This window comes from Cygnus olor, chromosome 14 (genome assembly GCF_009769625.2).
Source record: "Cygnus olor isolate bCygOlo1 chromosome 14, bCygOlo1.pri.v2, whole genome shotgun sequence".
Taxonomy (NCBI): Eukaryota; Metazoa; Chordata; class Aves; order Anseriformes; family Anatidae; genus Cygnus; species Cygnus olor.
The window spans coordinates 10,399,324-10,460,271 of NC_049182.1; the positions used below are offsets into that span (position 1 = coordinate 10,399,324).

The 60,948-nt window shown below is 44.0% G+C and overlaps 4 protein-coding genes across 5 annotated transcripts; all 4 read right to left on the reverse strand.

The window, feature by feature from the left end:
- Positions 1–13,333: 13,333 nt before the first annotated feature.
- On the reverse strand, positions 13,334–18,072 carry BNIP1 (BCL2 interacting protein 1). Its single transcript, XM_040572973.1, has 6 exons — positions 17,920–18,072; positions 17,709–17,801; positions 17,431–17,522; positions 16,865–16,966; positions 16,053–16,171; positions 13,334–13,971 (listed from the first exon to the last, which is right to left on the reverse strand). The coding sequence occupies exons 1-6, from the start codon at positions 18,001–18,003 to the stop codon at positions 13,775–13,777; spliced, it is 687 nt and encodes a 228-aa protein (XP_040428907.1). The 5' UTR covers positions 18,004–18,072; the 3' UTR covers positions 13,334–13,774.
- A 791-nt stretch (positions 18,073–18,863) lies between these two features.
- Positions 18,864–42,728, reverse strand: CREBRF (CREB3 regulatory factor). The gene is made up of 9 exons (XM_040572971.1): positions 42,591–42,728; positions 35,016–35,193; positions 33,841–33,966; positions 32,146–33,223; positions 27,748–27,942; positions 25,773–25,962; positions 25,239–25,312; positions 24,979–25,101; positions 18,864–24,743 (listed from the first exon to the last, which is right to left on the reverse strand). The coding sequence occupies exons 2-9, from the start codon at positions 35,022–35,024 to the stop codon at positions 24,628–24,630; spliced, it is 1,911 nt and encodes a 636-aa protein (XP_040428905.1). The 5' UTR covers positions 35,025–35,193; positions 42,591–42,728; the 3' UTR covers positions 18,864–24,627.
- Positions 42,729–44,387: 1,659 nt separating this feature from the next.
- On the reverse strand, positions 44,388–54,124 carry ATP6V0E1 (ATPase H+ transporting V0 subunit e1). Its single transcript, XM_040572974.1, has 4 exons — positions 53,958–54,124; positions 52,186–52,233; positions 47,695–47,822; positions 44,388–44,897 (listed from the first exon to the last, which is right to left on the reverse strand). Exons 1-3 carry the CDS (start codon positions 54,059–54,061, stop codon positions 47,729–47,731), a joined length of 246 nt encoding a protein of 81 aa, XP_040428908.1. The 5' UTR covers positions 54,062–54,124; the 3' UTR covers positions 44,388–44,897; positions 47,695–47,728.
- A 641-nt stretch (positions 54,125–54,765) lies between these two features.
- Positions 54,766–59,188, reverse strand: RPL26L1 (ribosomal protein L26 like 1). 2 transcript variants are annotated; one of them, XM_040573050.1, is made up of 4 exons: positions 59,053–59,188; positions 58,004–58,176; positions 57,156–57,296; positions 54,766–54,933 (listed from the first exon to the last, which is right to left on the reverse strand). In XM_040573050.1, exons 2-4 carry the CDS (start codon positions 58,169–58,171, stop codon positions 54,805–54,807), a joined length of 438 nt encoding a protein of 145 aa, XP_040428984.1. In that variant the 5' UTR covers positions 58,172–58,176; positions 59,053–59,188; the 3' UTR covers positions 54,766–54,804. The 2 variants fall into 2 exon arrangements, with proteins under 2 accessions (XP_040428984.1, XP_040428985.1); XM_040573051.1 differs by having other exon boundaries at positions 59,007–59,059.
- Between the last annotated feature and the right edge of the window lie 1,760 nt (positions 59,189–60,948).

Sequence of the window (60,948 nt, forward strand, 5' to 3'; positions counted from 1 at the left end):
ATCAAGAGTTTTGGCCTTAAGCTGAAGACAGAGCAAATAGGCTACCAAAGCAAAGGCAGAATACAGACATGTTCCTAAGCATCATGTAATTCAGATCCAAGCTTAAGTTTGAGTAACTTTTTCAGCTTTTGCAGCACAGAAAAGCCACAGTCGGAGTTGTGGTGACACAAGACACTCTTCAGGTGAGGGTCAATATCATTATGCTCAACTTGTCTCAGGTAAAAAGGTAAATCGGGGGTAGATCCATTCAAATCTCAGCATAAAACCGAAACAGGAGAGAGGTTTCTAAGAGTCAGGCAATTATTTGCCCCCGGTAGTAAGACACACCCTTACTACAAATGCAAAATTAATGTATTTAAAGATTCTTTCTTCTGCAGAAAGCCAAGCTGGCCCTCCAAGATTTGTCCTGAAAGGCAGAGAGCCTGACTAACTGCAGAGCAGAAGGAAATGCCTCCTATCTCCTCCTCCCCCTGCCTCCCAGATGGCCATTCCTTTCATTTGCTGGGCAGGTTCCTTCCCTACACGCAGCTGTTCCCAACTGCAGCCAAAAATCAAGACGTTGGCACTCATTAGCTCTACTCAGTCCTTTCATCCCGAAGTCAACGGGACACACTTAAAGAGCATAAATGACAGGAGTCGAGTTTAGGCTGAGGTACAGGTGGCCGGGACTCGAGAGGCCATTCAAACAATTAGTTCCCCACTTACAGTCTTTTTTTTTTCCTGGTGAAATACTATTTAGGTGAAATAAATTTTGCAGATTGTGTGTCAGTTGAAGAGCGTCATCCTCTACAAACATCCTGATGCCATTCCTGTTGTATCAAGCAGGATACCAGCACGACACCCACCTTCCGAGGAAAAATAAAACTATTTAGAGGAGATTCAGAATCAGTTGAGAAAACAGTGTGGGTTACAGGAATTTTATATTATTTTTCCTTAAGAAAGGAAACAGCTTCAGAATTTGAGTCACTGACATGTTGTGGAAAACTTTCAGGGATAAAGAATAATCACTCTGAAAACAGTCTTGCAGTGAGTAGCTGTTGTGCAGGGTGCTCCTTATTTATGCCTGTTATGTAGTATGCACATTTCTTGTGGTCTTGCTTTTTTTTCAGTAAGCTCAAAGTTGGTGAGATCTTGAAATTGGGAAGACCCTATTTAAATTCTAGCCCTAAAGCTCCATGCAGAATCTTGTGGGGGTCATCTAACCTCACGTACAGTCCTGCAAACAGCGGCAGATGGTTCAGGTGAGGAACAAGGTCCTCCATTGCCTACTGAACACGGGCAGCCTGAAAAGACACAGACAAATTTCTGCTTTGGAGCAGGGATTAACTTGCATGCTAAATGGATGGAAAAATGGATGGGGCTGGGGGCGAGCGTAGGGAAGCCTTGCACGAAGAGGAACTGACTTTTCAAAAGAGAAAACACTTTTTGATGACCCGAGCTAAAGATAGGATGAGCACAACCAGCAGCTTTTTAAGGCAGCACATCCCATCTTATCAGCAAGACCCCTAGAAGGGGAAACAGCTTTCACCGAATGTGGCGTTTTACAGAGCTCTTCCTCCAGCCACCAGCCAGCTCTAACAGTGCAACAGGAACACACACCTGTGAGCACAGGCAGGGCTCAGAGCTGGCTTTCCCCAGGCCACGGGATGCCCCACAGGGCCAGCAGCTCGCTGGGCCCCACCGGGGGGCTGGCTGCACCCCACAAGCGCAGAGGAGCCTTCCCTAAAGGCTCCCCCATGGCTACACCCGGGTACCACAGACCCACCCTTTATCATTTTGACTTCTGACCTTGAGACGGGTGCAGGGCTTCCCCGCCACCATCATCGCTTCCGTCCAGCTCCCAGCAATGGGGATGCTTAAAAAAAATAGGGCATTGCGGTGATAGATTTGTCAAGACCAAGGGTCAAGTTTATGTTGATCTACAGGTGTCAGAAGGGTACTGATCCAACGATTAAGGTCACCATAAATCCTCAGGGGGATGAGAATACCACATAACTTATTTGCAGATGTTACAGACGTAACCAGATAAGGTAGAGCAACCGCCCAGCAAGCACTCACAGACACAGCCAGAGCAACAGGTGATGCCAAAATGTTAGTTTCCTGTAAGCCTCGGTGGCCAAACATATTAAAAAAAAGGTGAAAACAACCCATTCAGAATAAGGGCATTTGTTTCAGCTTAAATTGGGATATCTTTGGCTTACGCAAGATGAAAGACTGTGTAAACACAGTCCTTTTTGGTCACCTTATTTCCCTAGCAGTCCTGGGTTATGACTGATTCAAGAAATACTTTTGGGAACGTAATTACTTTGCAGATGGAAAAGCTGTTACACGAGGTGCGGCAGATACAGGAAAATAATTTCCTGCTCCTTATTTCCAGCTCCTCAGCAAAGGCTGACGCTAAAGTTTTCCAAAGCATTTGACACCAGTCGGGTGCGATCACAAGCCCTGCAGCCAAGGAGCAGGCAAGCTTCTCCAGCAGTGGTGGCTCAGTGTTCCTGGAGCTCAAGCATCCAAGGCCGGCAGTTACTGCAGAGCACGATGCTCGATCCCTTTATCACGGCTCCTCTCCCTGCGGCCGTCAGAGCAAGTTCTAATTTTAAAAAGCAGCGATATGGTCCCGATGCAGTCCCGCATAAATACCCAGCAGCTAACTGTAACACAAGCGTGCACGAGCCATTATGCAGTTGGCTACACAGAGCTGCGCTGAACAGAATGCACAAAGTTCGCTTGCTAACTTGAAGCTCAAAAATAAAATTGGCAAAAAACCTTTAGAATAACATGGGGATTAATATATCAGATAAATACTTTGGATTAACTGCAGTAATTTTAATAAAAGCAAGTCAATAATTAAAAACCAAGTTTTATCTAACTCTGTTCCCTTGGAAGAATAACCCCTAGCATAATAAAATCAATACACTGTCCTTTGTGATATATTCCAAAGGAAATTAGAAATGTATAGGAATTAAGGAATCTCATTGGGATAGAAGAAACTCATTTTAACTTAAAATAGTTTTGAGCACCAAGCTGCAAGCTATCTTTTTTTTCCATAAATTCTACATAGAAAAATTGGAAGTTATATTCCAATAGATCAAAAAAGCTTATTATGAGAATAATATGCCATATATCTGGGTGCAGCACACCTCAGTTAAAATATGCAGCTGTTGCCAAAGCCCAAAGATTACTCGTTTTGGAAATACTTGTAGCATCTGCGTTGCAGTTCATTGTGCTTCTGAGTGATGGTTAGCACTGAAAGCAGAACGCCTCAGTGTGTGCGAAGGGGGGCTTTCGTCTGCGCGAGCCTCTGCTCTGCTTCACCAACACAAGCAGGCAGCTCACTCACGTACCCAGAGTGGGCACACACAAGTATTTTGCTGAATAGTGCCCCAAAACATCTAAGAGCATATACAGCAGCATGTATCACGGCTGGTTTCTCCCTGCCCAAAGGCAGGGCGTTTCAAAACCGCCCTTAACTCTATTATATCGAGCATCGACTCCTTTATGTTGAAATTCAACCTGACGGAATCGGTCTTCGCTTTGTTCCGAGGAGGCGCAGCTGGGGAGGCGAGTGCTGAGGCGGTGCAGGGCTCAGCAGAACTTTATTTCACAGTGCGACCTAGTGGTTTCTGGGATGAACGATCCCCGAGTCAGAAGGCGGCCTCCTACGAGCTCAGTAAGAGGCAAACCCAGACCCGTGTAAACGCAAACCTGCCTGAGCGGAACAGGAACTGGGTATTGGCATTGCAGGAGAGGGAAAAAAAATAGAGAGCAGGGAGAACCGCGTAAGATCACTAACCCAGGCAGTTCCGACTGGATATCGGTCTATAAATTCACATTGGCAACCCACACTCCAGCAGCTGCATCCTATGCCAGACAGGTAGCCCCTTTTTTATTCGACAATTAGGACTTTTCCTTCCTCCCCGCTGCTGGAGATTAGCATGGGAAAACTGAGCTAGTGGCACTGGAGGCCTTTCAGAGACTGTCCCTCCCTTTTTCATCCTCTCTCTCTCAGTATCAAGATGTCAACGCCAGGCTCTGATGAGAACTTCAGACAAGCCTCTTTGAGCTTCTCCACATTTCCTGCCAGCACAGGGGTGCTCTGGAACCAGCCACACTGCCTTCTCCCCATCAGAAACCTTTCCAACCTCCTTTCAAACTTCTCTCTGCTCTGAAACAGGTCAGCAACTGCTGCAACTGTTTTCTGCACAGCCCAGTACCACCTCCTCCCTTCCTTCATCTGTATCCATCCATCCGTCTTCCTTCATTGTGGGGGCCTTGCTGCAGGAGCCACGCCATTGCCCCGTGCTCATGCAGACAGAAAACAGCAGTGCCCAGGTGCTACACCTAATGAGATGAAGTCTCATTAAAACCCAGCAGGGCAGACAGGGAGCCAAGTCGGGCAGCATTCGGTGGGAGAAGTCAAACCCCGGTACGAGACAGCCGCCGGACGCGACGGTTTTCCCATATTTAGAAAGGGGAGAACGATGCTGGCCTCCCCGGGCAATGCCTCCCGATCGCCAGATGAAAGGAGTCATGTAAGTACTAAGTAGTATTAATAGTCACAGGCGCAATATGTATATATGGGACTAATAGCGTCAAACAAAACTTCAGTTATTTCCAATAGCAACATTTGTACAATGCCATCGACACTCAACTGCTGATAAGTTGGACACACTTAAGGAATTTTAATAAGCCTCTGAAAAGGTTTAACTGATGTGAATTAAGCCCTGAGATAATTTAGACACAGGGCTATCATTCTTCAGTTAAAAATAATTGATCGTGAATTGAAACACCCCATCTAATGCCCTAGTGTACAAAGGCAAAGAAAATGTTATTTGTCACCAGCAGCACCTGGGGCTGATGAGCGCATTTCTGGAGCAAGCTGCAGCGAGTCGGAGGTGTGCACGGACTGCAAGAGATACTGAGCGGCTCCACTTACCTGGGGGAGTTTTTTCTTCCACTGGGTCATGGACAAGGTACTTCATAACACTGGGATGTTAATTAACAATAAGGGTCTGGTTTCTACTACAACACAATCCCATGCCTTACACATCATAGGTCAGTGTGGAAAGGGCTGTTAACGTCGGCTTCAATCCCCCAAAATAGCTCTGCCAAAGCGAAGTCTTAATCAAAGTTTATAAATAAACACAGAAGGTTTTGGTTTTTTTGCCCCCTTCCCGAAAGGAGCATTCCGTATTTACTGTTGGATGTTTTAGGTACTATACTCTGCTGGCGATTTCTCTCTTAAAGCTCACTAACATTTGCAGATTCCTCTAACAGCGGTAATTTAACGTGCTTTTCACAAGGCAGTAACACCAAAAGCTCTTGTTGTGGTACGTAAACATGAACATCCACATACATCTTTACAGAAATTAATTGACATGCAGTTTTGACCAAAAGCGAATTCCCATTCTGCATTTCATTGCGAATATTCTCTAATTGCCTACAGAGCTATTTATTGTTAGGTCTGTGGGAGATCAGGAGCTAAGTTTGGGTCAAAGTCTGCTATTTAGGAATAACAGATACCAGTACAAAGACAAAACTATTTAAAAAAGAATCAGCACAAAGAAATCCCCTCCCCTCCTTTTGTGGCTGGTTTTGAAGAAGCAGACAGCTTACTGGCACAAAGCAGTCGCTAACTGAAAGCTGGGAGTTGCTGGCGTCAAACTACTCGCATTGAGCTACCTGCATTTGTGCTTCAGCTATTTTCAAATATACTCTCTGACATTTAAACTAACGTGAGTAACATTAACATCTTCGGCAGCACACACAATTATATATCCAAACGATAAGAAACAAAAGAAAAATGCTTTGTCGAACACGGCTCAGAAAGGAATTCATTTGTTTAATCCCAAATACGCAGCATTGTATCGGAGCACAAACTCAGATGAAGGCAAGGCTCGCTTCTCTTGGATGCATTAAGTATTTACTATTATCAGCCATGGGATAGGAGGCCAACTGGATCAATAGCCTTACTCAATATAGAAAATCTTATCTCCATTTCAGACCAGCTAGCAATAATGTCAGCACCTAGATGCCACTGACAGAGTTATCTCAGATCAGCAGCAGCAACAACTGCTGGGGAGTTGGGTGACACCTACAAAAAGCCAATAATCCAAACAGAAATTTTTTCCCCCGCTGTCCTTTTTGAAGATAAAGGGAAACCAATCCACCTCTCCGCTCGTTTATCAGGACCACAAAACAACACTCTGCAGGGGCCGCGGGTTTCAGTTTCAAATCTGCGTTCCCGTTGGGACGACGCAGAGCGAGGACCTGGCGGGCACAGCGAGAGCAGACCCCTGCAGGGGTCAGGTCCGAAAGCGTCCCTGCACGCGATACGTAGCCAGCACGCTGTTGAAAAGAAGCAAGCAAAAAGCTTTCATGTTGTTCTATATATATGTGGTTCTATCTATAGGGCCTGGTGTGCGCTGATCCCCGCGGAGACGTTCTCCCTGCCTGCCCTTTGGGCGCTTATCGCGGGAGCGGAGGGACGCACGCAGCATTATCACCAGGCCAGGCTCAGAGCAGCCGAGTGGCATTTTCCTTTCATGCAGAAACTGACACCAAACGCAGGGCAAAGCGGCTCGCAGGACGGCGGCACAGCCCGCGACCCTGCCTGGCAGCCTCGGAGAAGGGAGATAAGCGGGACGCGCGAGTCAGCTCCGCCGCTGCGGCAGGAGACAAAGGTCAGCAGCGATAGCATCTGATCGGTCTCACGCTGCAGGTTTAAAAATAAAGGGAAGCCCAATTGGAAGGACGAGACCGCGGTGCTCTACGTGATGCTGAGGTGCCACGGCACCCCAGGGAGAGCCCTTCACCAGGTTTACTTCTCACAACCCCTACAAAATTGTTTTTAGTGACTTTGCAGGGCTGCATAAGACTCATGATTTACCCAGCGCTTTGGCATCCGATACTCATCGCTTCATGAGCAGTGAGACCGGTATTTATTGCACCTCTCCTTCGCAGTAGTACCCGAGGTCTGTGCTGGAAGCATGCCATTCCCCTCGGCTACCAGTTGCATGAAACCCATTTACATGCAGCACCAGAATTAACATACTAAGGAAGGAGCTTATCGAGAGCTGCAACATCGTTCAACTTGTAATTGAAGCGTAGGAATAAGCATCCTTCAGAAAAACTCAGTCACCTATCAAGAAGAACTAGATCAGAAAAACAGGTCACCTCTGATGATAAAAAGAACTAAGTTCATTAAAGTAGCAAAAAAGCACGTAAATCTAAGAGACTTCCTACTTATCCAGATGGGATAGCAATGGCAAAAAGTGGCTAAACATACCATGGAAACAGTCTAAGTGAAACTGGACTAAGAAATATTCTTTCTAAAAACTAGGTCCTTACGGATGTGCCCTTATTAATCAGGGCGTCTGTAGATTTAGCCTTATTCAGAACATAAGAACGAAACCAGACCTTTGTTACTCAGATCCTCGCTACCCATTTAGATAGCAGTGAAATGACGCAAGAGCCCCTGGATGCACTCATTCAGCCAAAAACCTGACAGCACAGTGGGACCAGTGCAGAGAGAGCAGACGGAGCAAGAGCTGGTTCTGCACTTCCCAGCTGCAATTAGTCCACGAGTCAAAGACATTCACAGTGTGAAATGCAACTAGAAAGACGACAGTGCTCCAGATACCGCAGTATAACTGGAAAGGAGCATGAGAAGTCTGCCTTCACTACCTGCGAGCATTTTAGGTTCAGTTAACCTTCCTGTTTCTCTACATATCATGAGAAATCCTGCAGCCATCAAGTCTTGGCAAGATTACATTGTCATCAACTAATCCCATTACTCCTTACAAAGCATGCCTAGAAACGTACATGATTGAAAAACGTTTGATGATACCATTAACAGCTGCATTAGGAAGGTGAATATTATGCTAAAATTCCAACTATAACACAGGCTCTATCCACCTCTTAAGCTGAGCTTGTTTTTCATAGTATAAAAAATACCTTACTTCGTGGTACAAATAAGGACCGAATGTGGGCTGAAAGAGTTGTGGCTCTTCAGGCTGGAAAATAGAGGGGTCAGGAAGATCTTATAAACATACATGAATATCTGAAGGAAGGGTGCACAGAGGACAGAGCCAGGCTCTTTTTAGCGGTGCCCAGTGCCAGGACAAGAGGCACGGGGCACAAACTAGAACACAAGAGGATCCATCTGAACACAAGGAAGCATTTCTTTGCTGGGCAGGTGACTGAGCACTGGCGCCGTTTGACCAGAGAACTTGTAGGGTCTCCCTCCTTGGAGGGCTTCAAAAGCCACTTGGACACGGCCCTGGGCAGCGACTCCTCCACTGGAGGTCCATCCAAACATCACCTCCAGAGGCGCATCCAACCTCTGCTGTTCTGTGACCGTCAAACACAGATAACCAGGGAAACCAATCAACACCAGAGCAAACTTCCAGCTCTATGAAAAGCATTACGTTTTGGAGCTTTGGTCCTTCTCTCAACAGCTATCCTCGGAGAAAGAACTGTATTGATGTCAGCAACTAGAAGAAACCCATTGAGGATACTTGGCACTTGCACGACGGGGCATCAGGAGCAGCCGCGCTGCTTTGGTAGAGCCGAGTGCCTTCGGCACGCTGCACCTGCTGCTGGTTTGGAGAACTGTCACCCACCTGGAGGGGCAAAGCACAACAAGCACTCGGGCACCAATTACACAAAGGGCTTGGCGCACTTTGCAGCAAACAGAATCAAAAAGACACCACATCTCATTAAAATATCTGCTTTAGATCTCACTTCTGGTGGGATCACACCGTTACAAACACATTTGGATAATTCCCCCCCCCTTCAAAAGAAGGGCCCAGCATATTTGCAGACAAGCAGACACATGCCCCCTGGATATTCTCAGCCCCCAGAGATTCCAGCCTGGCTCGCTCTGGACCACTTGGCATGTGATAGCAGCCGCACACATTTGGCAGAGACATTTTTAGAAACATCCAAGCTATGAATTCACCCTTCCATTTCGGTAAAGCCAGTTATGTGGAAAGCATTTCAAAAGGAGAAGTTCAAATACACGCTTAGTTTTGCCTCAATTCTTAGAAGGGGGAAGAAAAATAACATTTTTTTTTTCTTCCCCACAGTGAATTATCCTGCAGTATTGCTGTATTTGCTGACACCATAACAATGTCAAAGAATTACAAATCAAGCAAGTCTTTATAGCACAATTACACAGTGCGTTAAAACTTTCTATTTCTTTCCCTCAGGTTCACGTTGAACTGCAACCACTGCCTGTTCAGCAGCCACCTCATTTATCATTTGTTGAATTCTGTAAATAAGCATATGTGTACCAGGACCGAGGATCAGCTCCCATTCCTCTGTCCCTTTTCCACAGGTGTTCAGAAATCACAAGCTTATCTCAGTCGGTTGGACCCCACAGACAAGAACCAAAATGGACTTTCAAACCAGCAAACTTTTTAAGAACTTATAAATCCACCAAACCATCAGAAGTGCCCCCACCCTCATCCCTAGGAGCTCCAGCACCACAACAAGACACCAGTATCCTTCAGATAGCTTCTGGCTGGGCTGGAGGCTATACAGGTACTTAATGAGGCTCAGCTGATGAGCAGCTCATTAACTCACAGCTCTTTGATTGCTGCCAGCTGCCTGTCCCAGCCTCCAAACTCCAGGGCAGGGAGGTTTCAGCACTTTTCAAAGCTCATAGCAATTATACGCTCTTTGTTTTAAAGGAATGGTCTTTGAGGGAACAAGTTTTTAAACTGGAATTGTTTTTCAGCAACGGATCCCGCTATCAGCTTACAGCCACCACATCTGGCACCTGCTGCCTGGGGGAGAGGAACAGTTCAGAGCACCAAGAGCGCCGTTTGCTTTGACTTGGGTATCAGCCAGCGGTACCAATGGTGCCACACAGGTGCCATCATATACAAGCACGAACCCAAGCACCAGCTCATCTAATACCTGAACTGATGCCTCCTAAACAGGGCTGAAGGTGAGCTGAGGTGCCTGTGCTCACTCGTTGTATTTTGCAAAGAAACTGCAGTCCTTTGGCACAGCCCCAAACTCTCTTCCTTTCTTACTCCAAAGCTCCCCAAACACATTTTGTTTCAGGAGTCTTGGAGCTCCTGGTCCGTGCTCCCCAAACGATGCCCAAGCCAAACCACGCAGTAGGAAGGAGGACTGTCTTCGTCTCACCACCCCGGTGGCTCTGCTGCACTCATCAGGGCAGACTCACAGGGTGACACGCCTTAGAAAACACCACTTGCTTTCAAATAAATTGCTGTGATGCCAGCTTTTACCTTTCACAACGCAGCCTCAGGCACACAGCAGCAGCAAAACCTTGAGACATACCACCCTAGGCAATTCTTCACATTAAGGAGGTAGCCACCAGGCCTACCTAGAAGGCAGAAGATACAAATAAAACCCCTCTTCAGAGATAGGAGAACCAGACAAACCTAACTTTCCACAGTTACAGGACAAACATTGCAAATATGAGACAACAAAAGCCAGGAACAATCACCTCCTCTCCCCCCAGTACTGCTCCTGCTCAGTTATTCAAAAGTTTAGATGCAGACACCTACCTTGTGGGCAGGAGGGAGGTCTGGAGGGCAGGAGCAAGCCAGATGCCGTGCTGCAGCATGCAGGGACCATGCCTGAGTGCACCCCTCAGCTGGGGGCAACATGGGCTGATTTCAGCATCCTGCCAAGCCCAGGAGAGCTCCAGCACCCAACCACCAAGCAGAACGGTCCGTTAAGGCACCTTAAATCACCTTGGGGTGGTTGGCTCCACGTGCTGGAGATGGTGCTTCATCAAATCACCTGTCTTACCCCAAAGAGGAAATAGCATTTATCTCACTACCTCCACTGATTATTTATTCCAGTCTGTGGCCCATCAGGAGGCTGGATGCCTTCCGCCTTCCCACAGAGGGAGATGGTTCGAGCACCAAGTGCTGCCAAATGACCCCATGGGTCCCAGGCAAGGTTTCTACTCCTTTCTTCAAAAATGTCTGGTTGTCTTTGATCTTTTTTTACTTATTTTGCTTGTCTCCAAGGGCTGTAAATTTGAAGTCTGTTTATACAGAGAAGGTAGTTATGTATACAAAAGGGCTAGAATTTTTTTAATGAAATCCGGATGTGACAGAGAACAAATGTCATACAGAAGATCCTTAACAGTTATTTTTTGCTCTCAGTGCATGCCAGCAGGTCAAGGTCTGAGAGCTACAATTTCAGTATCACTGCAGAAACAGAGCAAACAAGATGTTTGGTAATCCATCTATTTCCCCTCACACCGCTACTTTACAATGCCCATACATAAAGATCACCCCTTTGAAACAGAATTTACTGAAACTCTCAGCACCAAGAGAAGGCTGCTTGGTTTTTAAGGTTTGTCTCTGTTCTGAGGGGAACACGTAGCAAAGATAAACCAAGTGAAACTTCCTGCAGACAGTCGCACTGCATCGCTGCTTACAGCACAGCTCTATCATCTGCTTAGCGTCCCAGTATCTCAGAGATTAGCAGCAACCTATTTTTGTATTGTGTCCACACGAGGGAAGAAATACTGAGGCAGCTAGTGTCTGACCACCTGCAGGTGCTGCGTTTCAGAAAGACAAGACTGTTTTTCTTAGGGAAAAAAATAAAGCACTGCTGCAGCCGGCCTAGAAGGAAGAAAATCATCTAGAAAGGAGAATTCTGCCTGGTCTGTGTGAAACAGCACCGCACTGCTGATCCGGAAAATAGGAGCTGCTGCACAGCAACTTATTTGAGATGTATTTATAAAGTAAATAATCTTCATTCTTTAAATAATGTTTGTATTTAAAGACTTTCCAAGACTAGGGGGACAGAAGTCCATGCTCTGCACGCAGATATCAATGCACAAACACTTCTACGCATCTGTGCGGAGGGGGACAGGTTGAGAAGGTTCTAGCCTGGTGCTGGAGGTGTTACATATAAGCTGAACAGCCAGCTGGAAGAAACGTACTCTGTTGTGGCTCCCGCCCATGGACTGCACAGTGCTTTCCTTGGTTAGCAGTCTGCTCCTCTGAAGACTTGTTCCAAAGCAAGGCTTTTATTTATTATTTAAAAGTCCAAATGTGTTGATTTTCTGTAATGTATCTTTTCTTAAACAAAGTAATTTCTTTCTTACTAAAAACTGGAACGTGCACAGTTTCAACTTATTTCAGTCTTTGTGTAATTCTGCATCTCAGGAGAAGCTATTAGGAAGGCTGCACTGAAACTCGATGAGTAAACAATATGGGAAAAGCCACATCCATTCTGCCCTGGGCCTTACAGGACTGCCAGAGCAAGAAAATGCTCACGACGGATACGCAGCACTGCCCTCTATGGGATGGATCAGTCCTAGTGAAAAGGCTTCTAAATCCCTGTTACTGCACCAGGAAGAAAAGCTCAAATATTTTAACTCTTCAAACAGAGGCTTTGATTTTGACCTAGATGACAGATTCCAGCTTTTATCATGTATGCACATAGTCACACAATCACCACTTCCACTGTCCTGTACAGGGGTTTGGATTATCAGAGTCTACTGCTACTCACTTATTTAACTAAGCTTGTAGCAGCTGCCAGCGAAGGGGTAAATTGTGCCCACTGATAAGATCTGGAAAACGAATATCACTGTGATAGATAATCCACTAGTCACCTATTCTCTCTAAACTTTGAGAACTTCACGCAGTATTTCTTAAGATACATGTACCACTGCCTTTTTAAGAAGTTTACTTCCATCAATGAAATTAAGACAACATTTAACCATTCTGTGAGAACTTCCTGAACAGAACATCAACTTTACCAGTCAGCTCTGAAGAAGGAATGAAACAATTTCATTAGGGGAAGGTGACACCAGTTTGAAGAACAGTGCAGTGCGCTTCTGGTACTTCAATGCGATGCAAAGAGTGAGGCATGTTGGTACCTACATTATTAAAGCAAATCAACTCCCATTATGAGAGCACAAGAGATAGGAAAGGCAGTAAAATCCTTTACAATGACTAACTGAGAAAAGACCAACTGTATGAGTAAGAAAAATGTTCAAATGTAGAACGTGTCACTATTTTGCAAATATAAAACATTCAGTGGAATTCCATAAAGAAAAGCAAAAAAAAAAAGTCTTTTGATTTCAACAGATTGACTGTACAAATCTCAAACACTGCAGGAGTTAATCGTAACAAGTGAGACTTCCATTTTTCTTTGGTCAGAGTCCTTTGATGCCAGAAGAACAGAGCAAAGGTGCTACTTTCTTGGAAAAAAACATTCCAGAAGCACCTACTACTGCAAGCATTAAGCAGAATTTTTACACTGAAAGTTATTCAGGCTCTTTCAATCCATTAGACTTTGTTTTTAAACAAAACCCGATTTACATAGATACAATAAATAGTTTATTAACGGAATGTATGTGACTTTCTCTCTTCCATCTTTCCTCTTATTCTCAGCACTTCGCGCACAGATATCAACGCAGCTTCCAGTTCAAACCAAAGGGAAAAGTTAATTTCATGGCAAAATGAAGAGAGGATAAAAGGTAAGACTGGCACCTCTGAGTGCCTAGTTCCTCAAGTGTTTGTCTGCTTCCCCAAACCTGCAGGCAGATTGGTGTTTCTTCTCTCCACACTTTGATCTAACCGCTTCTTCCCAACTTGTCTTCATTTAAGCTCTTCTTAGTCAGGTTGTGTACTCCATGGGGACAGTATGAAGTCATGCCTGCTCTAACACTCTTTCAGCTATTGCAATATCCCTTTTATAATAAGCCTAACATTATTATGCCATCCCTTTCTAATCTTTCATAATAGTTCAGTTTAGCTTTGGAATTTTACAAGAACGGGAAGAGTCTTTTTTTCAAAATATAGAGCACAGTGGCCAGGAATAAGGCAAGGGCAAGAAAGATTAGCAGCTTGTCTGTCAGTTCCCTGCGATTGTACTTTGTTATTAGCTTTCGCCCCAACTGAATTGTCCCAGACATGGACTTAAATTCTTCATTTGCTTCCAGGATGGTTCGTGAAGAATTGGCTGAAATGAACAAAGAAGAAAAAGATTCAGCTGGTTGCGCTTCAAAAATACCTGACAACGGACGTAAGCATGCAGTATTTGGCAATACAGGTAGTGACTGTGAGATCCTCCTGCGTCAGACTTACAGCTAAGACAAAAGCAGGCTGTGTTCTTGCAGAATTTTTTACAACTCAATAGTCCAGATGTGGTAAGGAAAAATGCAAAGCAAAATACAAGTATTGAATGACTTAAAGGCCCTACGTCCCATTACTAAGTTTTAATTTTTAGGTTAGTTTTATGAACAAAGTCATTTCTACCTGAGAGCTCTTTGGAAGTAGAGTGAAATAAGAATGGCGCTAGAACCACCAATTTAAGAGAAATCACCATCACCATCAGTTCTAGCAGCAGCAGGTCAAGTCATTATTTGAATATATCCAATGGACAACTGAAACTGTTCCCCGAAGTCACAGCTGTATATCATTATGATTCAGATGGGGCTAAAGAGAGTGCAAAAGCAGCATGGAACAGCATGAACTCCTTAATTATTCTCTTCAAACAATTAAAAATTTGTTTTATGGTTACCATTTTTGACAAACCCAATTCTTTTTGGCAAACAAATTCTTTTTGTTTTTCTTCTACTCAAAAAGGCAAAATCAACTACAGAAAAAGCATATTAATAAACCCCAAAGACAGAATTTGAGAATATGCCAGAACTGGAAGACATTGGTCGTTTTCAACTTTGTTTTCCCTTTGAAAACAGCCAACCAACCAACCAAATCCCTGAGACCCATCAGCCTTCCTTCTTTCAAATTAATAAAGGACAGAAAGCAAATGCCCTGGAGTCTCCTTCTTCTTCCAGTACAGAATGCATACTTCGTACTAGCGTGAATGCTGGTATATCACTCTATACTGAACTGACTGATTAAGGAAAGTACTCTAAGTATGTTGTCTGGTTCACAAAAGCAAGCATAGTGGAAATACTTCTGCAATACTTCGCAAATCATTTTGTCCCATCTTAAAGAGGTATTCTGATCTAAGTGAAAAAAGAAAACCTGTTGCTTTCCATTACTGATGACAAGGCAGAGCTTCCTAGCTGCATATATTCACTGCGTACTAGGATAAGACTTGCCCAGAAAAAAGAAAAGGAAATTCTAACTGCCAATTCAAAATTTGCAGCTGGGTTTTGTAAATGACCTTTTATAGCTTTTCCCTTGATGAACTCCAAGTGTTGTTCAGTCAGAAACAGGGCGACAAAGTGTCTGCCAAACTGTCTTTTTAATGGGAGAAGAAACATGCTACTTTTGCATGAACAAACTGTGCCCAGCTGCCATCCTCAGATAGGGGTAGAAAGCCCCCAAAGGAGGGCAAAAGTTGCATTATGTATCCTAGTCATTAAACTGTTCTCTCTTCTGCACAAAAGCACAGCTAGTAAGAGGCCCAGGCAATGCAGATCCAACTTCTAAATGGTTCATGAATCACCAATTTTGACAGGTCACTTGATTTATTGTCTTAGGAGTCTAAGCCAAAGAACGGAGTGAAATCTTGGTTTCACAGTCCCTGATGCACTGCTGACAGAGCAAATGACCTTGGGTTCAAGTCACTTGATCGCCTCATCTCTTAGTCATCCCAGCTGGAAAAGGGATGAAAACAGTCTTCCTAGTCATACCAAGTTTCCTCTAAGTATGGACTTGTACCTATGCTTTTATTTTCTCTGTTACCAAATGCATGCCAGGACAGTAGCACAGAGTAACACCAAACACACTCTTAACACTGTGTGAGCTCACACTGCTTTTACGACTGCTTTTACATGAAACTAGAACCAGAGCTCCTCATCCTGTCCCCTATTCCTTGTTTATTCACACTCATGAAACAAAAACTCCAGCAAAAAGCTTCATACAATGTACGTTATTATTTTCTGTTTACGTTCAAATGTTAGAGGAGTTCTGCTGGACAATTCTTTAATTATAGTCACAGCAAGTTCTCCTACAGCACTTTCCACTGTGGTCCCCATCATGACAGTTTGCCACTCCTCATCCTAACAGAACTGGTGACAGGACCGTCAGCCATCCAACCCCCACCCATTCACCCAATTACATCTGTACCTAGGGTCTGCACAGTCTCCTCGCTCTGCTGGACTTGCTGTGACATCATCCTGCTAATGCCCATCAGACTCTCCGTGATGTTACTTGCACTCTCTGCCAGACTTTCCTTTGTAGTCTTCCTGAAAAAAGAAGAGAAAAAAAATTAAAGCATGAAGGGATAAAATTGTGTCTTTGGGTACTGCAAGAAAGCATGGCTGTACTTTGTGTACAAAAGACGCAAACAGGTTTTACTGCATAAGAACCGGAGATTATCTTCACTAAGCCACCACGGAAAAATTGCAAAATATTAAAGTCAGGAGCCAAAATAACTGTGGCTCAGTCTCACGTACACCTACATTTTACTGGTTATTCATTCATGATGGTACAACTTCAAGAGGTGGCATGGAAGCACTGATACAAACTACCACTTCATTATCCTAGGTATCCCATTTGCTGCTTCATGGTACTGAATAAGAAAATTTCTCAATGCACAAATTATAGAAGCTTATATCCAGTTTTACATGTGGAAACAGCTTGCGCAATGATCCATTACATGTTTATGACCTCAACTGGAATTAATATAAAAGATTGTCAGGAAAACTGTGAAGTCTACCACAACCCCTTCTCTGCTTTGAGATGCCAACACCAAAAAACCCTTGAAATTATCACAATTCTTAACAGTTTAAACCTCCACAGAAAACAGCCACCCTCCTTAAAAGAAATGTTCTAGATGCAATCAAATAACTTTGAAATATTACATCATTTCCACTTATACTAGCGAATACAGCATACACTGTTTAAGTTTCACATCATTCAAGTGGACACCTTAATACCTTTGTCTCAAGGAGTCTCTTCCCTGCAGCAGTTGATCTTTCTCAGCATTGTCAATAGCAATTTTGCATGCCAGATTTGCCTTTCTCCAAGCCGCCTGATTGCTGAAATCACAAGAGCACAACGCTGTAGTACGATGGTAACACCCTGCACACTGAAACAATTTTCAGGGTCATCTTAACTGAGCATATGATACGTCTGATACATACACGGTCTTTCTCTGTATCATACCATAGACTAACAATACACAGTTCTTTCATTTCTTTTTCTAAGTGTATCATTTACGGAGCAAGGAGAAGAATACTGGGCTAAGAGTCAAAAAATACTCTCAAGCCACTTGCTTACAGGCTCAGCTGTTCAAAGGAAGAGTATCTGGTCAGAAAACCAGAACAGGAGAGAGAGAGGAGAAGAGAGCCCTATCCTTTTAGTCCCTGATCCACTCTTGGTCTTGGGCAAAACAGCATCATGCCACTGACTGCATTTGCAAAACAGGATCTGAAATTCTGCATGGAAGTCAGGTACCTCAGGGTACAGGAGACCTGTAAATAGCATCAGCGGCCCAGCCTACCTAAGCATTTGCTTTTTGTGGTTTTCCACTTCCTGCAGCAAGGCTTGTTTCTCTGACTCTTTATCTTGCTCCCTCGCCATCTGCTCCAGCTCCTTGGACAGAAAGCAGAAATACAAAAATCAGCCGAATTGCTGCCACCTGCAGCTTGGACACCCCCACACACCTCCCCTCCGCGAGGGGGCGAATTAGCAGCGATTAATTCGGGGAATTAACACCCTCACAGCCCACAGCCCCCCCCCCCCCCAGCTCATCCCCACAGCCTCCCCCCCCAACCTCACCTGGATGCGGCCCCGGAGATGCCGGAATTTCTCCTTCACGGCGGCGTTGAGCTCCGTGAGGGCGCTCAGCGGCCCCGGGCAGTCCCGGATGTCCTGGAAGACAACGGCCCAGTCAGCGGGGCCGCCCTACGAGGCCGAGGGCGCCCTGCAGCCGGCCGGGGAGAGGGGAACCGCGGCCTCGGTGGGGTGAGGGAGCCCCGGGCGGCGCTACCTGCACGGCCGCCTTGATCTCCAGGTCGAACTTGACGATCTCCTGGTGGCAGACCCGCACCGGCACGCAGGCGGCCGCCGCCATCTTGGGAGCAGAGGCCGAGCGCCCGCGCCTCCAGCGCCGCCTGCGGGCGCCGCTGAGGGCACGACCCGGCCGCCGGCTCCCCCGCGTCAGGGCCGGCGGGCTGGGGGCTCCTCCGGCCGCGGCTGAGCCCCCGAGGAAGCGAGGAGGTGTCCTCCGGGTGGAAGGGATGAGGGACAGGCGCCTCGGCCCTAAAGCGGCTCCTCCCGGCAGAAGCGGTGCTAGCTGTCTGTCTGTGAGCAGCAGAGCTCTCGAGGTTTTTGGGTGGGTGGGCTTGGAGCTATAAGGTCTTTGAGGTGCAGGGTGGCTGGTGTCTGTCAGAGAACTGTGTCCCTGAATGAAATGGGAGGCAGTGCAGTGACCCTTTTGCTTTTTTTCCACAGGCTCCTGTTGGTCTCAAACCCCCCCGCCCCGGGCCTGCAGAGGATGCTGTGAAAGAAAGCAGATTTGGACAAAGGGAGCTGCTGTTGGAAGACACTGACCACCTTCACGGGCATTCCAGAACACCAGTGAAGTGCCGGGTGGCCGTGTGGTCCAGCTTCTCCTGGCTGTGATGCAGCGGCCATGCAAGGCATCCGTCAATACGAGCGCTGACCGGAGAGCAAGGTACCTTGTTATGATCCCTCCCCAAAGGAATGTTGTCAATACTGGGGTCCCCAGGGCACTTCCTCCATCACAGCATGTTGCTGTACCTGTTCCACCAAGGGAGTGCTTCAAGGGTATGCTAGTGTTAAGCGTTTTTCGTGAGGAAACCCAAGAATCATAGTAGAAGAAAAGTTGCGCATCCCATACCACAGCGCTGGGAGAGAGCACAAACCATTCGCTATCACTCCACCCACACAATGATTTGAGACAGTATTTTCTCCACAATTTTTATTTTAAATTACAAAGGATGTTGCATACATTGATGAATTTGTATCTGAATAGAAGTGCTAGGGATCAAGGGTGACAGAGTAAACAAAGTCAATAGTTTAATTGTGCCTCTTTTCAAAGAAAAGAAGAAGAAAAACTGCACAACTATTAACCAACATTAAACATTGCAACTCTTAACAAATCATGCTTTTAACAAGGTAAATTTTTCTCTAACAGAGACAAGACTAAGTTTTTCTGAGCTCCAGTTGGAAGTAGATTATAGAGTATCTAGGCAGAACAGGATGCCATGTTTTGCTTAAAATGCCTTTTTTTTTCCTGTCAATCACCTACATCCCCATGTGCCATCAGCCTTAGAATTCACCAAACCACAAATACTGAACAATAACAAGTTTTACTTAAATGTTTTGGAAGGATAGAAGATTAAAATAAGAATGTATGAATACCCATTATTGTAAGAAAATGGGTAAAATTAAATACTACTACTAGGTTCTGTTCTTAATCAAAAGAGTTTCATAGGGTGGAGTGTGCCAAATCCAATCCAGTTTTCTTTACTGTAGCTAGATAACTCATTCAAGTTCAACATTCAAATACCTAACAAATATTCTCAAAAAAAATCTGTGAAAAACAAATCAGAAAACTGATGTTATCTAAAATGACTGGAATTTTATTTTATTTATGAAAAAAGTGGGGCTTAAAATAGCTCTCATTTAGCTCCACTACTCATTAGAAAGACAATGAATGCATAGTCAGTATTTGTTCTTGTGGAAGTTCATGAACGTCTAAGAGGCTGAGGACCGTAATTCAGTGTGCACATGCACCTTCTTATCATGCTAAAAGCATTGAGGGAAAAACATGGCATATTGAGAAATGTAAATTGTAGAAAGACAGATATTTTTGTATACTGCAAAGAAGTTAGAGCCTAAAAGTGCCATCTTTCATTAATGATATTTAAGAATCCCAATCTGTATTGGGATATATTAAAGAGTGGTGTTTTCTCAACATACTAATGCCCTTAATACAGTTACAAGAAGAATAGTCATTGAAGCAGCAACTGTTTGAAATGTACTTCACATGATCCCTGGGGTAAACATAAACTTCAGCTCTGCGCAAGGCTGTGTCAATAAGCCAAGATGCTAGCCACATCTAGCAGCACACTTAACTAGGTGATTCCAACTGAAGCCTCTGACTTAAAAATAAAACATCATCATGATTAGATGCATTATTGAAATTCAGGTCTCAAGGCCAATACAGATCCTAACATTCACGGTACATAATTGGGTTATGCCTCAACAGAATTTCAGGAAGACTAGCAAGCAAGTTTGAGGAACAGAATTGCATTTGCTATTTCTGTTAAAGGCAACTTATATACAACCCTTTGAAATTCTCCTGACAAAGCCTTTTAGAGCTTTAAAAAATAGCTATGTTTAAATGATTTATGTCAAAAGAAAAGCACACCCATTCTTTACATTTTGTGAAGAAGCTGTTTTATTAACGAAGGCAAATACCAGATAAATACTGGGGGGGAGGGATGGGATCTTTTTCAGATAAAATAAAAAATGACACTACTGTATTTCAGAAGCGTCTGGTTGCTTTTAGGTTAGTTAAAAGACCCTTCATCCATTTCAGATTTTTTTTTTCTTTTACTTTTTCCTAGCCTTCTTTTCTAAGTATGGAAAAACTCTGCTATCTATAAAGGATTAGGAACTGAACACAGCTGAGCCTGACTCTCACATCAACTTTGCAGCAATGCAACTTCATTAAATCACAATGATTTCAACTGGTATGGTAAGAAAATCCAGCCAGTCCACACCTAAACATAGTTTTAGTAATAAGTCTCTCTCGTCCAAGAAAAGAACTCACCAAATATCAGTACACGTGTTCAATAAACCCTAAAAGAAAGTGTTAGCAAAAAGGGGTTTAGGGCTAAAAATGCCCTTCGTGAGCACCCCCACATTTTGCAAGGCCATTCAAAAACTGTTCTTCCATATAAATAGAAAATGACTGCTATTGAGAGAAACTAAAATAGATCTATCCAAACTCTTCTTTTATAGTTCTGATTCACTTTAGGAAGGGTTAGGTTTGAAGTGTTCAGGGGGAATGAAAAACATTTAGTTCTAGATGTACAAGTAAGGCACAATATAAAGCCACATCATAATCTGTAATGAAGGAAGTAGGAAAGGACAAGAATCATACATGGTACAGTAGAACAAGCAGTCCATCAATTCAGAAAGTGTGGCACCTAAGTTCAGACCAACGAGATTTTAACAAGAGCAGTTATAACAGCATGCTTTTAATATGGAAACAAATTCTAGAGAATCCAGTGTATCAGAAAAAGGAAGAGCTTTTGTTTGTATTAAATCAAAAGTATGTAATTGTTTTTGGATATAGGATTAAAAGTGAATATTCACAATGCCTACACTCAAAAACAAACAAAAAGAATCCAGGACTTCATTAAGATCCACATACCATGTATGAACACTGAAAATCTTTAGAAAATGGTCTTTTCTAAAGATCACCCAAAATGCATGCCACAATTGCCAAAAAACAGAACATATACATTTGTTGGTTTTTATACCCTTATAAGATTTTTTTTGTGATAAGTATACACTAAATGTATATATTTTAATGACACTAGAGGAAGCAGATTGTTACTGGCATTAAAGTACAACCATTTCTAGACGGTTTAAATGCCACAGAGTCCCCTGGTTAAAATGTAAAGCTGCACAGCTTGCCTATGTCACCTTTATGATAAAGTTAAACCAGCAAAAGGTCTTATCTTTACTCTACATTTTACTGCCAGGTTTTATTTATATCAAGTATCGCTGCAGCATTCTGACCAGCCCAGAGTTAGCAGCAAGTGGCAGGAATCATATAAAACGCAGTTTTTTTTTTTTCCTTTTTAAACAAAGTGCTTTTCTAAGATATACATACATATAAATAGGTACAAAATAAAGTGTCAACATTAAAAAGCTCAACTATTCAAAAGCTTTAACTTAAAATAATACATAGAAAACACTGAAATGCAAAGGTATGGAATTCACTAAAGATTCAAAGTCTACTTTGAAATGCTAGACCAAAATCATATTCTGGTTTTCAGACAAAAATAAAGAGCTATAAAGTTATATTTGCCCAGTATTTCTGAGCAGTAAAAAAGGGACTTTTTAATACCTTGTCAGTTTAATTTGTCATAAAAGTTTTTACCTGATTGCAAACTGCTCTCTTAATGTTTAGAACTGCTGCCTTGTCCACACAGTTTTGATATAGCATAAAGGACCTCTCTTATCTGAGCGGTGTGTTAACACCATTCATCAGAAAGGAACAACTGTATTTAAATCTTTGTACAGACATGGCCTTAACTTCACAAGAGACATTCTTTGTTGAGGTTTAATGGGCAGTATGCATCTCTGGAATAACTGTAACATTGGCAATGCTTATAATAGGAATGCATCTGACCCACTGTGTAAAGCAGCAGCCAACTCTCACCTCACCCTAACAGCAACAACAAAAACACCTGAAACAAAAACACCCAAAGTCCACTCAGTTTGTGCAAATCTTAAGTGGATTTACAAAGTTTTGCCTAAGTTGCCCTGGGTATTTGTTCAGTCTTGTGAAGGAAAATCTTTCTGTACAGCTCAGTAGTGGTATTTTGGCCTCCTCCCTTTTGAGTCTTCTAAAATACTTAGATACAAAGTAAGCTGTGTGCATGCTGGTAAGTATGTGGCAGGATCGCCACTCTCATCTGTGACTCTTACTGCACTGTTACCAATTCAGACTTTTTTTTTTAATAGTAGAAGCTTTGATATAAAAATAACCTACATATAAACAGAAAGGAATCACAGTACAAACAAACTTAGACAAACCAGAAATGAAGTGGAGAAATTCCCCAAAGGGAGTGGGGAGAAAGCCTTCATGAACTTTTGCATTTTTTTCAGCAGCTACATTTGAAAATATTTGGTATTTCTATTTTCAGTAAACAGTGTTTTGTCATCGTTAAATAGGGAGAGAAAGAACAGGGAGGAAAAGGGGGTCCATGAAACCAGAGAATGATCTTGCCTTGAGATAAAGGACTTTCATCAAGGGCTAAAGCTTTTAATCTGTACGTTAACACTGACTACAAAGCCAACTCTTATTAGCAGAAGAGCAAATAAGAACTCTGTGTTAATATTCCCCAATCATAGAAACTACTGAATTAACAAGAATAAGTCACGTATAAGTTTGAAGAAGCTAGTTTCGAAATACCTGTACAAAAATATAAAAGTCTATAAATTTTTTTTTGTTTTGTTTTGTTTGAAGCCTGTGTTGATCCTTGGAAACATCACATGCATAATAATACATAAACTGGAAAAGTGGCAACTAAGGAATTAGGTATTTGTAGCTCTTTTTTCTCTTTACATATATACACATTACAATAAAAATAATTTTATTTTGGTTGTTTGTTGGAAGTATACTACAACAAGCTAAATATTTTTTTTTAAATTCTCAAAGTTGAAAACTATTTTACCAATAGCTTACTAAAATCCAAATATATTAAAATCTCCTACAGTAAGTGCAGAGAAAAAGGATTTAAAGACTCCGAGACGGCCACCAAGTTATCTACCATGGAAGCGAACTACAAGAACAGCAAAATAATATTGTTATGTATGAATGCTCCTTCTGTAGATAATTGGACCCAAACAAAAAAATTCACAGTTCAGTAAGATCCCTAACCCTGACCTTTAATTTTTTTTCTTTTTTTTTTCATTTGTTTTTTTTTTTTTTACATTCAGTACAGTATCATATAAGCTGTGCAAAACTTTACTTAGACTGGCAGTTTGCCATATCAGTTGCATTTGTCTTTGGTACAAAAATAAACAATCGCATTAATGTGCAAGTATTTGTTTTCTTCCGGCCAAAGTACCGAAATTGAGTTTCTAGAGCCATCTTTTATACAATACATAGACTCTGTGGCATATATCTACATTTTCAACATATTCCTATATACATTCAAAAATTTTAAGAGCTGGAACAAATACATTAAAACCTATAATCTCACCATCTGTACATCTTGTTTTCTCCCCTCAGGGTTTCTTCATACAAAACTTTACCAGCTTATACTGATAGCTCTCCCCCCAAAATACAAGGCACAAAGAATATACTTTTTTCTCTTGCTTGCACAGACATTTAAATACTATATTAAGCTTAGAAAATTAAAGTCTTATATGGCACACTAGCTCTAAAGCCACGTGTGCTATGTACAAGTTAATGGTTGCAAAGAAACCTTACTGTTTTTTTTAAGAACAAAGAAAATCCAATTATTCCAAAACAAACAAAAATTAAAAAAAGAACAAAAAAGAACCAAAAAACCCCTAAAGTGACAGCTTTACCAAAAAAATGCTTCCTCTTATTTTGCTTGGAGCATAAACCTGCCACAATGTCTGGCATATGCTAAAAATTTTTACTAGCAAAAACATGTTTTTGCTTCTAAAATAAAAGTGATAAGTCTGGTCCTAGATAACTTAATTTTAAAAAGAATCCTCAAGTCTGTATTTAATCTTAAAGCAGCTTTAAAACTACCTAGTTTATGCTCCAAAAATGCTATTAAGCATTTTATATCATGCTCTGATTTGTTTACTACATTGTTATTTAAAAACAATGGAACCTAACTGTAAGTGTTTACATAATGCTAAACTGACATGCAGACCAGAATGCAATTTACAATGAAATACTTGACAACACAGGAAGAATCTGACCGATGAGAACAGGTGAAATCACGGCTTAAACTTTTGACATTGGTATTCGTAATCCTACAAGGCCACCCGTTGGGTCTCCTTCTGCAGTCTTCTCTAAAACTTGATTCACAAACTCTGATGTTTGTCCAGCTACAGGCAGTCCTAAAAACAGAGCGTAGGAAAACGCACTGTAAGGTTAATATTAATTGCACATATTTGCACGTTCCTGTAACAGCCAACAAACATTTTGTTTAGTAACCAAGCAAAAGGCTTGGTTACAGCTGTAATTACGAAATGCTTCTTTCTTTTCTCTATGCGACAAATCGTTTGCAATCTAACATACTGCAGATGTCATGTCTCTTCACGTACACGCAAATACATTAGATTTACTGCTTACCAAGTGTATCTTTAATGAGTACGTTCAATCTTTGTTCCATGTTGACTCCTCTATCATCTTTAGGCACCTGCACTCGATTAACAATTTCTTGTTTAATGGAGTTGATCACAAACAGTAAATTATCTGCAAAGAAAGAAACGGGATTAGATTTACACCACATTCCCCCCGGAAGAAAAGAGATGCTCATTTGTCCACGCACTGTTAACACAGACTTGCCTTAAGAACACAAGAAAAACTAACATGTGAAGAGTTGTATTTACCATATTCTGTGTTGAGACCCCAGAGTTTTACTTTATTGGCTTCATACTGGGCTTTCTTCTTTAGTCTACAAGCCCTATAGTAAGAAGAGTGGAAGAATTAGAACATTTTAACAAATGTTCCAGAATACTAAGAGCATCTGTTTCAGTTAGCCAAACCAACTTATCACTCAGTGCTCCCAGAGCTTTGACAAACGAAATCATGTATCTACTCACTCACCTCCACTGAAAGCACGCTACTACCTGTATTTGCTTATATTTCACATTTGCGGGTTTTACAACTGCAACGACCATTTGCACTGCAGCTAAGACAGCTTCCAGTGGAAGTATATCATTATCTATCTAGTCCCTAACTAGTAGGGACCAGGCAAACTACATCTCCATAGAGCCAGTTGTCCTGCTTTTTGATTAACAGGTAATAAACCCATCAACAGGGACTGCCACAGTGAAGCAGGATCTCGAGACAAAAGTTAGTCTTACTTGTACAGCTCTAGTAATGCAAATGTACCCATCCAAGTAGCGTGAGCGAGTACATACCTGGAAGCCAGTTTGTTCTTTTCTTTTCTTGACCTGGGTCTGGCAGTTAAGGGAAGTTCACTGACTGGCGTCAGGTCACTGATCACCTTATTCAGTTTCCTCAGTTCATTACCGATCTGTAGAAGTTTTTTGGGATTGGGAGTCAGGTCTTCTACATCAGTCCTCCGTGACTTCTTTGCTGCATATTTTCCTGTTTTGAATATGCAGAAAATTGAGTTGGGAAGTGACACAATATGTACACAAACCTGTGAAAAAACATTCTTAAATATGTATTATTTTCGGTGCAGTTTAAGTTCCTTTGTTTGTTACAAGAGAATGGTCTGGCATCATGTGATCCCTGTGGCCTTTCACAATAGAAGGAGCACTTCCAGACAAACTGCTCTGTACAATTCGTGTTATATCCAGATCAGATAAGAGCAAATAGTGCTGGCTGTGCTAGAAATGTATTAGATGTGATGGACAGTATGCACAAAACTGTGCTGAAAAACGTACATCACAAGTTCGAACCCAGTTGTTTTGCCCCAGCTGTAACTTGCTAACTCGTGTGTTCAGCCAGCATATTCTCTTGGGACACTCAAGCTGATTAAATTCCTAAATAATCTTATTCTGAAAGTTCTGTGTTAAGAAAGATTTGAGAGGCCTGGTACCTGCATGATCTTCATTGATATCAAGCTTAAATAACCCACATAAAGGCCAGTCGATCCTTTTTAGATGTATTTGAAGCTATTTAAGGGCTGCTTTTATGGTGGAAATGCACATTCAAGACAAAATCCTTATTCCTCGAGATTTTCTGCCACTGCTACCTACATGTCTTAAGTGTCAGTTGTTACTGATACTTACATGAAAATGTTAATAGGAACTGACAAAACCTGCTCCAGAAATATTGATCAGGGAGATGATAATTTAGCGTCATTTATCTGAGGTAGCAGATGACCTTGGTACATGTGTAATACAAAAATCCTGCATGTGTAATATTCTGTAGCTTCTGGATGTTAACTAGCGTTTGATCCTATAAGTCCCTTGCATACACAACTCACTGACTTAAAGGGCACTTGCTCCCACCAGAGTCTAGTGAGACTGAATCCACAAGTTAATTAATGAATTTATCTATAAGTAAGATAGAAAAATCTTTTTGTTTAACAGAAGGTAAACTGCAATGTTAAAGACAATTTTCAGTTGTAAGGAAATATTAATGTTACAGCCAGAGAAATTGGTTTAATTTTGTTCCTTCAAAACCACAACCAAATAGGACAGCCTACCAAAGAGGTCCTGTGACAAGAAAACAAACATTATTCCTACGTGTCGTTTGATCTCAGTGGTGTTAGTCATGTTTAAAGTACAGCAAGTTAGCAATCGAAAAGTCACGGGAACGAAAGACACAGTTATTGGACCAATCAGTCTAAGTTTCTGAAAGGGTATTTTAAAGAAATAGTTCATTCCCTGAAAAGTATCTGCTTCACTGTGTTGCATTTACACAGGTGGGAGAAACAGGTAAGGAAGAGCAGAAAGAGACAGTTACATCTTATCACCTGCCTGTCCTTTAGTTCACACTGTAGTTAATGTGAACTTTGCATCTCAGATCACTTGCTGCTTGCTTGAACACAAGCAAGACTGATACTGTCCAACAGCTCCAAGGAGCACGTATCAGTCACGTGCCCTACCCTTGCTGTTTACAGCATCACACTGAGAAAATTCTGAGCTCTTGGGGTTTTCACTGAAAGCTATTGGAAGTTACAATTCTCAATTCATCCACCTTCCTCTGGAAGAAACCACACTGAAAGTTACTACTGTACGTTCACTGTGCCCTCCTTGGACACGGCACAGAACTCTGCTAATTAAGCAACAGACTTGCAGTGTTTTAAGGATTTATTTCCATGGCCAAAATGCAGCGCTCTGCCATTTCACATATGGGAATTTGGCTATTGACGGTGTCAGCATGAAAGCCATTCACTTGTAAGGAGGACTCTATCCTTACCATGATGGAGACCGTTCTTCTGATACATGTTACTTGGTAACGTATCTCGATTCCACTCAGATGGCCTCAGCATCCTTTCTTGCTGTGACGGTGTTAGCTGCTCGCTGTACTCCCAGAAGTATCTTCGCTTGCCTCTTTTTCGAGAGGATATTGCAGTCATTTCTTTTAAATCCTCCACAGAATCATTTTCATACCCTAAAATAATGCATCGCATTGTTTATATAATGTTTACAAGACTATTTCTAGCCTTTTAACTGCAGGCTGAACGTTCAAGGTGAGCACAAAAAGAGCGACAATGGCTTGTTTCACGTTATCTAATCTACTTGGTTTTCAGCCTCAACTACTACCGGGTATTTGCTTTAAATCCAGGGATAGACACTGAGCTAGTGATGGTGCTTCATCAGCTGAATAAAGACAAATTATTTGTGCATTGAAAGCTCCTTCTGGTTCTTTGAACCCTTAAGCCCTATTGCTCTTCTCCCCCACGATCTCACTACTGTGGAGTACAGAGAACAGCTGTTGGAGAGCGTCCCTCCACTTTTACAGCGTTCTCCAGTAGTTTGCAGGAACATAATCCTAACTCTCCTCCACATTTTAATTAATCTTCAGTCAAAAAACATAGAGAAGTAGATGATAAAAATAAAGATGGATTAGCAAAAGCCTAATAAATAAAGCAAAATTATTGCTCTACCTTGAGTTTAAGTACCTTTGGGAAATAAATCAAAACATCCATCTCTATTAGACTGTAGGAATGGGGCTCTGTTACTAGGACAATGACCCAAAGTCCATAAGAAAAGAACAACTGAATTGAAAGGGTTTGGACACAAGCTGTTCAATCTCTTCTTCACCTCTTCAGTAAAATGAAGAGAAATCCACAGTAAAGCTACAGAATATTTTAGAGGTGTATTACAATGCACTTGATATGGCAAACTGTTCTTCAAGTACACAGAAACTATAATGACAATATCCACATTGCATAAATGTTTAGACTGTAAGTATGTAAACACAAAATACAGTTTTTAAAATTCTACACATGCTTTAGAAAATAAATACAAGTTGTACTAAGGTAAAAAAAAATACTGCACCGCCTTTTGTACTAAAATGCTACATCACACTTCATATTTAATTAAAAAAGAGTAGATTTCAAACACCTTATACACCAACGAAGCTTAAAGAAAACCCAACCACTGACTGGACTGTAAGCTCAATAAGCCTTGGGCCCATATGCTTGAGCTCTGCATCATCTTGTAACAACAGCACAAAGAACGCCGCCTTTATTTTAAAACAGTCCATTCAATTATTCTGTTTTCACTTGAAGAAACATTTGAAAGACAAAAACCAAACTTTCTTGCTTTGGTCTGACTCTCACCTCATAACCCAACGTATGAATAAAAGTTAGGTACACGGAAGGATGATACCAGTTCTAAAGTTCTGTTTCTAATCATGCCATCAACCCATTTACTTTGGTTCTTTGGTTTATTAAAAGGACAGTATTTTAAAGGAAAAATCAAATGAAACATGCTTTAAAGAACACGTTTTTTCTTATATAGACAAAGGGATTATGGCAAATTACATTAAATATAGTTTCAAATACCACAGATATTTTTAATTACACTTCCCTTTGACCCAAATGCTGTTTGACATAAGTATCAAAACACTCTTTAAAGAAAACGCACCTTACTTTCCACTTTAAAATCACGTCAAGCTATGTAACTCATTATACAGATAGGTATAAATTCAGCCCATCTTCATGATAACACAGAATTAAGCCAACCAATGAAAACAAATCTCTTTAATAGCTGATGTGTACAAATGTAAAACGAGGTTAAAAACAGGACTTCCTGTTTGCTTATTTAAACCATAATTATGTTGGCAATTTAAATTATGTTGACTTAATGCATCCTGCCTTGCAAGTCTAACATTGGCCTGCCATCATTTTAGAGTTACATGGGATAGTCTAGTGCACAATGTCCTAATGTAGTCTGCAACATACAGCAGTCAAAAGATGTGTTTAGCTTTTCTGCATTGTATTAAATTTCACTGAATCCTCCTCCTAGCAAGCATCATACAGCAGTCTCACTTTCTTTGTTGAGCTTCAAAGAAATCTGTAAAGGTTCTTGTATTTACTTTTCAAGTCTCTAGCAAGTCACTCCTAAAAATCTTTGCTCACATCCCTTACTAATTTTAGGTTTAAATTTACAAGAGTTAAAGTAAGAAAGACAGAGAACAGCACAGACATGACTTCTGCATTTTACGAGATTAACAGCAAAAATAACCCAGCCAAAACAAAACCAAGAACACCCTTCTCTGAAACCACTTAATCATGATGACTTCTGTAAAATCACTTACGGAGCCCTTTTCCTCCAGCTGATGGTACAGGTGCTCAAACAGGCAATGCAACTTTAAACAACCTCTATGTCTCTACACGCACATTTCCCTTTAGTTCTCTCTTCTCCAGTACTACTGAAAACTGAATCAATTTTTGCATCTTTCCTTTCTGGAATGTCTTCACTACTTGATAGCAAACCAGTCATCTACAAATATTTCTCTTAAACAAGATAGGTAAAATGCCCAGATCTGGGCTCCTAATTCCCATAATAAATAAGCTTCATAGGGGACCAAAATTGCTAAATCTGTATTCCAATTACAATAAAAGCATTGGTGAAAGGCAGTCACATTTTCAGTTATGTTCCCAAGTCCCTGAAGATCACTATAGCTAAGTACTTTCTCAGACAACACTGACTCCAATGCTTTAAGAAAGCATATCACACATTCCCAAAACACACGTGAAAAAGAATAAACAAAAGCAAACTGTATGTAAAGTACACACATCAGAGGGTCAGCAAGTATAAAGTTTTTGTCCTATCTTCACTTCTTTATGAACAGATTTTGGTTTCACGGAAACTCTGCAAGGTTAAGTCTTCCAGAGCTATGCTCATTTGGAAGCCTTTTCCATAGAATTTACCTTTACTGTAAAGGTTTAAAAAAAAAAAAAGGCAACACAAGTATGAGTAACAGAACTAAAATACCTGGAGATATTATCTCTTTATATATTAAAAAATATGTGCAGATACTATCTTTTAATATCACTGTACTGGAGGTGAATGTCTTCATTGACTTGTAGCAAGCTTGTAGCAAGCCCATTTCCTCAGCTCCTACACTGCACCATGCAGTTACATTTAGAAGGTGAGAGCTTGTCAGCAAAATCTGAACAAACAACAAGCAGTTAATGTAATTCCACCAACTGAAATCCCAGCATTTTAATACAACATCTCTTTTTCAAGATTACCAGGCTTTCTGTGCAACATGCCTCTGTGGGCTGCAAAGCACTGTGTAGTACAGCAGTCATTACAGAGCTTTAATAGCTACTGAAAGCCTCGGGAAGTAAAGGGAGTTCAATTCAGAAGAAGGGAGGAAGCGATTTTAAAATGCTAATAAAAATGTGTTATGTACATGAAGAAGTAACATAAAGGGCACAGTGCTTAACAAGTTTAATTCCAGCTCAGGAAATCTACTTAGAAAATAATTTAATCTCAGAGTTCAGTATGACAAACAACAGCATGTTTTAGAGAAGCTGCTGTTTTTAAAAGGGGAGAATTTCAGCTGGTTTTCTTCTCCCCCAAAGTTACATACTGCCAAATGTCTGAACACCTTAATTCTTATACTCTACTACAAAGCAATTACAAACCGTGAATACTATAATACTTCCTAAAACTAACCTAATACTTGGTTACAGTCCTGTCCCTGTAGATTTTCTTTTTACAGAATCTTACCACTCTGTTACCTTCTGGATGAAGGTTGGTTCTTATTTTTGTTGTTAATGCTCCATTTCTACTTGCAGACCCACTAAGTGTTACTGTCGAAAACCACCAAGAAATAGTTCTATTAGTTTCAGTGGTAGGTATTATGTGGATTCTGTGGAAAAATATACCTATAGTAGCACTTAAGTAATTATGAACTGCTTTCACTCAGGCTACAATTTCATACCAGCACTCAAGAGGTACAACTCGGGATAAATTCAGAGCACAGCCTACTGAAGCCCTAGAAAGCTCTGCACATCCTATCATTCATTAATCCACAAAAAGGGAGATATCAATTGCATCTAGTTGCTCTACGACCTCAGGCTACAAGCTTGCTTTCCTCTATTGTCTATTACCACTTTTGAAGTATGACCACCATTTATCCTTTTTTTTTTCCCCCCAAAACAGGGAAAACACAGTCCTTGTACAGTTTTCATTAATTACATTTTGAATAGCGCTTAAAAAATCTGGGATGAATGTTCAGAATTTAAGACCAGTGTTGTTCACCTGTAATTAGAAAGCATTCAAAAGCATTCTGTCTCTCCTGGCAGACAAATCTGTTAACCTTAATGTTAATAAGCCCCAACATTGCTGGTACCTGGTTCTGAGAAAGTATCGCTGATGTCATCGTCTTTATCATCCTCATAATCTTCTTCCTCATCATCGTTTTCAGAGAGCTCGTGCTCACTGCCGAATCCTTCATCGTGGTCCTCATCTTCAATATCTTCCTCATCCTCCTCATCTTCTTCAGGGTCTCCTTTGGCTGACTGCTCACCCAGACTGTCCGTTACAAAAAGAGAATAGTTGTGCTCTTCTTTCTTCTGTGAAGAATCTGACACTGATGTGCTGGCAGAAAGACTGCTCTCCCCCACAATAAGTCCTGTGGTTTCCTGGGGTGGACTGAGGAGCAGTTCTTGAGTCTCTTTAAAAGGCAAAACAGGAGGTGTACTGTGACTGTGTGGGGACTCTTTCCTTTCTTGTCTCTTTGCTACGGCACCACAGTAACAGGTGTTTTCCTTTGCTGCATCTGCCTGTGTTTGGCTCACCACTGGTCTGCTCTGGGGTAAAGGATTGATCTTTACTTTTGCCTTTTTAACATAGTCTTTACATTCAACATGAATGTTCACCTTTTCATTATTGTACACATTGGTCTTCACCATGATTTGTGTACTGGAAGCAGGCTGAGTTGCAGGTTTGCTTGCCTTCTGAACACAGTCCGATAGAGGTGCCTCAGCCTGAACGTTCTTGGAGGAACAGACTGGGGCTGCTGCTCTACTTGCAATTTTTTTGCCAGGTAACAGAGAATTTAAAGGGTTTTGTTTTACACTAAAGAGCGAATCAGGGTAATAGAGTGAATCTGAAACAGGTTGGGAGTCCTCACTGTTAAGCTGAGCCAGAGTCGGTGTTTTACTTATCACCTCTTCATCTTGGTATGGGCTTGAAAAGTCATCAAGGCCCAGATAATCCACCTCTTTTGTTCCCCAGATGTCACAGCTGGTTAGTTTAGTGTACTTAGTTAAGTCTTCACAGTACGTGTCCCACTGCTCCCACTTGGAGGTGAGAGCAACTTCTTTGTCCAGGATGTCCGTAAAAGACTCGAAGTTCTCGAGGTCTTTGCAGTCCTCCATTGAAAGTAGGTTGTCTCTGGAGCTTTGATGGTAGTCCATTTCTCTGTCCTGTGCATTGTAAGACAAGTTAAAACGGAGTTAAAAAAAAAAAAAAAAGGTATCAAATCATATCTGTCGTCTACTTAAATTCATACGGTGAATCACAGGCAACGTGTTCTAGTTTCCACTAACCTAGGTCAAGCGCATTCTGTTAATCAAAGTTTAAGTTTACCAGTCCCTGGAAAACCTCCTTCTAAGCCGATCAGTTAACAGTGAGCTACCTTTCTCCTTTGACACAGGAAAAAATCACGAATGCTACTGTAAACAGCTCATGAGTCAACTTGTATTTTGCTTCCCTTGCATTCACAGCTTGGGTGAAGTAGCATATAGCTGCTCTTGCAGAAAAGATGGTTTGTAAGGAAGAGTCTCAAGCACAAAGATGTAACACCAACACAGCTCCACGTGAGACTAGTATATCAAGCCTCTCCTGATGGCCAGCTGTAACGAGCGTCTACTGAAGAAGCATTACATTTGCTGGCCAAGCAGTTAGGCCCTTCCCTAGGCAGTGGCAAGCAGTAATGAATAATCCTCCAGCGTTCTTGAACAAATACACCTTTATTACTACGTGAACACACGGTGTTAGTCAAGGAGTGGGATGCATGCACACACACACGAAGATGACCTACCAGCTCATACATGAAGTCTGGATCTGAACTGCTTGCCAAGAGATCTGTGCTCATCAGAGTCTGCTCTGAAAACACATGGCTCCGAAAGGCGTCCCCAAAAGGAGGGTCCATTCCACTCACACTGGGCTACAACAAAATTGATACTGAATATTGAAGCATGCTATAAAAAGCAGATTCTTTCCTTCAATAAAACATAAGAGTGTTGTCATTTCATCCAAGTCTCTGAACTTGTGTTATACTTGCATCTGGAAGGTTTTTACCTACACAGATAAGTACGTCACTTCTCAGAGTGAGAGAATGCTTTCAGAGCAGCTAACAACGTGCAGCTCTTAATCAAAGAACATGTTTGTATTCACTATATGGCTGCAAGAGCATCGCTCGTTCATTCTATTGGGTTGGTTTGAAATTCTCACGTAAGCCAAGTTTAGGGATACATTAGGCATTTGTAGAAGAGGAGAGTGAGTTACTGGCAAGATCTGGGAATATCAACAGGACTACACGCCTGCAGGGCCTTCACCCCGATACACACCATTTTGTACCAAAGCAGCGTTGGCTGTTTTTAGAACCATTAGAACTTGTAAAACTTCTACCTGAGACTGTGACAATAGCAAAAATTATTATAACTAAATCAAGAGTGTTATCTCTCTCAAGAACAAAAGAGAACTTTGGAAAAAAAAAAAAAAAACACCACCATTATGCAGGATGACTAGGCATGCAGGCAAAAGGCAGCACAGCCTTCTGCAACATTTCATGCCAGACCTCTATTTCTCTTCTAGACAAGCTCGCCTTGAGGGTTGGGAAGGGAGAAACACTATACTGCTGAAAGTCACTCAGTGCGCTGATGTGTGAATCACTGCAGTAATAAAAGGCTGCTCTCCAGGCATTCACCCTCATCAAGAAGACTTTGCTGACTCTTGCTGTGTGAACAAATACAGCACCAAGAGCAGAAACATAGCTCCCACCACAACCCTAAAAAAATATATACCATTCAGTCTCTTCCAAATTCTTTCCACTGATTCGAGTCTACCAGGACCCTGAAAATATATACCATTTAGTCTCTTCTAAGTTCCTCCTGCTGATGCCATACAAATTTGCTCTTACGTTTTTCCATTTTTTTAAGCAAGGAAGCAAAATTATTTGCAGAAGCAAATACAATCGTAACATTTCAGACTTACCTGAGGCATTTCCAAGCCCAGATTACCCAAATCCAATTCCAAACTTCTTGTTTTATTCACTTTTAGATTCCTTTCCAGCTTTACTTCAGTCTCAGTGAGTTTACACAATCCATGCAATGAATTTTTTCCTTAGGATAACTTCAGTTCACCCTTACGGAGCTCTTCTGTTTGTAGATCTCTGTGTAGAATAAACACCAAGGAGGTAAGTATTCTGTCACCAAAAACAACAGTGCTAAAAAAACAGCCAAAGTGAACTAAAGACAAAATTTCTCCCTGAAAAATGATTATTCCTCACGCCAGAATGTACAGCAATTTTCTTCCCCTGCCATTTTTCACCAAATGAAAAGCCATTGATGCTACAGAACAGAGCTCCTGTGAAAACCTTTTCGGCTGAGTTACATTTTGTTGCCTTTTTTCCTCACTACCTAAACTGTGCACTCTATAGCCGTATGAAAAGAAAAGCCTGCCTAATTGGAAAAATAACTAGCATACTGCTGGGCACACAAAAAGAAAAAACCTTTATGACTAATATAACAGAGCCAATGAATTCTAAAAATGTTTCAGACAAACGTCTCAAAACACTGGTTTCAGAATAGACAGTAATACTGTTTTAGGAATATCTCCTCCTTTTCTTAGGAGTGGAATCCATTCAGCTTCAGATAAGATTGTATCAATCACTCATACAGCAACACCTAGTGGTAGAGGGATTGCGGCAGGTACGCTCACTGTCGGAAAAGTATAGGAAGGGAAGACACAGACTTGCCCAACAGAACTACGAAGTAACAGGAATTAAAAAAAAAAAGTTATATTAAAAAAAAAATCCATGCTCTCAGACGTTAGTATCTAACGTAACTGCCTTCCGGGAGGCTGCTTTCTTATTGCCTTGCTTTCCCGGGACATCCCTACCCCTATACAAAATGTTTCTTTTAGAAGAAAATGCTGTTAGAGAGGCACAATCCAAAACCTGAACCATCATACTTATACAGTTTTTCAGCACTATCAGTGAAAACACATTTGTTTCTTGACCAGAATTCTTCACTCGGCATTGCTCCTAAGTCAGTTTGGTGCAATCTGCTCAGAGTGTTTATTCTCTTGCTTTGAAAAGCACATAGCAAAGTAGAAGCGTTCTCCTACACTCAGGAGCCTCCTCCCACCAGCACATGACAGCAGATTATTCCTACTTCCAGATACTACCTCAGCTGTTTTGTTAAATTCAGCGTATATATCGTCAAACTGAGGTAAAAACAGACATCGTTCAAAAAATTCTTCAGTCATCAAAACATACTGCTTTTCAAACATCAGCTGGAGTATAAAGAAGAAAACAAAAGCTGCAAGTCCAGTCATGCACAAATTACAGTTCTCAATAAAACCACGCTACCGCTGCCAACCCCAGCCGTTCCCTTGTAGGGTCCTGCGTCAAGTAAGAGCCAGCGCCTTCTGAGAAGATTTTCCTTTCGCTCTGAAACTTCCAGGGAACTCCTTTTACTTATCTGAAAGTGACATTTAAAAGCTAAGTTTGTGTCCCAGGGCAACGTGCCTAAACAACCCCTGTCTTCCTTCACACAGGGAAGATGACACAGCAACAGAGCTGGTCCTTCCTATGCTGATAAATTTGGCATGGATGACAAATTCACTGTTTGGCCTTGCCTAATGCTTTAGAAAGGGCCTGTTTTTTTTGTTTTTTTTTTTTTTTTAAAAAAACAAATTAACGATGTTCACATGCAATGGAAGAGGTAAGAAAGATACCATCTTTAATAGCAGCCTACACATTAGCATTGTCTTTCTTTCTATATAGAGTAGCAGAAATAGATGTCTTTTTCACTGGAATATCAGATTAATACTTTCTGGTGTCGGCACCAGGACGCCACCCACAACATCCGCACTCACATGGAAGTTCTGCCACTGCATGGTATAAAGGGGAACGGAAGGAGAAGTTTGCGTCTCCTTTACCAGTTAATCTTTACGTTTTTGTCAGGACGCACGGAATCGCAGAAGGTCCTGAGTTGGAAGGGGAACACAAGGATCATCGAGTCCAACTCCTGGCTCCACACAGGACCACCCCAAAATCAGACCCCAGTCAAATACGCATATGGAAACTTAGATGTAAACCCTGAACTGCCTGCAAAGGAAACTTCGTAGACTTCAGTTGAAGCCCAATTTTTTACAGAACGTATCATCATGGACAGTCTCAGCTCAAGGCTGAGTTTGAACAGAACAGCACAGCTGTTGCACTCTCTGCAACGAATACAGATTGGAATGAAGGGAAAGCTCTGTGGCAGAGCTCAACAACTCAGTATAAGAATTACTAAAAATAGACACAGCAGGAATGTCTACTTTAGGACAATTTCCATTAATGCCTCACATTAACCTCTCCCACGCGCAGGGATCCACAGGTGAAATCCCACAGTTGCCTCACAGCGGCTTAACCGCAGGTGGAATAGGGCGCCCGGGGCGCTGGGCAGGGTGCCGCCGCTCCTTTTGGCGGCGGCCTGCAGTGAAATCAGATCACGGTGGTTAAGGAACCAGCCCCTGAGCTGGTTCCGTGGCTGCGGATTGAGTCGCAACGGCGGGGAGCTGCACCCCTGCTCCTGAGAAAAGGTTCGCTCGGCAACTTGGGCGAGAGAAAGGGCGAGACACCTGAGAGCGACTGCGTTCATTGAACGTTGAAGAATTTGGGGTACGTATACGCGCTTACGGCATACATACACACACTGTTGATGTTTGGATAAAAGTAACCAAAAACCGTGTTATAAGAGTTAACAATTCCTTAATCTAAGGCCAAATCCTAACAAAAACCCTCTGCATTTTTACTCACTTATTGAGAACGCCCATCAGTAATAGTTTAACAGCGGTCCCAAGGCACCCGGGAAGCCTGAACTTCAAACACCCTAATGGCAGGCTTATTACAGGACATTACTGATGGAGCAGTGCATTTAAACTGGCAGATAGCAGGACCTAAACTCAAAACATGCAGCATTAAGGAGACAGATGGCACTTACCATGCATGTGCCATTTCCCCAGACGAGTAAAAACCCTTCTGCAACAATACATCACCTCCGAAGAAGCCCCTATGAGAGAAAAACCTACTCTGCCAGTTTACAGCTTGACAAGTCTGAAAGTCTTCCCCAGTCACCTGTATGAATCATTTGTACTGCAGTTCTAACTAAAGTTGCTATTTCTGTCTGAATTCAGATGTATTTTGTACAATTCGAAAAGCACGCGGAGCACGGCCGTACCATTTTACGGACTGCACAGTGCCTATTATCACAGCAGCCAAACGCTCCTTACAAGCACGTTAGGCGCACAATTACACTTTTCATGGCGGTGACTGTGCGTCGTACAGCACGGTTTGTCAAAGTTACATTTTTGATGCAAACAGTAATAATGAAAGCATGTCAGGAGAGCCTGTCAATACCAAACCTCCACAGCCAGGCTAAAACATTCAAAAAGCCACACTCTTTTCCAGAGAAGGCGCAAGAACGATGCCACGTGCTTTAAAAGAACCTTTCTGTACTGTGCGCTGCTTGCTGTATCTGGATGTTTTATAAAGCAGTACAGTTAGAGGTGCAATAAGTACTCCTACGCTTCTCTTAATTTTTTTTCCTTCCACGGTTTGTGCCAATTTGTTTCGTATTACAGAACACACTCTGTTCAGTGCCGTCTTCAGGCACAGAACATATTTTTCTTAGTTTTGTTTCTCAGTGTAACATTCTCGTTTTTTTTTCTTCCTTCTACATTAATCTTCAATTGTTAACCAGACTTAAAAACAAAACAAAACAAAAAACCGACCTTTTCTTTTTCTCCCCCAACATGAAGTCGCTCAGTTTTCTTTTCTCGCTTTTGTTTATTTATTTAGTAGCGGGCGAGCAAAGACAGTCCTGCAAAAGGTCGTCTTCCTCTGCTTCCACCCACCATAGCATCGTTCCCCTGCTCACCCAGCAAAGTTCCTCTACCTTCTCAGTGAGGTTTTTGTGTTAAGATGTCAGCATAAGCATCTCAGACATTATAGGTTTTGCCTTCTCTATCCTGGAGAACAAACACCAGCTGCCTACGACATCCGGATCCTAGGTTTGATGGAGTGCTGCCATTTAAAAGAACTGAACACACACAGATTGTTTCACTTCTTTTAAGCCTCTTCCCTTCAGGAGACAGAAACTGCTACTTCGCTGTCGTTGTTCCCTTTCCTCTACTGACCTTCCCTATAATTTTATTCTTCAATCCTACTTGCTCAGAGCAGACGTCAAGATCTAGAAGTGATACCACCAAAGACAACCTCTGGGCTCCAATCACACATGCAGCACCTCAGGCAAAAGAGTGGATAAAACTCCAAAAAGAATACAGGAGCGTATTTCCCTCTGAATTACGATTCCCTTTTATATCAATTCCCAGCACCTAACTTTGGAGGGGTATTCCACATCAGCATGGCTGCGTAAGCAAATAAGCAGATGCAAATAACTGATCACTATACAAGAAGCAGAAAAGTGATTTAAAAACCCAAACCAACTGCACTGCATCTACATGTTTTATAACAACCGCACCCAGAATACTATTTTCCTATTAGGAGCACAGCTTTTCTGTACGTTCTGGAGCAAAGACTGAGACTTCATTAGGAAATGTAGCATGTTAAACTTATTAGAACTATGCTAACATACTTCAATTCATTTATAAAACTTCTAATGGTTAAAATATTAATTGTATTAAATTACCACTGTAGAGTTAGGAGAGTTGTTTGCACATGAGAATTTGCAGTAAGACTAACATTCAATTTTTATATTTTTTTTTAGTCTTTATTGCAAGAAATCTTCCTTGAAATGGGTGCCATCAAAGCCATGACAGAAAACAAAAGCAATGCTAGACAACAATTTAAATTACAATCTCTAGAAATATTCTACATCCCTACATGATGGTTGTTTCTATGTTTTTTTTTCTGACAGTGCAAAGTCTGAAGAAAAAAATATTTCTCCAGTGCCTGAAAAAAAATAAATAAAATCTTAGGACGAAGCGAATGGTACCACCTCATCTACTTCTACTTCATACTATAAAATTGGGTTTTGTTAGACTTTTGTTAGAAAGGGGTTATCAGCACGGCACACTTCAAAGCCAGCCAAGAAGAGGACCCTACTGTCCCTCGACTGCTCAACTCGTAAGTGAAGGTAAGTCAGAAAAAAGTCAGAAACACCATCAGTCCAAACAGTCGAAAACCAGTGGAAGAGTTCAAAAGCATCAGGAAGATGTTTTGCCTTGTAATAATAAAAAAGGGAAAGTATTATAGCAGGGTCTAAATCTAAACATCAGTTCTCCAGAAATTTTCTGGCTTGATTTTCAAGACAATACCAACTTTCAAGCACTTCTTATGAAGTGCCAAATATCCTTATTAAACTTGTATTTCAAAACATAATTTAGTTAGATTTCACAAACCACTTAACACAGACATGCAAGTCGCCTGAATCTAAATCTGCATTCATGTATTTATACCATCCCATATCAGGCTATTAGTCAGACAGAAACTTCTATTTATTCCCTATTAATTATGAAGGGACTTCAAAGCATTTGTGCTTCAGAAAGTTAGGGGTTTTTTTTGTTTTTTTTTTTTTTGGAACCCTCACTATTTAGAGAAACATGGCAAAGATGCTCAGTGGCTGGATGCCTCTGCTGCAGATTTCTCTTAGCAGCAGGCAACACTCCACCAAACACACAACTATTTTTTTGCTCAGGTCAACTCATGGCCACAACGCTCATGGCTGTGAGCTGTCTGCGTTATTTATGCCCGTAAGAAGTCCTACCGCTGAGCACTGATATTTCTGTAAGAAATCTTTCCTGCTAGAAGTACCACCAAGCTATTTTCCCTACAGAAGCCCGATTCCTCGTTGAACTTGCCAACAACGAAAACTGACTCGGCTTCTAAGCGCCTGCCCCTCTGTAATTCTTCGCATATAAACACACACTCGATCATAATTAACTTTCCCCACAAGGATGCTAAGAAGCCACTTGGCTGAGCGACTTCAGGCCAAAGGCTAACAGCCTAATTTTAAAAACATTTTAAACATTTTAAAGCTCTATCGGACCGGTTCTGTTTCGCGGGTTTTGTAAGGGCTGATTTCAACAAGCGACTCGCAGCCGGCGCAGAGAGCGCTCAGTCTCGCAGCTCCGCAGCCCGAAGACTGGGAGCGGCCAGCCGGCCGCGCAGGGCCGCCTCAGAAAACGCTCGTGCCCGTACCGGAGCGCGGCACGGCCCCGTTCAGGCCTTACATCCCCTCTGCTGCCCCAGCGGCCCCGCCACACCGCGCCGGGCTGGGACGGCGCCGGGGCACGGAGCGGTACCGGGGACGGGCAGCACGGGCACGGGGGAGGACGAAGGCCGTGGATGGGCCCGGGACGGGTCCGGGGTGGGCGCGGGGCTGGTACCGGGCGGGTACCGGGCGCCCCGCAGCCGCCCCGGCCCCCAGAGGCCGCCCCCGCCCGGCTCCGGGCAGCCCCGTCCCCACCACACCTCCCCGCCAACATGGCCGCCCCGCCGGGCACCGCCGAGCGCAGCCTAGCCCTGCCGCCACCTCCCCGCCCCGCCCTCCCCGCCCGCTCGTTGGTTCGCGTCTCCTCGCCGCGCGCTGCCATTGGCCGCCTCGCGTGCCGCTCAGCCGCCCAGCGGCTCTTTCAAGCTTGGCTGAGGCGACATGTAAACAAACCCCCTTCCGCCGCGCCGCGGGGCAGCGCCCCCGGCCCGCACCGGGCCCCCGGCCCCGAGCCCCCCGTTCCCGGCGGGCAGCGAGCCGGGGGCTCCCCCTGCCCTGCGGGGGCCGCCCCCCGCCCTGCGGCCCTCCAGGGGGCTGGGGACGGCCGGCACCCACCCACCCACCCACCACTCCCCCCGACAGAGCCCCATCCCCGCGGGCTGCCGCCGACCGCCGGTGCAGCCCCGCGGCCCGCCCGGGCGGTCCCACACAGCCCCGGGGGCGAGCGAGGGGGGGGCCCGGCCCCCGCCGCGGGTTAGAGCCGGGCCCCCCCGGCTGCAACAGGTAGAAAGCGGGGAGCAGGAGAGGAGGCAGCGCGGCGGGGCGGCCGCGTCCCGAGGCGCAAGTGCGGCCGGCGGCACCCCGTGAAGGGGCCCCCTCACGGCGCGCCCGCAGCCGCCGCTCCTCCCGGCGGGGCCGGCGCCGTCCCGCGGCTCCCTCACCCCGCACCGCCACGGGCTGCCGCTGCCGGCCGGAGGGGGCACGCCGCCAGCTCGCCGCCCCCTCCCGCAGCCCGGCCCCGACCCGGCGGGACGCGGGCAGCCCGCCGCCGCCCGGAGCACCGGCACGGCCACACCCCCCCGGCTGTGCAGCCAGGGGGCGGCGGGGCTGCTGCGGCTCCGCTCCCAGCCGCTTGGCCCCGGCACTCGGGGAGCGGGGCGGACGGCCTCAGCCCTGCCGGGTGCCCGCAGCCCCCTCACGGCCTCCTCCTCCCCGCCGGGCCCCTTCCCACAGGGGTCCCCCCCCGGCCTCCCGCCTCCTCCCCGGGGCGCAGCAGGCGGCCGGGGCCGCCCCCGGGGCTGGGCGAGGCCGCGTCCCGGCGCCGCCGTTCGCCCCCCGCACTCACCGGGCGGCCGGGGCTCAGCAGGGGGCGCCGCCCCCCGCGCTGCGGGCCGGACCCTCCATGCGGCTGCGGGTTTGTTTTGTTTATGTCCCTTCCTGACGGGTTCCCGGAAATCGCGTGACTCGCCCCCCTCACGTGAGGAGGGCGGGAGGGAGGGGGAAGGAGGAGCCGACCGAACACCGCCCGCTCGTCCCTCGGCCAATAGGGTGCCGCCCCGAGCTGGCACGTGATAGGGGAGAGGCGCGCGGGGGGTATTTAAGGCAGGGTGGCGGGCTGGCGGCGGGTAGGGTGAGGTGGGAGGGTGGCAGTGTCGGGGGTGTGTCGTTATTGTCTTTCTCTTTCCCCGAGAAAGGCTTCATGTCAGAGGGGACGGATGCAAGAGCCCCGCTCGGCTGTGGGCACAGTTTCATGCTTACGGCATTCATCCGTGCATCTCCTCAGCGCTGCCTTGAGTTTGCGCTACTGCCCGTAGCCACCTGAAGGGCCACGGGTCGTACCCGCAGGTGGTTGGCCTCAGGCGCTCACACACAAGACATGAAATTAATAAACACAAGAAAAAAGGCCCAGCCATTCTTATCATGCCCTGTGTAAAGAACTTTTTTTTGATTGTTTTCTTTACTTTTTGCAACTCACTCATCCACGTTACCACCATTGCTCCCCACCGTACCCCACAGCACTCTTAGCTGGAAACACAAATAATGCCTTATTTTTTATTTTTTCCACACATTGTTGTTAACACAGCTCTGGAAACAAGTGACCAGCCATCCACCCTAGCAACTCATCATTCTCAACACAGGAAAGATAACTTCCATAAAGTCTTCAGAGCAGCTTCCTGTGCAGATATTTGCATTTCCCAAACAATACTGACAAAACCAGCTAAAAGCATGTGAAATGACACTAACGCTTTCTCAATAGTCTTCAAGACTTCACTGTGGAGTCAGTTTCTTTAGCCCTCTTTTTAAGCTTCTGAAAATTATCAAAATATGTCAGTAGATCAGAGTGTTTCGCTGCAGATCCAGGCTATCTATTTCAAGCACCAGCAAGCTTCTCTCATACATATTTTAAAATTCTGCATCCTCTTCTGTTGTCACAAAACAAGAAACTGTCACAGGCTTTGATACCTGCGTTGTTTGTTAAACACAGTGACTGAATCTGCCTGTTCTAATTTCCTGCAGTCACACACACACAAAGTCTTCAGCAGCGTTAATTTCTGGGACACATGTAGTAGACAATCACAATGCAGACAACAGGCCGCACAACATTCCCAAAACAGAGGCAAAACATCATCTTTTATCTTCTTGAATCATGCTACTAGCTGGTATCTGTTTCAAAGAAAATATTAAGCATTCAGATACAGGGAAATTTCTTTATCTGAAAAGCATCAAAATATGAATTCAAGAATGGCTTGTTTGTCCAGGCTTTGAATTGAAATTGAATTCTTTGCATGAAATTCACCAACAGCAAAATATGCCATGTGAACTGTTTTATTGCTCCTGTTAGCTTCAGCAGTGAGTGAGAGCTTGGAACCTAAAATAGAAAGCTTTTTTTTTTTAAAAAAAAAGTTAATACTAATATATACTGATACCACTGAATATTAAATATGATGAGCAGATCAAGATATTTTAAAGACTGCTACATATTCAAAATATTCAACGTCTTGAAGGATTTCTCATCCCCTCCCTATGTTATATCAACAGATCTTATCCTCCCCTCCCCAAGTACATCGTTAGTCCTCAGCTGAACTCTGGCTAACTAGCGTCTGATTAAAACCACAGAAGAGTTAAACATGGCACAAGAGCATTTTGTATAAAGCAGAGCATTAGTTTTATTTCCAGGTATGAGAAATTTAAGACTGACTTTCCCCAAAACACAACTCACTTTAAAAAAAAAAAAAGGCAATCAACATGTGGCAGCATTATTTCTCTTCTCCTCATACAGTTTCATTGCACACTTTTTTCCAAGCGCAGTCAAACAGAACAGAGGTGAATAGCACAGCAGACAAACCTCTAAGATACAGGGTTCCTACAGAGTAAAGTGAACAGGGAAGCTACGTCTCTGTAAGAAACATTAGAAATTTTAATCACACCTGAAGTTAACAGATAAAAATGTACAGTACTGAAGAGGAGTTAGAAATTGCATTAGGTACACTCTTAAACAGTATAGTAGGAAAAAATAGAGGGCTTTGAATGAGCCATTTAAAGCACAATACAAGTGTTAAGGCATTAATGCAGGCTTGGTATCCAACCAGCTACGTTAAGGGCATCTTTGGATCTGTGGAGTTTTTTCATCTGAAGGAAATCTCTTCTTTACCTGCAAAGCAAGAGGCAATTTAATTATTCCTTTCCATGGAGGTGATTTACTAATTGAAGATCTGGTTGTTGAGTTAACCACAACTATTTCCATTCCACAAACGCACCAAAAAGTTGTCAAGAACTGTAGATAATTCATCTTTATGGAGTTAAAAGAACAATCTCTACTTCCTTGCTTTCCTCACAATTTAATTTCCAAAGTTAAGGTGGTGGAACAATTATGCTACTCTTAGAAAGTTTCAAGTAATTCTGCTGTAGCAGCATCCAGCCATCTAGATGACAGACCTTGCATAAAGGCAGTTCCTGGTCTGAGAATACACACTGTAGAGACAAATTTAAGGACAACAGCAGGCATTGCATCACACAGCTTAAAAGGAAAGAGGCTACAGCCCATATTTACCACAGCTGAAGAAGTTTGCATATCCTTACATACTGCTCCCCAAGCCATTAACTTGATTATACAGTCAGCCATCTGATGCATCACTTAAATTAGAGGGATACTGACCACAGAGAAAGACCAAACTTCTGTAATTTGGCACAGATCAATCAAGTCAGCATCTGTAGAAGCTCCCTACTAGAATGCAGTAAGCCTTCTGCATGCCTTTTCAGCCTGCTCCACTGGTAAAATTGAACAGGTTTGCTTACACTACCTTCATTTTTAAAAAAGTCTCTCTATTCTGGGAGTTCGTATTTCATTTTCTTTTAACTCCTCACACTCTGTCCATACTAATCCATCCCCACCTCAGTTGAAAGAGAGACTGAAGAGAGAAAGGGGTATATTGCATGCACCTCAAACACTGCAAAAGCACATCTTAAAAGCCAAAAACAACCGATCAAAAAAGAAACAGTAGCTGTATTTCTGGAATTCTTTGCAAGGTCAGAGAGAGAGACCCCAACTCTTTCACACGGAATCTAATTCACAGCTCCAGTCTGGTGACAAACTCGTCCAGAGCCTCTAAGTGCACAGAAGTGACAGACACGACACTGCAGCCTGACCAAAGCAGCCGCCTCCTTGCAGCCAGACTCACTTAGCTCTGCAGGGGTAATTCGAACAAGACCATGAAGAATTGTGAGCACTGCAATAGTGTATTCCTACTACCTAAAGGCAAGGATGAACATGGTATCCAACCATGGTATTTGAGGATTATTATTCGCTTCTACTTTTTCTTTAAGCATGCTTTCCCCCTCAAAGATGAACTTTCATTTTATTTCAAAATTAAGTCAACGCAATCAGATATATCAAAGGTTAAAACAAACTGCTTCATGTAACAACAATGTGTGCACTACATACAACTTAAATTCTCCATTAGTAAGTTTAGAACTCCTCACGTGAACCTTCTGTCCATCCCAGAACGCAGTACTTCCCTCTTTCCCTCAGTACACCTTTAAAGTGATAAGAGGAGAGGGGGGATAAGCCCTGATTCCTGCAGCAGACACCTAGACTACAATGTCATACCCCCTCTCCAGTTTGCCTTTGCCGGTAGCAACACACAGTCCCTGTATCAGCCAGAAGTGAGTCCAGTTTTTAAATCCGAGGCATCTACTTCTCCAGATAACTACACTTCAATTTCAGGTCTCAGAACTGTGGGATTCGGTGATCTGTGCGCCCAATACCAGACCACACTAGTCTCTGCTTCTGCTAACTAATTTTGTGTTACCACACAAGAGCAGTGAAAATGCACTCGGGACATTCAGCTTGCCCGAGCTACCTAATCACAGGCCTCTGCTTGAAGCAGGGCCACGTCTACTTTTATTGCTTGCTGCTTAAAAGAGATGACGCAGGCAAATCCACATGCCAGTGTCTGACACTACCCCAGTTCGGATGAGTCCTACTTTGAAGCAGTGGAGCTTTGCTTCAGGGTAAATGTTCAGGATGCTTTACAGCCGGCATTTAACTGAACTGTAACATCGTCTGCTGCTGTTGGACTTCTGTAAACAGAAGTTAAAGTAATAAGAGCAAAGGAGCAGGCAATTAAAGCAATAAGAGGAAAAAGAAAAAACAGGTAAAAACCCTAAGAGCATTCAACTACTTCGTGTTATCAGCATAAAAACGGAGATCACGGGTACTTCTTTCCGCAGCAAAACCTTCATTTGAACCTTCAATTCTAAATGTTGCCCTTTCGGAGATACCTGAAGTCACCGTGCTACTTTTAATACAAAACTGTGTATTTTTGCTGGTGCTGTCAGAAGGCATGCCTCACAACTGCGACCATGGCACTCCAACAGCTCTACCCAGACCAGCAGCACCAGGCTCTGCTACGACTCGGCACACCCAGGCTGTCATTAAAATAAAAGCTGTCTGCGAGTTAGGTGTTGGCGGTGTACATCGACAGGAGATGAAGAGCCACTGGAACTGCAGGTCCCCCTCAGGCCTCCCAGATGAATGGAGGCAACTGGACACTGCCCTGGAAACCTGGGCAGTTCTTGGATGAAACGGTGGTGGGCTGGGAGAAGGGCTCAACAGTTGTGACAGATTAGGAAACCCACTCATGCTAGCTGTTAATAGAGAAGCCCTTCCCTCCTGACTACTTTTTTCAGTCGGATGAAGAAATGCGGTGTTCTCCCTATAAATACCTGCGTACTGAAGACAGATGACCGGGTAGCAGAGGCTGTACAACACCTCAGCCCAAGTATCCGGCCAAGATTAACACCCAACATTTGTTTTGTTGCAGTCCCTGGAAAGATTGATTTCTCCTGCGAAACAGTTAATGATGCCGAACCCGCTGCTTACACTACTGTTCAATTTCTCCCGAATCATTTAACATACCACACGTATTAATAGATGTGAACATACTCACCTGGTCAATAAATTGCAGCAGCGGACAGACGTCCTTAAGGCCAGTGAGATTTAAGGTACCAGATTGTTTCATTGCTTAACTGCGGCCCAAAGAGAGGGTTGAGTTGAGCCAGAATCGCAATCAGCCAACTGCAAGACAAACCCCCAACCCAAAAGAGAGAACATCAGCCAAATTACAGGACTTATTACACAGGGAAGGCTTGGCCAAAGCACAGGTACTATCAGAGGAGACAAGACAATATTCAGGAAGGGCTCGTATCAGATCAAAACCTTGCTCAAGCTCACACGCTGCCTGGATACCAGCAATGAAGACCTGGGACCAAATCATCCCGCAGCTGAAACAAGTTGTCCTCTTCCATCTGAAGCAGCACAACTGACAGCACTCTCACATAGTTTCTCTTTGGCAGGAAATATATGACGCTCAGATATTTGTAGGTTCAGAATGTAGCAACATAAAAAGTCAGCCCTTTTCTTGGTGCCTTTGAAGCATCCTTTAAATAACCAAAAAAATAAATAAAAAAAAACACAACCAAGCTCTGAGAAACCCACTCTCCCTCATCTGCAGTTATTTTCCATGTACAGCAGCCTCCCCTAGCAAGCCTGGCATAATTTCCATCAGCATTTGAGCAAAAGTTGATTAAACCTGGCACAGACGTCAAAGAAACAGGGACCTGAAGCGAAATTGTAGGCAAAACCCCCAGAACATAAAACAAACAAGATAATCAATCCACACGACAACATGCTCGTCAGGCACAGCCATCTTATCGCAGCATTCACAAACCAACGCTGCAGAAGCCACAGCCACAGCCCAGAACAAGAGGAATGCAGTTTGTGGAAAATATCCAGGAAAGCTAAACAGAAATAAATATTCTGCTGTTACAAGATACATTTGCTTTGTAAATATTACAAGGTTCGGAGAGAGCCATGGATGCTTCCATGGATTTAAGTCTCCGTTAAATGCTAACTATATAAACACAGTTAGTGAACACACTGGTTCATCTATCTGCTATTTCCAGAACGCTTTGTAAGGAGGAGAAAAAGCAGAGCAGCTTTGTAATGGGAGCTGCCACAAATGTATCAGAGTGCTTAGGCAGTCATGGAAAATTCCACACAAACCTTGATGCTTTGACCAGCAAATGAAGTGCAGGTCAGCTGTAAAAAGGCTACAACAGCCACAGGCAAAAGACGTTGGCCGGACTTAAAGAAAACGCATCAGTAATACTCTTAAGTATTACAAATATTTATTTTCATTATTGCTTTCGGTTTTGTGCAAATTAGGGCCCCAATTAAAACGAAGCGCCGAGCTCGCGGCAGTCTATCAGCCACGCAAGCCTTGAAATACCTAACAGAGACCAGAAAGCAACCGAAACGTCAGCAGGACACCAACAAAAGGAGCCAACAGCCATTAGGTTGACTTGCTTCTGCCTTGCTAACTAAGTGATGACGACATATTCTGAAGCCGTATTAATCATTACATTAAACTTACTTATGGTAAAAGCAAATTAGTTCTTAAAAATTGCATGGAATTTATTTGGAACGGTTAATTTTCAGATACAAAAGACAGAAAAAGGGGGTGCCAGAGCACTGTACCATCTGCCTTTAATATCCTGGACTACCAGCAGTGGGAGGAGGATAGGAACACCGAAAGCCTGCTAAAGGACACGCTTCTCCTCGCGCTGTACGGAAGGAAGGGACGCTGTGCACCAACACCTCACCTCGCCGTGTGCCTAAGATCAGACCCAGCACGGCTGTGCATTAAATGAGCTGGGAGCACGTTCCAAATACCGGCGTGTCCCAGCTGTGTCACCACGCTTTAGGCAGGCGCTGTGCGCTTTTCTAAAGCTGTTTGTTGGGACCACGCTGGATGCCAGGCTCCGAGCACGGCGGCGTTACAGGTCTACAGCGTTCCTCCTCCCTGCACGGCTAGGGCCTCATAATTTACAGCAGCGGTTAGGCACTGAGCTCTGTGACTCCCCTGCGCTCAACACAGGGCTTGAAAAAGCTTTCCCCACGTCTTGCTAAGTGACGATCTATCATGACAATGCAAAACAAAATGCAGCATTCAGAGCAAGACAAAGCAAGCCCCTGTACCCAACGTGCAGCGTGCTGGAGCTGCTAAAATCAGGTACGGCATTCGAGCCACCCACGGGTCCTTAAATCCTGCCGGATAGCAGCTACAACAGCTAGTGTTAATTACCCAGCTCATACGAGGAAACCGAAGTCCCTTATGTTCTACCAGAAAGATTTTTAAAAGGTCTTCCTACCCTAACTGCCATCTGTCTGGGCTGCATGTTACAAATCAAGGTCCTGTTATCTCCGCTTAAATGTCAAATTGGGCAACCGTATTTTAATCCTTTTAGAATCAGTACCAAATAATAGTGTTTTTCAAACATCCTCGGTTAGTAGAATATCACAGTACTGCTTCAGGAGCCGCTTTGTAAACTGCAAAAGAGATTTAGGCTATTTAGACAAAACAGTGCAACCTGGTACTTCTGCAGCAGTAACCCCACGCACTTTACCTTTTATTTTTATCAGATTGTACGTTCTCCTTCAAAAGGTGGCTGGATACAATATCAGTACACAAATTACACACACACGCAACAGATTTGCACATAACAAGCCAATTAATAGTATGTGATCAATGTGGTTACTCAAACTGATCACTGTTAAATCGAAACACAAGAACACAGGTTTAAGTTGAAATGTGATTGACTTAAACTTAGTTAAATTCAGTCTGATTCAAATCAATTTGTCAATCAACTGGTATTTAATAATAACAGGAAATTCATTTTTTTCCTCTCCATTTCAACTGGAAAGGAAAGATAGAGAATACAACAGTAGCTGCAGTGGAGTTTCAAACCACCCTAGGAAGAAGTAGATGAACAGCACTAGACACTTGCTAAGGACACACAAAGATCTGCGATGAGAAGTTATTTCAGCCCCTAACGCTGTATCTGATGAAGAATCCTGAGAATCCATTCTTTAGGGCTTTCTGCAAGAACATTCCATACAGAATTCATGACGACACAACGACTGTGCGATGAGGCAAGTTCTGTCTTGGAACATCAGGCTCTAAAATCTCTTTTTTGTTGAACGTGGAGGCAGAAACTATACATATATCTTATGTGCTTGGGTATAATTACTGATGGCTTAAAACATTGTAAGATTTTCTTCTTACTTTTTCTTCTTTCTTCAAGGTGTAATTGGAGAAGGCCAAAGGAAACGTGGAACACGAGTTACAGCCCACAAGGTTAAGAATGAAGACAGAGGCACCCACTCACTGGACACGCAGAACCAGACTGTAAATCATGTTAATGACATTAGCTTTGTAATAGATCTGCTTCGGTACAAAACCCACTGAACTTACAATGAAATACCACTGAAAATTTGAAGTGCGCAAAACACGAAGTCAAACTTAGGAAGCTCTATGACAAATACATTCCAGATCATAATCGAGAGGATTTTGTGGATGCCACGTGGCCTTGACTTTAAGGAAACTGTCCTTCCTCAAAGAGCAACACCAAAACCACCAAATCCTGAACTTGAAGGATTTTGGAAGACTAGGACATGATTTCTGTTAAAATGCAGTATAGAAAAGAAATTCAACAAGGAAACTAAACTTAAATTAAAAAAAAAAAAAAGCACACCCCCCCCCAATCAAAATCTTACCATAATCTGAACCCCATTTTGACACCTTTGCCAAAGTAAGAATCCAGTTGCCCATTCCTACCCAAGCATTTAGGACCTAGCATGAAATTAGGTTGCTAAATAACCGGTGCGCTGGGTAGGGAGCCTTCACAGCCTGCATAAAACCTGAATATCACATTTCAAAAGTAAATTAAATGTGCATAAGCCTGTGCAGTAGGCAACCCAACAAGGCGTCCCCTGAAACGTGCCAACACTGATAATATGGCTTTTGGCTGCCAGTTCTTAGGAACGAGTAGAGATGCATTTCTCCAAATATTCATGTTAAGCTCCTTACAGTATGTAAATAACACCTAAATACTTCAGCAAAGTACAAATACTCTTCAAGTAGTACTTGAAATTACTCAAGTAATCATTTTATTACAAGTTAGCCTGAAAGATCTAATTACTTTCACCAGTTTAATCTCCATACTAAGTTCTTTCCAAATACCTTTCAAAGTCACTTCTGCACATAGCTTCCCTGACACACCGTCATTAAGCTTGTGAATGAATAATCCAGTGAACTGGAAAGGAGCAACATCGAGTCGCTGCACTGCAGTACTCAACAGTACGAGCCACAGGGCGATGACACAAAACAAGAGGAATTCTGGTCTATTTTACTGCAGTATCCACCACCAGGAAAACCTTTTCTTCTCCGTGTTGAAGGCCTTTAGAACCAAGAATTCTACGAGCTGTTGAGGAACACCACATATCCAGGCCCCTGTGACTCATATGCTCAAGTTTCCTCCTAAATTTCTGACGTGAGAAATGTACCTTGATTAAGAGGCAAGACAGTATTTATACTTACAACAGGTAGCAGCAAACGGCACATGTCACCAGCATCGTGTTGATAACACTGCAAAAAGAACGAGACGCAGCTGATTAAGAGTCATGTTGTGACTGACCACAAGATACATAGGAAAAAAAAACCACCAAGAAGTTGTTCAACTGTGATCATATGCAACATGACTCAACGTTGATAACTTCTTCCAGCTGAGCAAACTGCAGAGGCTAAGACTGTGTAAAAGAACTGACAGAGACTGGGAGAACAGAAGCACGCAGCAGTATTTAACTGGAGTAAAATCCAGCGCAGTAAGTGTCCTTGCTCCATTACGCACGCTGTCATGTGCGCCAACAAGTTATCCAACTACTGAAGCTGGATTTTCTAATACCACAGTAAAACATTTTCTTCATGTTCAAAATTGTGCTTACACAAATTGCCAGTGTCAAAGAGGCTTTAATTTTTCTATCATGAACGTAGATTTTTTTGCACACAGAACAACTTCAAGTGGCCTTGAGATTTTATCTGCAGGATAAGTTTGCTTTCTTACTGAAAGAAAACCGTGACAGAAACGATAGTTAAGCTGAGAAGTAAAAGCCAGGCTGCTCTTGAAACTGCCAATAATAAGTCTACAGCTGCATACTGAAATGATTTTGAAATGGGAGAAAAGGAAATAAGATTTTTATATTACTGAACTTTGTAGCAAAGCGGAGGGGTTTGTTTGTTTGTTTGAATTTCCTTCTGCATATCCCCAAAGTGAGTGACAAGAACCTGTGCTAGGTGAGTATCTTCCAACCCTTTTGCGACATGGATAACATTCAATACGTGTGTGTGTATGTGCATATATATAAGAATAACCTATCAATACACATTCATCTTGTCAACCTTCAGACAACTGCTACAGAACCAGCACAGCCTGCAGTGAGCTCCAGGAGCCCCTCCTTCCCACGTAGTCCCAGACAGGAGCCACCGCTTGGAAGTTTTAACCGGCACAGTGCGAATTCCTAACTCAGTTAAAATCTGCACTGACTTCCTTTGTTAGAAGATGAAGAAGCCAATTCGAACGCAGCTTTTTGTTGGTGGTTTTTAAATGAAGAAAGAAACAAAACAAGATGAGAAGTTAGGGGACTATGCAGCGTCAGCACAGAATCAGAAGACAGCAGCGCTCTATTGCTATTTGTTAAGCGATAAAATTGAGGAAGAAGTACAGCAGCGGCCTATTACTATTTGTTAAATGATCGAGTTGAGGAAGAAGCACAGCCGTGCAACGTTTGTATTTGGCGGAACTGAGGAAGAAGCAGGGAAGGCCTGCCGGTGACCCCTGGCCACTTCCCGCAGCCAGGAGCGGGCCTCCCAGCCACGTCCTGGGGACACCCGAGGCCAGCCCGGCTGCCAGGCACAAAACCAGCCGGGGCTGCGCCGGGGCGCTGAATACCAGGGCCGGGAAGGGAAACTGAGGAAGCAGCGGGGCTGGGGGGGAGGAAATTCAGGGAAGCCCCTCCGGGGCCAGAGGAACAGAAGCGAAGGCAGTCGGCACCTGGAGCCCAGCCCCTCAGGCTCAGCAGAAGGCAGCCGCTACCTGGCAGGGGGAGGAGGAGGAGGAGGAGGAGGAGGAGGAGGAGGAGGAGGAGGAAGAAGAGGAGCCAAGCAGCCGCCGCCACCCCCGGGTCGCAGCAGGCACCGACGCTCCCGCAGGGAGCCCCCACGCCTCAGCGAGGCCCGGCCCGGCCCGGCCCAGCCGCGGCTCGGCGGGGGGGAAGCCTCGGGGGGAGCCGCGGGGCCGGGCCCCGGTCACTCACCCGCGGTTGGGCCCCTTGGGGACGAGCCAGGGCAGGAGGGCGCCGACCACCCCCCAGAAGGCGGTGACGGCCGCGATGGGCACCGCCAGCCCGCCGTACGCCATGGCCGCCGCCGCCGCCTCTGCCGGCCGCGGGCACGGCCGCCGCGGGACCGCCCTCCTCGCCGCGCCGCCGGCCAATCACGGGGCGCCGCGTCACGCGGGGCCGCGCACGGGAGGGGCCGCGGGGCGCGTGCTCGCGGGGGGCGGGGGGGGTGCGCGCGGCCCCCGGGGGCGCTCGGGGCACCTCCGGCACGGAGAGTACCGGTGGGAGCGGCCGGGCCACCGCGGGGCGGGTTCGGGGGCCGCAACGCGCCCGGCAAGGCCCTGAACGCCACCTTTCGGTGTCAGATTCCTCAGACCGGTGGAAAAACGTAATTAAAGAAATTGCCGATGGCCAGAAAGAGCCGACTTCAAGTGCCTGAGAAAATACCGAGTACGCATGGTACACGGAATCAACGTCTTCGTTTAAAACTCCGGACTTTTCTAAGTGAACGTCAGAGGTCACTGGAAAAAAAAAAAAAAGGCTACCAGGCACTAGACGTTTTCCGGATTGCAGCAGTCCTGCACCACGCCTCCTGACCTCGGCTGAAATACTCCTTTACTGGGAAAAGGTCAACATTTTCTTAAAAGCAAGAAAGGCTTAGAAAGCTTTTTAGGTTACTGTGCTTTTGACATAACCAGCATTAAATATTAAAACGAGTATTTAAACGCTGAGCAGACACTCTGCATCGAGATTTCCTAAGGCAGAAGACACGACGCTAGGTTTAGTTTTAGCAGTTCTTTAATGGTGTCAAAAAGAAAACAATCTACTCTTGCATCTTTTCGATTGTTTCTTCCTTGTATTTGCCCTTCTCCTTGCCAACCTGGCGAGATTTTGCTTTACGCTCCAAGATCTTCTTGCGATCTTTGTCCAGCTTTAGCCTTGTGATCACCACCTAGGGAAAAGACAAAGAATTCAGCGTCCTCAGCGTAACGTACGGAGACCTGACAGCACAGAGCTAACACAGCATGGCCTAGGCCCATCACCTCCGACACACTACCAAAGCACACGTTTTATTAACACAGATTCTCTAATTCGGTTTGAGTAGAACCGAGGACTGAACTGCCCGCGTATTTCACAACGCTGCGGTGTATTGGTTTCTCCAGGTGCATTCAAGGAATCAAAAGATACGGACCGTGGCTTGGATGCACGGCCACAACATTTGAGCAAACTGAAGAGCTGCCAAATTTCGAGCCAGCCACATAATGGAATCATTGCTGTGAAGTCAATCCGATTTCCATCATCTCATTGGAACGCTGTCCGTTGACACCAGGTGCTGCTCAAACACAATGGGCACTACACCTGCATACAGCTGACTCTCGTTCCCACCACCACAAAGGAAAGCAATAGATCCTAAGGATGTGAGGAAACGGCCCCAAGCTGTGCCTGAGGAGGCTTAGGTTGGCTGTCGGGATGAATTTTGTCGCAGGAAGGGTGGTCAGGGCTGCACCAGGCTGCCAGGGAGGGGGTGGAGTTGCCGTTCCTGGAGGCATTTCAGAGAGGTGTGAACGTGACGCTGTGGGACACGGTTTAGCGCTGAACTCAGGTGGGTGGTTGGACTCCGTGCGTCTTTTCCAACCTGAAAGATTCCATTAATTTCTCCACGTTTTAAACAATGCTACCTGCATTTTGGAACACTGGAAAACCACACAGCTGCTGGCTGCTGTCGTGTCATTGCTACACTGCCTGGAATAACCAAACATCTGGCGTAACTGCAGGGAACAACGAAGTCCACGCATCACTGACTCGTACGTGGAGAACGCTTTCAAGAACACGATCTGCTACTGACCAGTTGTAAAGTGGACAGGAATTTCAAGCATTACTAACATGGACACACAAAAGATAATCCGCCCAATCCGTTCGCTACCAGATCCTTCGCGACATTTTGTAACAACGCAGAAGAAAACCCAAGCGCTGATATTCAGCCCCTGGACAACCTTCAGTTCTTTTTCTGCTCCCAAAACTGGCGATGAAATAAATACTTCGATATTATTGAAAGGAGCACTTTAAAAATACAATTGACATAATCAAATCCGAGAAAACTGATATAGGCTGCAGTACAGCGAAACGCTCCTGGTTAGTTCCACCGTGCAGTCCAGTCTCAATCATCCCTTTACCTGGAAGAGGCAGACACCGCTCACCCATCCCATTGCCAGCTTGCAACAAAGCGTTCCCCTGTTCCCCTTGCGTAACAACCCGAATCTTCATACAAAGCTTTCCCAAGGTCCAATTCCCAGTTAGGGAGAGCACTCACAGAAACGCAGGACCAGCACGAACCTCAATTTCTTCCACTGCTATTTACCAGGGAAGTAACGTCCAACCGCAGGTACGCTGGTTCCCTCACAGTGTCACCTTGTACCTCAAATGTTGTTCCCGCACACAAGCCATTAGGCTGTTTTGGAATCTTTCTGCTCTGCCTCTCCTGTACACACCAACCCTTCAGACCAGAAAACCTGCTACAACTGGATTTCCTCCACCAGCACTTCAACACCCGTGCCCACGTGACAGGTTGGGGGCAGACTCATTTCATCTGCTTCAAACTAGGTTTCGGGCTAGTTGTTCTGTTTAACTGGAAATGTTTTGCTATTATGATCTAAACAGGCGTTGCCCGGTTTTCGCTAACTCTGAACACCGCCAAACACTTCAGGCTAAAACTAGATTCAGGCAAAATTAGCGCACAACGGTCACAAGAACAAACCACAGCTCTGAGCATCTACCCAAACGTTTCCAACACTTCCTTAGTCAGTGCAGTGCCACACAGCAACGATGAAGAGTTGTTCTAAATGATCACTTCCCAAAACAATCGATCAAAAAAAATAACTATTTGTGCTTTAAAATCGCCAAGCTCTTCCAAAAAGCACTTTAGGGCCACTCTGAAGTCTGTTGCAACTTCTCCACCAAATAAGCCTCAGAAACATCTGAGAGCTCCCGGTTCCAACCATTACTCCTCTGCCACCGTGACACCGTAACTTTTCTTTGTTTATTAACGCCCATCCCAATCAATCTCAATCCGTTATTCCATGCGCCGTAACAAGGTTCTACTTAAGCAAGTAGCAGATTTTTCATGTGGCAGCAAGGCCTCTCTTTGCACCGCAGACGTCACTTTACACCCTGTACCTTGCTAGGATGGATTCCCACGTGCACAGTTGTGCCGTTGGCCTTCTCGCGCTGCACACGTTCGATGTAGATGACGTATTTCTTCCTGTACACCTGGACCACCTTGCCGATCTGCTGTCCTTTGTAATGCCCCCGGACAACCTACAGGAGAACACAGAAGGGACACGTTCCCAGTACTTCCAAAACACCCCTGTAACAATTACCCGGCCTTAACAAACACAACGTAATTATCCCATCAGAAAACCAGAACTGCACGGGTTGAGCTCCCAACTCTGCTCATGCCAGAAAGCTATCAGTTACTGGATTTAGGTGATCACTAACATGGAAAATACAATGGATCGGAACTGTACTTTTCACTCACTTTGCCTGCAGTAAGCCCTAATCAAGTAACTTCAAATCTTCTCAACCAGAAAGGTAGCAGTCAACCTCAACCGTTTTTCATCCTAACCTCTCCTCTATCGTTACATTTTAAAACAAAAAGGCCACCTAACTTCATTCATTTCTAAACTGATCTTTCCCATATCACTGGTAGCAAACAGTCTACAGAAAGAACATAAACAATTCTTTGCCTTATTGTTTAAAGTCTTTAATCCAGAATAATAATCAATGCATGCAACTAAATCACGCATGTAAACAATGCATATACTTCTACCGCCAGATTTACGTTCCTTTTATCTTCCTTCTCGTTGGTTGTGTCTCAAGAAATATTCAACAGGACAAACCTATGATTACCTTAACTTGTATTATTTTTACAAGACTCATGGTAAAGCTGTAGCATCGATTTGAATGTGTCGTGGAAAACAAAATATGAATAAACTTCAAGCGTGACAGTACAGCCTGAAAGATACCTGGACTTCATCGTCCTTTCTGATGGGCATCGAGCGGACGTTGTATTTCTGCCGCAACTCCTTGGAGAGCGGGGAGGACATTATTTTTCTTCGGATGTGAGAAGGTGCATTGAAGTGCCGTTTGCGGTTCTTGCTGCGGTCTGAGGTCACAAATGGATTAAACTTCATTTTGGCTGCAGGAACAAAAACGGTACTTTGAGAGGCTTGCAACTCAGAGGCATTCGTGCTACTGTCTGCCTACGCTAAGTATGCTAAAACCTAAAAAAATCACTTCAGCTCTTTTTATTCCCACTCCCAATTTGTGTAATTTTATAAACTGGGTTTCAAACAAGGTTTCGGCCTCTTCCATGAGTGACAACGGCGCTGTGGATTGACAAATGTGCTGTGTGTGTGCATGCGACCATTCTGTCTAATCCAAAGCTAAGTGTACCCAGAGCGCAGGACATCTGACCGAGTACCCTTAATTTTACACCAAGGTAAACATTTGCTTAATTTATGAAGTGAGCGCACGTTTCAGACTTGCACAGATAGAATACTTGTAACGCTCAGAGGCTCCCTGCGCAGCGCACTATTAGACTTTGCAGCACGTAACAGATTTGTTAAACAAACTGCGTTTGGCCATTCTTAAGCCTTAAGAACCACGCCTAAGGCTGTCTGTCAGTGCGCAGCTCTGCCCTGACTGACAGGCTGTCCCCCGGCTGCTTCTGCTCGCCCGCGGCAAGCCTCCGCCCGCTGCTAACCAGAAGATCGCGGCCTCCCACAACGGAAGACCACTAAATCCGCCAGGTCAGCGCGGAGCCTGCCACCCACCCGCCACCGCGCACCGCCCCGTGCCGGTGCCGGGCCCCGCCTGAGCAGGCAGCCGCGGCCGCAGGCCGGGACGGCCCCGGGCTCAGCGGCGGCCAGCGAGCGGCCCCTCCGGGCCCATCGGCGCCCGGCCCCGGCAGCAGGGCCCGGTCCCGGTCCCGGCCCGCCCCCAGCCGCGGCGGATGCCGGCGGATGCCGGCCGATGGCGGCGGATGCCCGCGGCCCGCCCGCGCCGCCCTCACCCCGCTCCTGCCGCCGCGCCGCTCGGCCGGAAAGAGGAGAGGGAGGCGCTTCCGCTTCCGGTAAGAGGCAGCGGGGTTCGCGCGAGAGCTCGCGAGAGGAGCGGGCGCGAGCAGCGCCCCCCGACGGCCGGAGGCCAACGGCGGGGGCTGAGACGGGCGGGGGCGCGGCCACGTGGGGCTGGGGGCGTGGCCAGGCGAGAGGGGGCGTGGCCAAACGGGCGGTTCTCCCCCGCCCCTCCCGGGCCCCCTGAGGGCTCCCCTGAGGCGCCGAGGCCCGGCCCCAGCCCCCCCCCAACCCCGCTGCCTCAGGGGGGCACTCATTTTTTATTCCCCCCCCCACCCGCTTTATTTTCTAGGAAATTATTCCCAATTGTTCAATTCTGGTAGAAGTGAAGCGTCTCCCCTCAGAGCTGGGGAGCTGATTCCCAAAAGGGGGTGCAGGGGGTCCCATCCCTCAGGCAGGCGGTGTAGGGCAGGAGCAAGGCACGAGCAGCCCCCCAGTTAAAAATAAGTAATTACTTAATGTGGTGCGGATACACAGCGCCCATGTTCAGTCTGTCGTAACCCTTCGCAATTTAATCTTCCATAATTACCTCAGTGTGATTTCTAAATACTTAGTGAAGCAAGACGAGAAGGAAATTAAAAGGTTGGGGGGGCAAAAAATGGGTTATTTTACATACCAACTCACCGCGTGAGTAAAGCCAAAACCAGCAAGTTCCAAGCACAATCCACGCACCTCATTTAAAAAAACAAAAGGGAAAAAAGAAAAACAAAAAAAAAAACAACCTGAGGTTAGGACACTTGGTACCGTTCAAAACAGAGCACTGAACGTCCAGACATGAGTCAGGGCTGATTACAAAAGAGCCTCGTGTTAACTTTCGGCAGAGTGACCTGGCTTACAGTGATTTCATTGCGCGATAACGCTTAGTTCATTGGAACAATAATTAAAAACAAACAAAAAAAACCTTTCAGATTGATTTTGCAATGGCAGTGCAACAAGAAGCCAATCAAAACACGAGAGATTTATTTTTAATTGTAGAACTAAAAAGTCTAGTATTTTATTAACATGAGGTTGCAAATTAAAAGGGAAATGCGAGAACTCCTTAATAAACTCCACTGTAAAAATGCAAGACTTGTGCTTTAAACATTGCCACACCACGTTACAGGACTGCAAACCCTGACCCTCTCCCCCTTCTTCCAAGGACTATTGAGAAATACCTCATCACCATATTTCATCTGGAACTTCAAAGGGCTGTTCTAAAGCAGATACTCATTGCAGTCATTTTCAGCCCCAAAAGTCTGTGTATCACACAACCAGAAAGCAATTTTAAATGAGAAATAGTCAGAAAATTAACTATAAACACTACCATCTACACTGCAGATTTCACTTTTTACAGAGCAGTAGTTAAATGCAAATACTTGATACATCAAACATTCATAAATGCATCTCAATTTTTTTCTTCTCATTCAATTTCCATTTTCTTAAAAAACAAAAAAAAAAAAACAAAAAAAACCACTTCAGCAGTCCAGATAGTTCTTGAACATGCCGAAGCACAGCTTTACAGCTTCCCCTAGAGCTGAAATTCTGACTCCACCATCACAAAGCATCCCGTGCTGCAAGTTCTCATGGTATGATGAAGCGCAGCTTCAAAGAGGTTTATTTAAACCAGCATATACACAAGTTCTAAATATTTTACTTCCTACAGGGATATTGTTCTTGGAGAACCACAAATACTTCTGTCGAAATACTGATTTGAAAGAGCAAAGTCAAGAAGATGAATTAACACCTACAATCAACAGTTTTCCTTCCACTATGGCTTGAGATTATTGTTGTTTGCATTGATGTTTAAAAGCATAACTACGCTCATTTTATCTCTAGAAAATGTCTGAGAATAG

What these genes read in the sequence shown, in the direction of transcription:
- BNIP1 (XM_040572973.1), bottom strand. Translation starts at nt 18,003, where the DNA reads ATGGCGGCGGCCGCCTGCGTGCCGGTGCGGGTCTGCCACCAGGAGATC. An exon ending in ATCTCCGGGGCCGCATCCAG is followed by an intron (nt 17,523 to 17,708) that starts GTGAGGTTGGGG and finishes TTTCTGTCCAAG; the next exon opens with GAGCTGGAGCAGATGGCGAG. An exon ending in AGAGACTCCTTGAGACAAAG is followed by an intron (nt 16,172 to 16,864) that starts GTATTAAGGTGT and finishes TTCTTTTTTCAG; the next exon opens with GAAGACTACAAAGGAAAGTC.
- CREBRF (XM_040572971.1), bottom strand. An exon ending in CAGACTTCATGTATGAGCTG is followed by an intron (nt 33,224 to 33,840) that starts GTAGGTCATCTT and finishes TACAATGCACAG; the next exon opens with GACAGAGAAATGGACTACCA. An exon ending in AAGAACAAACTGGCTTCCAG is followed by an intron (nt 25,313 to 25,772) that starts GTATGTACTCGC and finishes TTCTTACTATAG; the next exon opens with GGCTTGTAGACTAAAGAAGA.
- ATP6V0E1 (XM_040572974.1), bottom strand. Translation starts at nt 54,061, where the DNA reads ATGGCGTACGGCGGGCTGGCGGTGCCCATCGCGGCCGTCACCGCCTTC. An exon ending in CCCAAGGGGCCCAACCGCGG is followed by an intron (nt 52,234 to 53,957) that starts GTGAGTGACCGG and finishes TTCTTTTTGCAG; the next exon opens with TGTTATCAACACGATGCTGG. An exon ending in GCCGTTTGCTGCTACCTGTT is followed by an intron (nt 47,823 to 52,185) that starts GTAAGTATAAAT and finishes TTTGTCTTGCAG; the next exon opens with TTGGCTGATTGCGATTCTGG.
- RPL26L1 (XM_040573050.1), bottom strand. Translation starts at nt 58,171, where the DNA reads ATGAAGTTTAATCCATTTGTGACCTCAGACCGCAGCAAGAACCGCAAA. An exon ending in GAAAGGACGATGAAGTCCAG is followed by an intron (nt 57,297 to 58,003) that starts GTATCTTTCAGG and finishes GTTCTCCTGTAG; the next exon opens with GTTGTCCGGGGGCATTACAA. An exon ending in TGGGAATCCATCCTAGCAAG is followed by an intron (nt 54,934 to 57,155) that starts GTACAGGGTGTA and finishes TCTTTTCCCTAG; the next exon opens with GTGGTGATCACAAGGCTAAA.